Here is a 72,089-nt window from a genome sequence, read left to right as displayed (position 1 = left end):
GGACTACCATCAATGTGGTAATTCATGGGAACTGGGTTTTTCCCAAAGGGGATGGCGAAACATATTTTGGCATTGTGCTTAAGGCCGTGGTTCTGATACCAGTCGTTGATCTCAGTGAGGCCTTTCTGTAGGATGTCAACATCACTTGGGTAGTTAATAATAGCTCCCAAGTTGCAATTGTCGGCAAACTTTGTCAGCCAGAGTCCCTTCGTGTTGGCCTGGACTTCAGAAAAGTAGATACCAAACAGGAGAGGACCCAGGACCAAACCCTGTGGGATTCTGCTTGTGACTGGTCATCAGTCTGACTTGGAGTCAGCTACTTTCACACTGTGGGTTCTATCTGTGAGCCAGTTTGCAACCCACCTAGTGATATAGGGGTTGATGCCTAGCTTAGTAAGTTTTACTATGATTCCTGAATAGGGAATGGTAGGAAAGGTCTTGGCCAGATCAAGATAGACTCTATGAACCACCTTGCCTTCATTCACAGCTCTTGTGACTGACTCAAAGAAGTCAACCAGGTTAAGCAGGCATGATCTGCCCTTCACAAAACCAATATGTCTGGGATCCAGAGTTTGGAGATTCCCTATATCCTTCTTTATTAGGTCCATGATGATGTGTTCCATAGCTTTGCATATCAGACTCATCAGGATAATGGGGTGATAATTCCCAGGGTCTGTAGTCATGCCTCCTTTGTGGAGAGGGATGACTGTAGCAGTGTGGCATTCGGTAGGGACAAAGCCTGAGGTGAGGCTGTGATTGAACAGGGCACACAGGTGAGGTGCCAGTTCACTCTGTAGTTCATGTAGAAAACAGCCAGGGATATTGTCAGGTCACATAGAAACTGTATTCTTGGCCTTGGACAGTGCTGTTTTAACCTGTGCAGCAGTAATACTGGGTGCCTGGCAAAATACAGGTATTGTGATTGGTCCTTTGGGGGGAGAGAGTGGTAAAGTTGGCACTGAATCTGTCGGCCAGTATATTGGCAATATCTGTTGGCACGGTATAGGAGGTACCATTGTGCAGTAGCTCAGAGCAAATCTGGGTATTGGTGTGGAGATTCTTTACAGAACTATAGAAGGCCTTGTGGTTGTCTTTACTATCTGCTGCAGTTCTGTTTTCATAGCTAGCTTTAGAAGATTTGATGAGGGATCTCAACTTTTTGTTGAGGCTGATAAGGGAATTTTTCCAGTCTTGGGACTTTACCTTATTCCATATCAGTTTCCTCCTTCAGTTGTTGAGTTTGTTTATGGCAGGGGACCACCAGATTGGCTTCCTCTTTTTGGAGGAGAGCTTCTCGATTCTATTGGGTATGGTGAGATCCATGCATTTGTGTACGTGGTCGTACAGGGCATTGGTGTATGATTTGGCGACCATGCAACTATTCTCCATTTGCATGGGTGTCATGAAGTTAGCCAGCTCTGTTTTTAGGAGCCCAAAGCTACTTTGGAGTAGTTTTTCATGTTGGTTATTGTTAGAAAAACATGTATTAACATGTGTGTGCTTAATGCCAATTAATAATCAAATGAATTAATACACTTATTTTATTTTTCATGCATTGTGTTATAAATTGAGTTTTATATTAGACTAAAAAGATGTTTTTTGAAAACTGCAGTATGCTTTTTGAAACTGCAAGATGCCCTCTGACCTAGTAACTGCTAGCACAGCAATATTTATGTTTATGCCTTTTGGAAGTGTACTTGAGAAGCAGGTGCTTATCTGCTAGGTCAGGAACGAATGAATGAACAATACTATATTTTGAGCTCTGTTTGCAGCATGTGAACATATGCAGCTGCAGTAACTTAGAGATAAAGTGAACAAAGGATTATTAGAGAAATGAACTGTTAGCATTGTGCTTGAATTAGCCATAGTATCTTGAATAGTAACATAACATGCATCTAACTGGTAGTAATCAAGGCCATGTTGTTTTCCTCAGGAAGTTTCACATAAAAATTGATAAATCAGCAGAAATTCATGGGAAAAATGGTCAGCAGATGATGATGAAAAAGGTGGTAATCTGTTACGTCAGCTTGGTAGGCCATGTCAAGTTAGTGAATGTATAAAAATAAAAGTATTTCCTGTTTCTAGTTAGACAAACTGTGTAACAGCACGTTTTTGTCTCCTTGCTGCAAGATTAAAGTGCCTTAACCTGAACCTACCGTGTTTTGATAATTTTTAAAGTATAAGTTTCTTTTAACAGTTTGGTCCTTCGGACCGGGAAGTACCTGTCAATCTAGGCTTAGGTCAGAATTGGGCCCGGTGGCATGACCCCGTACGGAGAAGAGGCCAAATTTGCTCTTCTGTTTTGAAAGACCTCCGACTGAATTGTCGTTCGAAAGAGGCCAGCCACTGTTTCTGATCTGGGATTGGAGGACGAGTCAACGATCCGGTGGATCAACTCACGGAGGGTCAGGTAAGTAGGAATTACCTTATTTCTGTTTTAAGATCAGGCACTAGTTACAGAACTGTTTTTGTCAGGAAGATTTGCATGTGCAGATTAGGGACAAAAAAGGGGTTACTGTTATGGTCATAGATCAGGGAAATAGGATAGGTAGGCAGTTATTATAGATAAATTGTGAAAAGGTATAAGATTGTGGTACCACGTGATAAGAAGGGTTACATAACAATTTACAACTTAGCCAAGGCAACAATGGGAAATCAGTGTACAAAAAGTTCCCGAGACCCGCCCCTAACTGAAGACGCGAAATATATGCAATTACAGCGTGCCGACAATGTTAAGTATTATTCGAAATGGGTTGATAAGTATAAATTCAATGGTAATTTAGATAAACTCGCACTTATTAAACTTGTCAGGCAACTAAAAACAGATGCAAAAGGTAAATTAAAAAAGCAACAAAAATTAGGAGTTCCTCAGGCACATAGGTGGCTTGAGAAAGCAAATCACAGGGAACAAAAGATTAAAAACTCAAAAATGATGTTCTTAGACAAAGAAGATAATAACTTGGTAATAGCAACGACCCCTCTTTCACCCCCTCCACTCCCCTTACCAAAATATAAAGCGAGTGGACAAGCTGATCCACCTCCGCTATACCCAGCTGTTTCTGCAGCATCAAAACAGTTTGTCAGGGATCCTATCGAGACAAGGTCTCGAACACGCAAATTGAGAAGGGAGATTGAACTATGTGAAATAAATAGGAATTCACATGCTATGAGTGAGGAAGAAATATGTCCACTCATAGAAGTACCAAATCCTCAGGCAGGACAGGATCCAACTCTTTTAGTTTACAGACCGTGGACACCGGGGGATATCCAAAAAGCCACAGAGGGAATTCTCCATCCGAAAGTGAATTTTCGAAAATTTTTAAAAGACTTACAAGGTATGAGATTAAGTTACCATTTGAATGGAAAAAAAGTAGAAAAAGTAGTTAGACAAATTGTGGGTCCAGACTGGCACATGATCAGTGGCAACTGAAATCCTCGTGACGCACAGCTTAGACCACTCCCACATACTAATGCAGAATTGGATGGCAGAGTGAAAGGTCTGACTGACCGAATCTCTGAGAAGTGGAAGCCTAGGGCTGATTGGACTTGCATTAATCAGTGCATTCAACAAGAAGGTGAAACAGTTGATAGATACTATGCTAGATTATTAGAGTGTTTTAATAACCACTGCGGAATGCAGATACCAAAAAATAAGACACAAGATTCCCCTTATGAGCAACAGCTAAAGAATGCATTCTTGAAGGGTAGTATAACTCCCATTAGCAGCTTTATTACAAAGCACATGGTAGATCATCGTACAAGTAAATTACAGCCATTACTCGAATACGCTAGACATGCAGAGAGACATTTTAATAGCAAAAAGAAAAAAAAACTCAAGTATTTTCAGCAGAAGATTGGTCAGAAGTATTTGTAGTACAAACTGGGAGAAAAGGTAAAAAAAATGCCCAGGAAAATAAGCAATCTGACAAACGATCAGAAGATTTTAAAGAAAGAAAAGAGGTGAATGTTTTAAATGTGGGAAAAAAGGACATTGAGCAAAAGATTGCAAATTAAATAAAAAGGCGACTACAGAAAATAAGGAGGATGAAGAATGACTATAAGACAGTCAGAAATCATTAAATGAAAATAAACAGGAGAAAACAAGTACAAATGTAATAGCAAGGGTAGAGGATGTGATAGAAGGGGTAGAAGATGTACATAAATTTGCAGACATTGAAAAAAATAATTTTTTGGACTAAGCCTTATTGAGCTTGGAGCTTTACTTAGCAGATACAAAACCGGAAGTGATGCTTCTGGTAGAGGGGAGGAAAGTCAAATTTTTGTGTGACTCAGGGGCTTCACGGACCCTGATACACCCTTCCAAGTTACCAAAAGATTCAAAATCACCAGATTATATACTAGTAAAAGCAGCTAATGGACAGCTGTATCGGGAGCCACTCTCCCATGACATAGCGATAACAGACCCCGTTTCAGGAATGACCCAGAAAAGTAAAATTGTAGTTTCTGCAAAATGCCCAGTAAACCTTTTAGGTAGAGACTTAATGCAGATATTTGGCATAGCCGTAGTTCCAACCATGCAGGGTATGGAAACACAGCGACAAATGGATACTTTTGTAGTGCGACCGGAGGAGGAGACATATTACTGGTACAGCCAAGACTTAGTTACGACTGGTCCAGGGGCAGTAACCAAAGAACTGATAAATGTAGCCATCAGTAAGTCCCCCTCCCTCGACATTGACAAACAGCATTTGTTGCATTGTACTCTGTATTACTGTAATAGACCAGGACCTGATAAAGAATATGAGCAGAAATTGTTTCAAAACCATGCAAACAGACTAGTGTTACGAAACTTGTATTGGGACGCAGAAAAAAAACAGTGTAGTAAGCTGTTCATTGCCCCAGGAATTTTTAGCACTTTACAAATCTAATCAATTGCCACATGTCAGCTTAACTAAAAATAAAAGTTTAAAATGGGCAGACTTAGGAGAAAAAGTCACAAGGTGGAAAAAGCAGACAGAATTAAAACTCTCCGAACAAGGAGTACAGAAACAAAAATTAAACTGGATAACACAGACACACCCAGCCGTGCACTCACAGGTTAGTGAAAATAGCTGAGTATTACTCTTGTTGGAGAAAGAGAAAAAGGCCTTGCAAAACATACCAGAGACTCTCTGGTCAACAGAAGAATCAAATGTAGGACTTATACGGACAGCCGGACCAGTTACTATTACACCAAAGTCAGCATTTAGACCTCAAAAAAGACAGTATCCCTTGAGAAAGGATGCAGATATAGGAATTAAACCTATAATAGCAGCCTTACTTAAGGAAGGAGTCTTGATAGAATCCCCTGATTCACCATGTAATACACCCTTATTTCCTGTCAGGAAAGCGAATGGAAAATGGCGTATGGTCCAAGATTTACAAGCTGTAAATAATGCAGTTATACCCAGGGCACCAATGGTGCCAGATCCACACACCTTACTGAATGACTTAAAACCTCAGCAAAAGTATTTTTCTGTGATAGATATTAGTAATGCATTTTTCTCAATACCAATACACCCCAACAGCCAACATTGGTTCGCATTCACATTTCAGGGGAAACGGTATACATATACGAAATTACCACAGGAATATTGTGAAAGTCCAACAATATTTGCACAAGAAATGGCAAGCAACCTGGCAGGATTTATCCCACCCAAAGGTAGTCAGATTTTACTTTATGTAGACGACATTCTGCTGGCCGCCCCCACCCAGCAAGAATGTAAAGAGGACACCATAGCATTATTATAGTTTCTAGCTACTCAGGGACACAAAGTAAATAAAAACAAACTACAACTTTGAAAAAAACAAGTTAAGTACTTAGGATATGTAATATCCAAAGAAGGTAGAATACTAAATAAAGATAAAAAAACAGCAATATTACAAGCACCTAGACCAACTACCAAGAAGAAAATAATGTCCTTCCTGAAAACTATTAACTTTTGTCGGAGTTGGATACCAAATTATGCATTGGAATCTGCTCCACTGGCTAATTTAATATTCAAAAAACTGATGGTGGCACAGAAAGTATTACAATGGACGCCAAAAGCAAAAGCAGCTTTCTGCAAACTGAAACAACTGATAGCATCATCCTTAGTTTTAAGACTACCTAACTATCATAAGCAGTTTTTTCAAACTGTAGACTGTAAGCAGGGATATATGACATCAGTATTGACACAACAGCATGGGGATAAGCAATGCCCCATAGCTTACTATTCATCACAGTTAGACCCAGTGGCGTGGTCCCTACCCTACTGTGTACAAGCAGTAGTTGCAGCTGCAATGGCGGTGCAGGCTTCAGCCTCAGTAGTGTTATTTCACCCTCTCATATTGAGAGTGCCTCATGCAGTCGCAATTAATTTACTGCAAGAAAAAGCATATTTCTCTCTTGCTAGACATCTTTCCTGTATGACTATACTGTTGAGCCAACCTCATATGACAATTAAACGATGCACAACTTTGAATCCGTCAACCTTGCTCCCAACCCCTGCGGATGGCAAACCACACTGCTGCCTGCAGCAGATTGAGCAAAAAACATTACCGAGACAAGACCTTACAGATGTTCCCTTGGATGATGCCGAGGTGACATACTACGTGGACGGCTCGTGCAGGAGGGGTCCTACAGGACAGATCCTAGTGGGGGATGCAGTCGTTTCTGATACTGAGACTTAAAAGCAAAATCGTTACCACACAATCTCTCTGCACAAGCAGCAAAACTGATTGTCTTAACAAGGGCATGTACCTTAGCAAAAGGTAAAAAAGTAAATATTTATACTGACAGTCAATATGCTTTTTCTACTGTACATGTTTTTGCGCAGCAGTGGAAAAATAGAGGAATGATAACATCTACTGGTAAACCAATTAATCATGCGCAATTTATTTTAAATTTATTAGACTCTATTCAGTTACCTCGAAAGGTAGCTATTTGCAAATGTGTAGCTCATACAAAGCAACAGGATAAAACTTCAAAAGGTAATGCGCGGGCTGATACAGCTGCGAAGCAGGCAGCTTCAGCCTCAGAAGCTTTTCTTTTGAGTGAGGAATTACAACCCTCTGAGATTTTAGATTTAAAAATGTTAAAAACAATGCAGACACTTACTACAAATGTAGAAAAACAGAAGTGGGTAAAACGAGGAGCAATCCTTAAAAAGGGACTGTACATCTCCAAAAAAAAAAAAAACAATGTTGCCATCTAACTTGTTTAGGTATGCAGCTTTGTTGAGCCATGGGCAGAGCCATGTCTCAACAGGGGGGATGGTACAGTTAGTGAATCGAGTGTTTACAACCTATGGATTTACAAACTACACAAAAAAATTTTGTGCAGCATGCCATGTTTGTAACAAGCATCATGCACAAGGGCCATTAAAGCCTAAGCAAGGGAGTTTCCCTACACCACCATATCCGTTTCATACTATTTGTATGGATTTCATAGAACTGAATAAATGTGAGAATAAAAAGTACTGCCTTATCATTATAGATATGTTTTTCAAATGGGTGGAAGCTTTTCCAACTAAAAATCCAGATGCAGCTACTGTTGCAAAGGTCCTTGTTAAAGAAATTATACCCAGATTTGGTATACCGGAAAAGATTTATAGTGATAACGGTACACATTTCGTGAACCAAACAGTACAACAACTTAGTCGTTATTTTGGAATATCATTAAAAAATCACTGTGCTTATCACCCCCAATCTGCAGGGTTAGTAGAGAGGCATAATGGGGTATTAAAGAATAAACTCAGAAAGTTAGTGACTGAAACACAGAAGAACTGGGTGCACTGTTTGCCTTTAGCACTGTTGAGCATGAGAACTGTTCCAAATGCAAAGGCATTGACTCCTTTTGAAACTTTGTTTGGGAGGGCATATTATACACTTCAGTGGAAACCTCTCATGTCCGCAGAGCAAGAGGCTGACAGTTCACTTGCAGGGTATATGAGACAGTTTTTAAATAACAAACTTTTGCAGTTAAATTCTGTTTCAGATAAAGAGCAACCGAAATCGGAAGCACCAGTAGCCCCAGGCACTTGAGTCTGGGTGAAGATTGTGAAGCGAAAGAACTGGAGTTCTCCGAAGTGGGAAGGACCGTACCAGGTACTACTGTCGACACCCACTGCAGTTCAAGATCATGGAGCGAGCTTCCTGGATTCATTTGACGCACTGTAAACTAGTTAAGAACTTTGAACTGGATAAAAACTTTGTTACTGTTGTACAAGAACATAATGACCAGGTACAAAATGAATAGAGACATTGAGCAACCTCAAAAAACTTGTATGATTATTTTAATAGCTGTGCTAATCACATTGATCTTTTTGTTGTGGCCACTTCTTTTTCCTGCCACGAAAGTTAAACTGATTAAACGTAATGAACCAAACATAGACTGGCATCCAAACTTTAACACCTATCAGGCAATTACACATGTGTATGCTGAGACTTTTAATGTTTCAAACTGCTGGGTCTGCATGGCCATACCAACAGCATACAGGGGGTTATTAATGGCTGCTATCCCCCTAGGGGTCAATGAGACCTGGGAAAATCTGGTCTTTGACACAGTTGCTATTAAAGTATATGATAAGGTAGCACTGTATTTGCCTGTAACACAAAAAGGAATTGTATGTTTTTACAAAAATGATACCATCCAAGTGGGATGGAGCAAGTGTAACGTCACAGTACAGTATAAATGTTATAGAAAACCAAACGATTTAGGTGGATCATGTAGTACAGATTATGACTCATTTCTGAAATTTATGCATAAAACCCTTGATCAGGTGCAACGTAATCCTGTACTTTTCAAACAGTTATCTGTGATAGATAGGAAAATGTTTCATGCAGGGCAGTCATTCCATAACAAAGTAACAACTAAAGTAGAGGACTGTTATTTTGTGTGTGATAAAAAAGCATATAAATGGTTACCTGAGAATTGGTCTGGCAGTTACTTTTTGGGGTACCTGGTTCCGGCCATCCGACACACTGCAGTTTTGCCTCAGAAAAGTATTCGAAATACTCGAGATGTAACCAAAAAGACTGTTAAAATACCTGAAAATCCAGTAGGACAGATCGAAGCAGGCTGAAAAGACCATCGTAATGTGGGAACCAAACTTGTGCACATGGACTTGAGTGATGCTGTTATATCCTGTGCAGGTATATTACCTGCATATGGTGCAGTTAAATCGATATGGGAGCTGCGAAAACTGTCAAAACGTCTCGAAGTAATGAGTAATGCGACTTTTTCTGCTCTTAAATTGATAACTGATAAACTAAATGCCATAAGAACTGTAGTACTCCAAAACCAAATGGCTCTTGACTTCACCCTAGCGGCGAGGGGTGGGACGTGCGCTTTAATCAAAGAAGAATGCTGTGCGTTTATTCCTGATCATCAGCATAAAATTAACAATCATCTCGAGGTAATTCAGCAAGTGTTGGCCATGACCAAACCAGGCCCAAACCCTCTGACAGACTTTTTCCAGAATGCATTTGGGGGGGTGGGGTTCCATCCTAATGAACATATTAATTGCCACTGGGGTAGAATTACTCCTAATAGGAGTTTGTGTTTGTTGTGGGATTCCCTGCATGAAGAAATTAATCAAAGAATTCATAAATATATCAGTATCTGAGACTATGTATCAAAGTACTGAATTTAAAGAGTTGTTAAAATGCGAAACACTTTCATAAAAGTATAAACTGAATGACTTTCTTAACTGCAAATCCTGGTTGGAAGAGGTTAGGAAAAGAAGCAAACTGTTTATTCTTTTTTGAAAATAGAATTAAAAAGTATTAACAGGAGGGAAATGTTAGAAAAATATGTATTAATATGTGTGTGCTTAATGCCAATTAATAATCAAATGAATTAATACGCTTTTCATTCTATTTTTCATGCATTGTGTTATAAATTGAGCTTCATATTAGACTAAAAAGATGCTTTTTGAAAACTGCAGTATGCTTTCTGAAACTGCAAGATGCCCTCTGACCTAGTAACTGCTAGCACAGCAATATTCATGTTTATGCCGTTTGGAAGTGTACTTGAGAAGCAGGTGCTTATCTGCTAGGTCAGGAATGAATGAATGAATGAACAATACTATATTTTGTAAATGTAATGACTTTAAACAATTAGCTCCGTTTGCAGCATGTGAACATATGCAGCTGCAGTAACTTAGAGATAAAGTGAACAAATGATTATTAGAGAAATGAACTGTTAGCATTGTGCTTGAATTAGCCATAGTATTTTGAATAGTAACATAACATGTATTTAACTGGTAGTAATCAATGCCATGGTGTCTTTTTCAGGAAGTTTCACATAAAAATTGATAAATCAGCAGAAATTCATGGGAAAAATGGTCAGCAGATGATGATGAAAAAGGTGGTAATCTGTTACGTCAGCTTGGTAGGCCATGTCAAGTTAGTAAAGGTATAAAAATAAAAGTATTTCATGTTTCTAGTTAAACAAACTCTGTAACAGCATGTTTTTTGTCTCCTTGCTGCAAGATTAAAGTGCCTTAACCTAAACCTACCATGTTTTAATCATTTTTAAAGTATAATTTTCTTTTAACAGTTACCTTTGCGGGTGGGGGTGGGAGGGACGTGGATTTCCAAGGTGATTAGTTTGTGGTCTAACCAGGGAGGAGTTAACTATTGGTGTAGAACAATGGTCGCCTATGTTAGTAATGACCAGGTCAGGGTTGCTGCTACCTCTAGTGGGGGTAAGAACGAGCTGGTCCAGGGTATTGGAATTAATGAATTCCAGGAAATGTTGGGCAAGTGTGTTGGTACGCGAGTAGTTTTCCCAGTTAATGTAGGGGTAGTTGAAGTCGCCTAGTATGAGAGTGTTAGGTTGGACCCTAATATTCTCCAGGGTGCTTAGGAACATGGAATGTGAGTCTTGGGACATGGTTTGGGACCTATAGCAGACTATGACCTGAATCGCTGTCTTACCCAGTGTTAACTGCACCTGAATTATCTCTGATGCGTTATGTTGGGCTACCAGTCTAGAGGTGTGTGCATCCTTTATGAATATGGAAACACCACCACCTTTGGAGCTTTGGTCCAAGTTCTGGGTCCGAAAGGTGTGGAACGAGTTATAGCCTGGTAGTGCAGGGGTGCTTTCTGCTGCTTTGAGCCAGGTCTCTGTTACAGCACAAATGACAATGTTCTCCATTTTAAGGAGTGTTTCGAGTGAGTGCATTTTGAGATTTAAACTTCTAGCATTGAGCAGCATGACCCTCAGATTGCACTTGTTTGTAGCTGTTACAGTGGTAATTTGGTCTTTGGAACACCACCTAAGAAAGGCACTATAGGGGTGGCAAGAGCCTTGGCCAGTATCCGGAAGCCCAGGGGTGACAGATGCAGGCCATTTCTGGCAAAGAATCGAGGTCTGTCAGTCATGTCATCCCAGGCAGACAGATACTGGATCCACTTAGAATGACACCAGAAACTTAGCCAATTGTTGATATCAATCATTTTCTGCTTGTACTGTGTTATCATTCTGGGTGATGGTAGGATGCTTCTCAAGGGCTAGGGTCATACCCGCCTGGGCTACATAATCCGAGAGCTCCTCCATGTCTCTTTTAATGTAGTCCAGGGAGGTACGTCTCAGGTCATTCACACCCACATGTACAATGACAGAGTCCTATTTGTACTTGTTGTTGAGGGACCTGAGTACGTGCATTATGTGGCTGATCTTGGCACCTAACAGGCAGCTGACTGATACTTTCTCCTTATTCAACCTAGTGAGTGGGACATCAGTGTGCCTCACTATTGAGTCACCAATGACTAGTTTGTTGGGGATGCTGTTTTGTCTTTGGGGCTTTGGTTGAGTGGCACACTGTTTAGGAGAGTTATGTGTCTCATGATTAGTGTTGTGTTGTGATGGTCGAGTGTGTTTCTGCCTTGGAGGTCTCTGCTGTTTGGGTAGATTTTTATTGAGAGCCTCTGCGAAAGTGGGTGTGTAGTTTGTGTTTTTATGTGAAGGCAGTGCTGGCATGTGTTTTGGGCTATGTGTTCCATATGGTGTGCTGGAAATGTTGACCTTCTCCTTTTGACCAGCTATTCTGGTCTTGGCTGTAGAGTATGTATCTTCTAGTTTGGATATATAAGTGCATCTCTCGCAAGTCTGAGTGTTGGGAGGTAAGAGGAGAGAGTTGTCAGTGTACATGAGGTAGTTACTACATTGACGCAGGATGCCCAAGTTCACCAGGTTAATAGGAGAAAGCCTAGGGTGCTGACCTTTAGATATGCCTGGAGGGGTGGGCATTAATAATAAGTACTGGAGTGGTTTCCTTGTAGAATGTTTAGTGCTGGTAGCACTTTTGTGTACTACAATAATTTCTACAATAAGTCTGGTAAAGTGCCAGACTAGTAAGCTAGTAAAAGTGCAAGAGAGGAGAAAACTAGCAGATCTAAGGGAAAAATTGAAAAGCAGACTTTGGCACCGCTCAGAAGCTTACAAACAGTCCTGGATACAGCAAATCTGTATCTGGACTAGACTAGTTACATGAAAGATGGGAAACAAGTGCAAACATGGACTTTTAAACCAGAAAGTTGAAAGAGATGGAAAAACTGCCCAAACGGCCAATAAACTACAATTTATGGGCCAGAAACCCCTCCTCTTGTTATGCCTATATAGACTTCCAAGTTTCTTATGGACTTTTTTTATTGTTAGGGAGACATGTAAGTCAAATTTTAGGTTATTGTCTATTTCCACTCCAAGAAGCTTTGCATGGGTTGTCGGGGAAATGACATGCTTCATAGTGTTTACACAGTCCCTTCAATTGTATGAGTTTTGGCACTTGATATTTGCCTTCCTTTGTGGTGTAGTCAGCTATTGATCATGTCTATAGACTGCCAATGAAGACTGGTGGGTTTTTGAATTCAGCATCAGGTCTAGAAATATTGAACATATAATTTCTCATTAAATTTGACCCATGGATTCATGCACATGTTTGTGATTCTGCCAGCATTAATATGCTTGGTCCCTTATGTGGTTCATAATCAGCCCAGAAATGCTCATACCTTACCAAAAATAAGTGCACTTCAGTTGGTACAAGCAAGGCCTTAAAATTTAACAAGCATATCACACTGGGCACATCTTATAACTATTGCTGCTATGACACCTACATGTATGTTATCATGTAGTGACTGTACTACTCTACATGTATGTTATCATTTAGTGACTGTACTACTCAGTGATGTCATGCAAACACAAAATTTCCATAATGAACTGTACAGCATGTCTCAAATCCGTGGACAGCCACCAGATATAAGGGCAGTCTAATTACTGACCTATACTAATCAAATACTGAATACTTTATTGCAAAAAATCATAACAAATGTGTAAACCATGGCACAGAAAAATTAACATGACGCAAATCTGTTCTGCACTGGCTGAGAATCAGAACTGTTTCTATGTCTGCACTCCTTATTGCTAGAAGGTTGCCTTGGAGCAACATAGATCACTGTTAATTTACATTCTAAGTTCAAAACCTCATAATATAACTATGCATGTGCTAACACTTGAGCAAATGAGTTTGTCAGCAGTGCACTTCAGGAAGTGATTTTCACAAAAATAAAATAATGCTAGTGACTTGTATCATTCTATCCCTGGGATTCATGAAGCTTGCGCCAGGCACAGGCATAGAGTAGGTGTTCTAATGCCAAATATGGCCACCGAGTGATTCAGGTACGAGCCGATTCTACGTGCACTACCAGCGTACGCCACAGCTGCGCAGCTCTTGGTGCATGTATGCTAATCATCCCATGTGCAGTAGTGCAGCATGCAAATGAAGGTACATAGTGATTCATGAAATGGTGCAGGCGTAGCGTAAGCATACAGAAATGTAAACCAAAAAAAGGTTTGCATTTTTTCAAACAGAACATCAGAGCCATGAAAGTGGACCAAACTTATGTATTACAAAGTTAACATATGCCAATGGCTAAATATACAGCCAATGGCATAAAAAAACACGCACAACACATAAAAAATAACATTTAATGTCATGGCCACACTAACACAAAGTACAACTGCAGTGCATGGGTGTGCAAATGGGAACACAAGGAAAATATATATAGATGTCATAAAACTGCAATGTAACACAAATTATGATTTCGCCATAATAGTCAACGGTATGCATGCTACACCACAACCAAGGCGCAAGGGTTGCTAAGGGACTGTGACAGTGTTTGGCGCGTTAACTAGGAATTAGTAGTCAATGCCATGCAAATGAGGCAAGTAATACTGAATCGCAAACACCTTGCCGGCGTAAGGCTGTACCACATGGCATAGCAGTATAACACCAAGGAGTGGCCTGGAGGTATACATGACATCAGGAGAGGGGTGTGCCACCATAGCTGTAAGCATATTGGAGCATTGCTAATCTGGGTTGCCCATTGCTAAGCAAAGCCGCAGGATAGGGGTGTGGATGTAGCCATAGCTTTGCTTAGCTGAGAGCACACAAGGTGATCGAAAGAGCATGTGTATGCAGATGACAACGCGCTCGAAACCCGGTAAACGGCTGTGCGTGTCACGCACCACAGCTGAAACAGGAAGGTTATGGGAAGACAGTAAGGAAATGCCGCAGCAGGGTAATTGGAGTACAACTGAGAAATTAACACCTATTAACTCACAGTGGGCCATTGACGATAGCTAACAAGGCTGCTAGCAGCAACCTGCAGAACAGGAAAGGGGAGGTGCTGGATTGCAAAGAAAAAAGAACTGTCACAGCAGAACAAAGCAAACCTGCAGTAGATCAGCTACAGAACACATTTCACAACACAATCCTGTGTTGGGAAAGTACAAAACAAGAAAGCAGGCTGCTGGATGCATGCCTGACAATGGGAGGGGAATCAGTTTGAAAAATGAAGGCAAGGGCAAGAGATGATCCACAGTAGCCAAGTGTAATTCAACACCAAAGGCCCCACAATAGCAGTACCTGTGGTAAAACCCATAAGTAAGATATCCTGCAGCTCGGATTGTACATACACACACTATGACATCATCAGCTTCCAAAGCACAATAGTATAAAGTGTGAAGGCACCTCACACACACTTGTGTATTCCCAAACAATGCACCATCAGTGTAAACAGATATGGAACTTTTAAAATGTACATGTTGGGAGCTGCCATAGCTTTGATTCATCAGCATGTGTTGAAGACTAAAGGTGGTGTGGAGGATGATGCTGACAACCACCTCAAGCACCGGAGGAGGAGAAGAGTGTTCAGACCAAGGGTAACCTACCAGGGGCTAGATGATCTGGAGATAGTAGAGCATTACAGGGTAGACAGGGACATCATACAGCAAATCGCTGAGCTGTGCCGGCCACGCCTCAGAGCCAGAAACAACAGAGGGGAACCCATCCCAGTGGACTCGAAGGTATGTGTAAGCTTGAGAATACTAGCCACCGGTACCTTTCAAAGGCCAACTGGAGATATCATGGGGATCTCACAGGCATCAGCATCCAGGGTACTCCACCAGTTCCTGGATGCCATGTTACCACATGCCAATGAGCATATATACTTCCCCCGAACACAGGAGGAGTTGGCCAGCAATATGCGCCTCTTCCACCATGTGGCAGACGACCTGGAAGTACTGGGTGCAATAGACTGCATGCACATACACATTAAGTCACCACCTGGTGAGCATGGTAGGCACTACATAAACAGCAAGGGATACCACTCCATTAACTGCCAGGTCATGTGCAATGCCCAGGGCAATATCATGGATGTGGGTGCTGGCAGCCCTGGAAGCTACCACGACTCCCACATCTGGCATGCCTCACAGCTGTACCAGGTATTTGTCAGGGGGGACATCCCATATGGCCACCTTGTGGGGGATGCTGGCAATGCACTGGAGCTGTGGATGATGATTCCCATCAGAAATGCACACACACCCATGCAAGAACACCATAATGAGGCACACGCACAAACCAGAATCATCATAGAGCATGTGTTTGGGATGCTGAAATCATGGTTCCATTGCTTTGACATATCTGGTGGAGCCTTGCAGTACTCTCCAGGCACGTGTGCCCACATCTTCATAGTATGTGCCATGCTACATAATATGATCCTGCGGAAACAGCTGCAGCAGGGACATAATGATGAAGGCCCTCACAGCCCACCACAATTGCCAAGGGCACCACAGGCACAGAGGGATTCAGACCATGAACACCCTGTGCCAGCCCCAGTAGGCAGATGGAGGCATGCCTAGTATGCCCATGCCCTGGCAAAGAGGGAACGTATAGCACATACACTGACAGTGTAGGCCCCTATGGACTGACACACTTCTCCATCTGCACACACAGTAAACATGGATGGCACACGCACACAACCACCTGTAAATTGTCATGTATAGGTGGTCTATTGTGTGCATCCTCCATAGGCAGCCCTCAACTATTGCACACACAACTGCTATTGGCACAAGGTAAGTCAATACCTGAATAGTAAATTAAGCTAACCGCATGTGTTGATACTGTATGTATAGGTTCCTAGGTACATCGGTAGGTACATACCTAACTGTCAGAGGCCATTCATAAGCCTAGCCAAAATGTGTCTGCTGTTGCCACCCCATTGATTAACTAACTGTACCTCTGTGGAGCAGAGCCAGTTGCGGGGTCCCTGGGGTGTAACCACTGTTCCCCACCCACTCTGCAAGGATTCCCTGGTGTGTTAATGAGGGGCTCCATATAATGTAATCAGGGTTCCAAAGCATGGGGAGTACCCATGACAGGTATTTGTCACCCCAGCATTCTCCAGTTATGGTTGTGGCAAGGTGTAGCTCATTACAGTGTGTGACTCACTGTGACATGGATTCCCATAGCTGGAGCATATCCATTAAGCATCACGTGGACATACCATTAACAGGTATCATCCATATGTACACCAACTGAGTTACACATTTGTTTGCAGTATTGAAGAACAGCTGTAGTGCACTCTACATACTAAACACCATAACACTTGTACATATCCCAGATGCCTCAAGGGTAAAGCCACTGACTGTGTCATTCATGGTCCCGGTTCCACGACCTGCAAGGGCTGTTACGTAATTCTGATGTCCCGAATAATGTATGTTGGATGCAGGTCATTAAAGCACGTTTAAGCACATGTTAGCGGGTTTTTGTGCCGGTAAGTGGCTGTAAGCGGCGTTTAAACATAACTACATGGATATGCACAACGCAGGTTTAACCTTTGCTGAATATTACACAGATCACGGGCAAAGCTGCCCAGAACCACTGAAATGTGCGTTATTTACCCTTGTACTAATAGTGCCTGCTCTGAGAGGTAAAATGACCACTGCCAGGAGTAGAACATGCAACCATGTACACAATCTTCACAATAACCTACCACTAACCTACCTGAGATGTACCAATGGCAGGTGTGTATTGTGACAGGTTAAAACACAAAAGGGCAGACTTCGGGAAATAGTATACACCGCCATGTACCCAATGAAAGGTGTATTCTCTCTCTCTCTCTATTTATCTCTCTCTCTCTCTGTATATATATATATATATATATATATATATATATATATATATATATATGTATAAAATATATAGAGAGAAAGGGTGATAGAGAGATATATGTCGATATATATGGATATACATATATATGCAAATATATACATAGGTTAACAACATCTACACAACCATGGAGGTACATATAAATAGGATACTACCAAATACCAAATGTTTTACATACTGACGCACATAATCACGAGGCTTAAAGACCGAAAGACCACGGTACCGAAACACCAGAACCGCGAGTACTATTATCATGATGTTAAGGGACATTTAGGTAGTGCTTCTGGTGCTGCGGTTCAGGTAGGTACTGTGTGTAAGTGTGTTTCTGATTGCTGTAGTGTATGTAAGTGTGTGTTCTGAGTGTGGTGTGTGTTTCCAGGGGACTGTAATGTGCGTGTGTGGGTTTGCTTCGTGTGTCTGTTTGCGCTATCTCGGAGGTAGATTATTAAAGTAGGTGTGGTGTGGGGTGGCAGCCACCCACATGGGGGGTGTATGGGGGCATGGCCACCTGGCCATACATAGTGTAGGATGGTTTGTTTGGATGTGATGGGTAGCAGTGTGTCTGTGTGTGTGTGTGTGTGTGTGTGTGTGTGTGTGTGTGTGTGTGTGTGTGTGTGTGTTCTGTATTTGTGTTAGTTCTGGGAGTTTGACTGTCGCGGGTTTGAGTGTTCGGTATTGTGGGGTTTGGGAGTCTGGGAACGGTAATGTGGTCATTGGAAGTATGTGCGTTCCTGAATCCATGTGTATGCTGTATACAGCGGTTGAAGTCTTCAGATATGTGTATGACATGGACCATAGCAATCACACATTCTGTCACGACCGAACGTTATGAACAAAGGATATGGAGAGTATATATGTCTATACACTATTACAAATATGTGCTATGGACATGAGCCAAAGATAGGGTTACCACCTGTCCCACCTTGAGAGGGGAAGTCCCTCTTTGTGGGGTAGTGTCCTGACCAAAATGAGTACAAATACTAATGTCCTACAATCTCGAGACATTTGGCATGTTCCATATTTAATGTAATTGTTGCATAAAATAGTCATCTGTATCTAAAATACCTACATGTAACAAGAAACAGGATAAGCAAGTAAACCGCTACAAGAATAAGCTTTTTTATAGGCATATATGTAAAGTTCTATACTTTATACTGACCGTGGGTATATGTCGGCCTGTAAAATCCAATGTGTGTCCTGCAAATGTCCCTCTATGGCCATTTGAAAAGGTGGCAACCCAAGCCAAAGAGGTTCGGTCACCAACACAACTCCAATGAGTGCAAATACCTGTGAAAGAAATACATGAGACAGCTTTCATGTAGCAACATTTCATTACATACCAATGTATTTCCGAAGGGATTGAAGGACCAATATCACCTGCATGCTATACAGGAACCAATTAACAATGGCTTAATGAATCAGCCTGCAATTACCATAGTATTAGTCCAATAAAGGATAGGTCTTCAAATGGGAAAGGAGCCCTCACACACATATCGAATATGTATAAATACAGTTCCTACACACCTGCATCTGCTATGTACACCCACCTACATCTCCCGCATACCTGAAACAATTGCAATACATACTGTAATAACATCACAAACATCCACTCACTCTATGACATCTACAGAAGCCTTAACATACTTTGTCAGAGACACACTATAATGGCCCTATGTGAAATCGTTGCTGTTGTACAATGGAACAGACGCTGATGTTACAGGGTTTGGTTGCAATAATCCCGTATCAGATGGCTGTGCATACACCAGGAAGTGTTACCAATTACTGATTAACAGCACAGTATGATACACATGTACAGTATACCAAAGATGTCAGGTGAGCACAGTTCAAAACATCTAACATTCTATGCATAGTCACACAGCCTTGAGTTGCCCAAACATCCTTGCCAAACCTAAACATTTGCAGATGTATTGGGTACAAACCCTGCAAAAGTAGCAATGTTCAGAAATATAACAGCTAGACTCACATCCTCTAGCCGTTACACACAATCCACAGGGGCCATGAAGTTAATATATCTCTGTGTGTCTCCATATAGCTGTTGCAATTCATCACAAACAACACATCCAGGCCATCTTCAAAGGGGCAACGCCCAAGTGGAGTATTCAATTATTCACTACTGTTGCCATGTCATTAGCTAATGGAGTAGCTGCACAGCTGATGTGCATGTAATCATCTACTCCGGAACACCAATTGGTGGCAGGATACCACATGTTACTGATATCTAAGTATAAAAGGATGGCTTGTCATACATTCAAACCATCTGTACATACCAGAAAAACGTTACAACTAGGACTGCAACACAAAACGGTTAGGATTTATATTACTGTCAACGACAACTTGGGTTACTAATAAGGTATGTAGAACACTCAGTATGTCAGTGTATGTAGTACCTGTTCTGTAATAATTGAAGTGTACGCAATGCATAAAGTGGGTAAAGGTGTTATGTAGTGATGTATTGTTGAGCATAGTAATGCTCGTAGAAATTGTGTGTACTGCTGTAGGCCACAAGGTAAACATCTTATACACCACAAGGGATGCTATATAAGAACTTTGAACACAACAATTCCACTCCAGCGGCTGTCAGTGGCAGGGTTGGTCCAACAAGTATGTGCCATAATAGGGGATAGTATATGCTGATATACTGTAACAGCAGGCATATGTATGGGAGTATAACTGAGAATAACATGTCTAAGGTAGTCCTGCTGTGCAATTATGATTTGCATTGTGGGATATTGTGGCATAAATTTGTAATGTACAGTATTGTAGGTAGATATGTCTAACATTTTACATAGCATTACTGTTATGTTATGCAAACATCAGGTATGTCTATTGGCATGTACAATACACAATAACAGGATACATATGACTTGTATCAGCATGATAGCTAATTGAAATGGAAGAGCTAGTCAATTATCCATGCACAAAGGACATGTAATAGCTTCATAAGTTAATAGTTAGGTACTATGCTGTCTGGCCAAAGCCATTCATAAGCCTAGCTACAGTGTTTTGACTTGCAGCACCTCCCTAGGTTAGTTTCCTGTGCCTGTGAACAGCAGAGCCATTAGTTCTTTGTGCCTCTGTACAGCAGAGCCACTGCAGTGATCTCTGGTGTACATGTCTGTCTCCCATCCACCCATTGAGGTATCTCTTGAAGAGTGCTAGTGAGGGTCCCTGCCTGATGTACATAGGAATCATGTTCAAAAGCATGGGGAGTGTCTGGGTCAGGAATGTATCCCTCCAGCACGTCCTTGTCATTGTTGCATTTAGGTACATATCCCAGAGCATGTGGCTCTCAGGGACTTTTGCTTATGTGGAGCATATCCATCAATACTGTTTTGGACATGGGCCTTGTATGTTCAGCAGAGATCATCTCTGAGCATGCGGTATGCAAACGAGTACAGTTGGAGTTTCTGTAGTTGGGCTGCATACGTCATCCTTTGGAGATCAGTATTCCTCTTGGTGTGGTAATGTTGTGGTATTTCAAGCCGTTGCTGTTGTCTTGTAAGGTACATCCCAAATGGGGTGTTGTACCCTTTAATGTGTTTCATAAGTCATGAGTAGAGAGGCACAATGGCTGCCTTTGTTCTGGCTACAAACCCATTAGAGATTAGGGGTGCCACATAGAAGGATATCCATACCACCTTGCCAATATGGTTATTAAAGGAGTGAATGCTATCTACTTGGGTTCTAAGATCCCTTATTATGTCTTATGTATGTAGGGGACTACCACCTATGTGATAGTCCATGGGTGATTGGTGTAATCCAAAGGGGATGTCTATGCACCTTGTGGCATGCAGCTTGAGGCCATGTTATTGACACCAGGTATCCGTCCCAGTGACACCCTTATGGAGGGTGTCTGTATCAGCTAGGGAATCAATCATGGCCCCTAGTTGCAGTCATCTGCAAACCTTTTCAGGGTAAGTCCTCCTGTGCTAGCATATACCTCAGAGAAGCATATACCGAACATGAGGGGCCCTATGACTGAGCCCTGGTGGACACCAATTGTAACTGATTTACAGTAGACCTAGGGTATGCTACCCTCACTGTGTGGGTTCTGTCCGTGAGCCACTTTGCATAACATCTCGTGATGTAGGGGTTAATGTGCAGGTGGATGTGTATGTTGATAATACCAGAATGGGGAATGGTGTTGAAAGCCTTTGAGAGGTCAAGATAGGCTGTGTGGACCTCCTTACCCTCATCTACTGCCTTGGTAACTGAGTCTCAAAGGACTCCACCAGGTTTAGTAGGCATGGTCTGGCCCTAACAAATCCAAACTGGGTGGGATCAAAGGTTTGGATGCCACCAATGTCTCTGTGAATGAGGTCCATGATGATGTGCTCCATAGCCTTGCAGAACAGTCTACTCAGGCGTATTGGGCAATAGTTCCCCTGGTCCATTGTGGCACCACCTTTGTGGAGTGTGATAACTGTTGCTGTGTGCCATTCAGGGGCCACAATGCCTGATGCAAGGCTATTATTGAATATGGTGCCTAAGTGGGGAGCCAGTTCGTTCTGAAGTTTGTGGAATTCGCAGCCTGGGATGTTGTACGGTCACATGGATGCTGTGTTCCTGGCTTTAGAGAGTGCAGCTTTGAACTGCATATTTGTGATCGCAGGGACTTGGCATCGTTCCTGTATAGATATGGGCCCTTTAGGGTGTAAGAGGGGTGTAAAGTTAGCACTGAACCTATCTGCCAGGATGTTGCCAATATCAGTTGGTTCTGTAATGTTCGTGCCTTACTGCTGTATGTCAGAGCAGATGTGGGTATCGCCATTGAGAGTAGTGACATACCTCTAGAATGCTTTGTGGTAGTCCTTGGAATTAGTCACAGTTATGTTTACGTAGCTGGCTTTGGAGGATGTGATAAGGGATCTTAGATTCTTATTGAGGCTGACCAGGGAGCCCCTCCACTCATGGGATTGTACTCTACTTTGCAACAGTCTCCTCCTTCTGTTGTACATTATGTCCATGGCAGTGGACCACCAGAGTGGCCTCCATTTTTTGGTGGGTACCATCATGGTTCTGTTTGGGATAGTATGATCCATGCAGTTGTGTAAGTGCTAATTAAGTGCAGTTGTGTATGATTCAGCGGTTGTAACTGTACTGTCCATCTGCACTGGTGTGATGACGTTTACTACTGCTGTCATAAGAAGCCTAAAGTTGGCTTTGTAGAAATATTGTACTGTGTTTTCTGTAAAGGGTGTGGTGCTTGGATGTGGATAACAAGGGTGATTAGTGTATGTTCGGATCTGACCAATGAGGAGATAACCCCAGGTGTGGAACACCAATCACACATGTTGGTAATGACCAGGTCTAGGATACTGTTGTCCCTGGTGGTGGTGTGGATAGGTTGATCCAGACGATTGGAGGTTATAAATCCCAGAAAGCATTGGCCTAATGTGTCGGTACACGAGTAAGTATCCCAGTTAATGGTGGGGTAGTGTCAGTCGCACATCAGTAGTGTGTCTGTTTGAACCCTACTTTCCAGTACACCAGGAAGAGAGGACCGTTAACCGTGGGGTATGGTGTGGGATCTGTAGCAAGCTACAATTTGCATAGCAGTTATGGCCAGAGTTAGTTGCACTTGGATAACCTCTGATGCATTGTGCTAAGCAACTAGCCTGGAGGTGTGGATATCCTTAGGAAATATGGACACGCCTCTGCCATGCGTGTTCTGGTCCTGGTTACATGACTGAAAGGTGTGGTATGAGTAATATCCTGGTAGTGCAGGGGTGCTCTCAGGAGCCTAGAAGCAGGTCCCAGTCACTGCACAGATATCGAAGTGGTCCATTACAAGGAGTGCCTCGGGTGAGTGCATTTGAGATGAAGACATCAAGCATTGAGAACATTACCCTCAGGTTTTGCTTGCCTGTTCCTGTTATGGTGGTGAATATGTTATTTGAACCATGCCTAAAACAGGCACTATAGGAGCAGCAAGAACCTTAGCCATTATCTGGAATTCCAGGGCTGACAGGTTCAGGCCATCTGTGCTAAAGCATCATGTTCTGTCGACCATGTCATTCAAAGCAGACAGATACTGGATACCCTTGGAATGACACCAGAAGCATAGCCAATTCTTGAAGTAAATTATTTTGTCTTTGTACTGCATTATCAGTCTGGATGATGGCAGAATGCTACTCAGGGCTAGGGCGATACCTGCCTGGGCTACAAGATCGGAGAGCCATTCCATGTCTCTTAACATGTAGTCCAGGAAGGTACATCTCAGGGCATTCACACTAACATGGACAATGACACAATCATATTGTACCTGTTGAGGAGTGACCTGAGTGCATAGGTTATGTTGCGGATCTTGTTACCCGACAGGCAGCTGACAGTAACTATCTCCTTGTGTAGCCTGGTGAGTGGGACATCAGTGTGACTGCCTATAGAGTCACCTATGACTAGTGTGTTGGGTACATTACTTCACCCTATTGGCTGTTGTTGATGGGCACACTGATTCTGTGGGCTATATGTAATTGGTGTTGTGTTGGCGGATGGGGGCTGCCTTCAGTTCTGCTTTGGAGTACTCTGTTGCATAGACAGGGTAGTATTGAGAGGCTCCGCAAATGTTGTTGTCTTACTATGTGTAGCCTGTGGTGGTGGAGATCTAGTGAGACTATGTGATGAGTGTGGTGTGGTGCAAATGTTTAACTTCCCCACATGATTGTCAGGTTCAGTCTGGGTTGGAGAGAGCTTTACCTTCAGCATGGCTAGATATATGCATCTCCCACAGGTTGTAGTGTTGGATATTAGGAGGGGAGTATTGACTGTGTACACGAGACAATTTCTATATTGCCTCATGATGCCCATATTCATCATATAGACAGGCGAGAACATTGGGAATTGACACTTGGACATGCCTGAATATATAACTATTTCCCACTAAATAAGTGAGGAAAGTGTGTACAAGAGCTGTTTTACTCTAAGCAAGTGGGAAATGTAAGTACAAATAGTGTTTACCTGTAGGTAATGAGGAGGATTGAGTGCTATAGTAATTAGTAGCTCATGTAGTGCTTACATGTTCTGAACAAGTGCTGAGCATGAATAAGCAATACAGATAGGGTGTTGGATAACATAAACACACTGCCCCCCCCAACAGGTACACACTACAGAGCCCCTGTAACCATAACTATGATGGTACAAGGTGCACTCAGGCTGCATGGGACGTGTCCACATCCTTGGTTGTATCATACACATATGGCAAAAGAGTTTGCTCTACACATAAACATCATGTAAAACATAGCTTCATGTCAGTCTGTGAAAACACTTGAATGGTGCACACCAACAGGTATCACAACCCACAAAGTGGAGACACCACTCATAATGGGAGGCACTGCACCACTACCCTGCTGAGTCTGTTCTGAAAGGCCATGAACCTTAATCAACGTATATGTTGTTAGCAGTACATATGTAGATGACAGTATGGATGATTTCACACTGCATATCATACCTGTGACAGGTCATAGGACATCATCACCCATACTGTGTTCCACCTGCGCTCAGTATACTAGATATACATTTGTATGTCACAGGAGTGTTCTGCCAGTTGACTTTTGACAGAACCAACACCACAGAAGGTGACTGATTAATATGTGCATATCACACCAGTGCCAGCTACAGTAAAACAGGGTTAATTCATTGTACTCCCCCTCATTGTAGCCCATACCACACAAACAAATGGGAGGCATCTGCCTATGTAAGTATGTGAATGGCTATGACCTAGGAGCAATAGCTGACTCAGTGTTGTGGACAACATACAAAAGGGGCTTTTTGGGTGGGGTATGTGACATATGTGCACAATCTAACAGCTGCATATTGCATTGTCACCACTAGGTTAATAACCCTGCACCCGTGAACTACCACCTAGGCAGCGGTCAACATAATGGACACTGTGTGTAAGGGATGCTGCTGTGCAGTTTACCTCCCTGAGCTAGTGACGTCACCAAGCCTATTAGGTAGCCATAAGTGGCAACCCTAGTCATGACAGGGTGCCATCCATGAATATAGAGATCATTGTTCAGCCATACTTATCACTCAAGTGACCTATATCGGATCACATATCACCTTTAAGGGGTATTGGCCATGTTTGGATGGCCGACACCAGCTTTCACAATCCTCATCTCCACTATGTGGCATGATACCTACCCTGCATAAAGCCATGTCCGACACTGTGATGTTGGACATGCTACACGTACATATCCTGATCTCAAATACATACGTCATGGACATCCACCTTCCTAGTACAAGGATCGCCACATGCTGGACAGATCCTTGTGCCATACACGTTACATACTCCTGCCATACTATGCAACCCTGTCCAGCAAAGCTGCACATTTCACCTCTGTCAGACATGGTCTGATGACCGCATGGTAGATGTATCATTAACCGTGTGGATCAGTTATGTGGCACTGCTTCACCTGGCACTGGAAACACAGCTGTCGGCTACAGTTAGGTAACCTTACATCCTAGGCTCATACATGGCCCAGGGCATACAGACTACTAGATGACCTTGGCCATATGTGCTGTATTTGATAACCATCCCTGCAAATACCGTCAGGCTAGACAGTGTCCCATGTGAATCACATGTGCAACACAGGCGATATGTGGCAGGATGTTGAACTGCTGTACAGTGCCATGTAGATGTATATGGCAAAACACATGCATGTAAAGCCTTCCGTGTGCATGTCTGCAGTGTCACAGGTCATGTCCATTAAGGCAGTGTATGTGTTTATATGTGATGTATGCACAGCATCAAGGTCAACAGCATTAATGTGGACACATCCAGGCATGTGCTGATAGGTAAGAACACCAGTACAGGCAAACAGACATGCCCACATCAAAACAGCATCCACATGGAGTATGAGCAATGTAATCAGGTGACACACATATATGGTGATAATATCCAATCCCCATTGGGTGTCACATTTGTGTGACACAAACATGTCAGTGGTGTTGGTGTCATGAAGATTTGCAAAGACAACTATTTATATGTAATAAATGTGATACACATGTATGTGCAGCTGTATCTCTGTGCATCTCTGAGATACTGTGACCTGTCTCCATCATTATGTCTTCCAGGTATGCAGTGAGCAAGGCTACCAGCCTATACATGCTTGGAGGATGAGGCCCTTATACCTTACCTCCAAGACAACTATGATGTCCTGTTTAGCCATGTGCCACAGGATGCACAGCAGCAGGATCACCTGTTGCAGGAACTTTGCAGAAGGGTTAATGATGTGGGTGGCCATAACCGCACATACCAGCAGGTACGCAGACACTGCACAGACCTAATCAGATGGGCGAAACAGCGTGCAAATTCAATCGCCAGGGAACAAGGTGCAACAGGTGGTGGGCCGCCATCCCAGCCCCCATTCACACATACTGAGGAGCTACTGGCCAACTTGGGGACACCGGCAGAACAGCATCCACAAGCCTTAGCTGACATCGTGGAGGTGGGTGTCTCTCAACCACTGAGCCTGGAGTTGCCTGGTAAGTCACTACTGCACATATAACTATTATATCCCATATAGTTGCATGTGTCACTGTACAATATGTAATGTAACATCATATGCAAGGCATGTATACACACATGCCACATACTATAGTATGCTACTCTGTGTATGCACACATGTGCATACTCCATAGTATATCCTATTGTACTGGCGAATGTGTTAACATGCACATTGCACCCTGTAGCTGTCATACAGGTGTGGATAATGATCATACTGCTGTGTCACCCCTATATAGATAGCTCTGGCATTCTGCTATGACAGCAGTTCATTGCAGGTGTGACAGTTATAAGTATCAGGCATGTTAATGCACAGATCTATTCACCATGTGGCCATTTAACACAATGTATTGTCCTGTCACAATATACAGGTCACATCTGCAATCCATCACAATGGCTACCCATGTGCAATACTTACAAACTATGTGAAACACTGACATGAAACTTCAGAAATGGTCATTGCTAGATGTGTGGACAGCTGTGCATACAACGGTGCAGGTATTGTTCAATGTAGCAACATGTACTATACATCAGAACTACACATGTGGAGTACACAAACAGTACTACACAGTGAACTGGAGTATGGGCAGCCCACAGGATTCACCATTGTGGATTATGCCCTAGCTATGAGTGCACACATTGTGATGTGCCATCTGACATGTCCATGACATGTAGTGGGCCGGCTGCAACATTGTCTCACTATCCCATAAAACATACCCACATACCAAACATACAACCCTTTGTCTGCATAACCCTGTGGACAGTGGAGTATATGACATCTATGGGTGTATGTCATATGGGACAACACAGACATGTGAGATAGATGGCCATCACAACCATTTGGCCAACACATGTTCACACATGGCCATGGAGGATGGCCAGAGACATGTAGCAACACACAGTAGATGTGATGTGTTTGTGTGTACACCCTGTTGTACATTGACTACACATGGTCCAACTATAGCCTTTGTTGAATGGTTATATTGCAGATGTGGAACACTGGACATCCTACAGGCCTGTGCACAGCTTGTGGAGGCGTAACATCATTCGACCACATAAAATGTGTTGAACATCATGACTGTGTCACAGCATAACAGTAGTCACCTGTACAGCATCCACATACATACACAGACAACCACATCAGACCACAGTTACAGTACATTTTCCTTGCTGCTGTTGGACATTACTGTCAGCTGTGCACCTCGTGTGCGGTACACAAAAGTCATGTGGGACATGGTGTATTGACAAGTCTGCCATGTGTGGACATGGTTGCCAGGCAGCTAGAATATGTGTGCAGATGTGCAGGGGTGTCATCCGTATGGCCTTCAGTGACCTGTGTCACACATTCCACATCATGGTTTAGTGTGTATACACCTCAGCAACGTGGGTCACAATCCACAGTATATATGTATTGTGTATGCACGCAGTCAAGGTTATGCACTGTGTCTGTATTTCACACTGTATAGCAATAGAAACGCCTCATGATTCCATGCAATGGCACTGCATCTGTACTTCACACTGTATAGCAATATAGATGCCTCATAATACCCTGCAATGGTCATGCACATCTGCTAAATGTGCATTTTATCTGTAGGGCAGACAGACAACACTGCAATGTGACACAATTACCCCACTGTATATGTGATAGGACACCATTGTTTTAAACATGTATGCATGTCAATGCACATGTCAGCAGATTACATGTCATACTACATGTTAATGTCAAGGTCATATGCCACACATCAGCCATGTGTACTGTTAACCTGTGCTGGTCCACATGGTGTAACACAGGGATGCATGCTTACTACCACGATTGTGTGAAATGCATGGCTTCTGCTATGACACATGCATGCTGTTGTGTGCATCCCAGGGATGTATGATAACTACCACTATTATTGTCTGAGCTGCATGCCATCTGCTGTATCACATGCATGTTGCATGCCTTCTGTCAAATCACATGCATGGTGTGTGTCTGTGTGTCTGTGTGCATCTGTGTGTGTCTGTATTGTAATGTAGAGTCTTTGTCTGCCCTCACAGGTGATGTAGGTGCATTATGCTCCTGCGGACCATCTGATGTTAGTGTCCCCACAGACTCTAGCAGTGATGATGAGCATATGCTTGAGGCACAGGCAGGGTTGTCAGGGGATAAATTTGTGCCATTGGTTGCCATTCCACCTATATCTCCCTCATTCCCACACACAGATCTCATGCCAGCACATACCCCATCACCAGTGGCCATAGAGGAAGGACAGTTTGCATGTGGTAGCTTGGAACAGGAAAGTGTGGTGGCTATGGAAGGTGTGTATTCACACCATGGTGTTAGGCAAATGACTGGAGATGGGCCACACAGGCATGTGACCAGTGCTGCTCATAGGAGGACCTCTGGCTGACATGCCCCTGCAGGATAGATCGCAGCAGCTAGTGTCACCAGACGCATGTTTCAGGCTGTAGTGGCAGCACAGGCACGTGCTGAATGGCAGAACAGAGAAGGGCAGAGGCTTCAGAGGGCTGCTATCTGTTCTTTAAACAACAACATCCAGGCAATGGCAAATACTGAACAGCAGATTGCTGAGGTTTTGGACAGACGATTGGGTGACATGGTTGGAATCCTTCACTGTGACATGACAATCCGCGAGAGTGAGCTGTCTGCGCTGGACCATTTGGTAGGAGTGAGGCATAGGGCACGTGGACGTAGGCCAGCTATGTCACCTGGTGCAGGTCTACGTGAATGAGCTACCTCACATGCCCACTCCCATAGTGGCGGTAGCTTCAGCAGTACAGCTGGTGCTGCGCTGTCCACACCAGGACACAGCAGGCTAAGTGCACGTGGCCCTGGATGGTCCCAACAGGGACACGGTTCCAGTGGACATGTGTCATCAGACAGTACCCAATCTGCACCTCTGCCTGGTAGTGCCCTTGCAACCCCTGGTTGGTACAGGTCACGTGGCCATGGCCAGACACCGTGAGCTGTAAAACCTGGTCTGTACAGTCTGTAGCTGTCAATAATACCCCTGTGTAGGCCAGACACATGGCAGAACTGTGTGCACACATACACACACACCAGAAACATCTGTAGGGCACCGCAACACAGACATGCATAACAATCACACATGGCCAATTAGATCACAGGCCCTAACCACACACATGATGTCCTCCACTGGTGCAGCCTAGGCCCCTGGCAAACATTATCACCCTGTGCATATTATGATGCCTGTGCCGCATCCCTGTCATCCACACCATTGGTGCAGGGACATGCTCATATGGTCTGATGCACAGGGTGAACAGAATAGAGAGATAAGTGTAGATTGCAATTGTTGTGTACTGTTGACATGCAGCAGACATACCATGTAGTACAGGTTTAGAATGCATTGTTTTCTGTTCACAGTATGTGTCTTGGTAACAACAGTAATAGCATGCTGGTCATGATGTCCTGCTTCCCTCCTTGAGGTCTAATTGCATGTGCCGTTGAGTGTCAGTGTTTGCAGTTAGTTTCCCATGTGTAAATGTGGACTACTCACAGGTATGTATGGCAATACCAGCATGCTATTCGTAGCTTCAACCTCACTGTTAGAAAGGCTGACATTCCAAAGATGTCTACACATCTACTGATCCAGGAGCATGGGACCTGTGTACTAAGCTACAATGGCTAGAGACGTGACATCCATACCAGCTGACATCACAGCTGCAGTTACATGGGGCAGGGAGTTTACATAGCAGTCTAGCTGATGACAAGGGTAGAGGCCATTTGATAGCTTGAGGCCTCACTGTGTAGCAGTAATACACATTCACATTACAGGATGAGAACACACACACACACACACACACACACACGCTCACACACACACACACACACACACACACACACACACGCACACATGTATTCACAAACACACACACACACACACACACACACACACACACACACACACACACACACACACACACACACACACACATGTATTCAGACACACAGTAACACCCCTTCACACTCATGGGGACACACACACTCACACTTGATAGTGATGAGGTGAGGACCCCTGTCTATATGGATGTGGTAATCACCATTACAGTACTGTGCACCCACATGACACGACACAGAGAATACATGTGTACAGGTAGTCAGTAATGCCTAAGATTGAAGGCATCAACAGGGTAGTAGATTGCATCACCTGGAGGGGTTAGGGGTCCTATCTGTTCACTATGGTAACATACATCCTCACTCGATGGACCAGACAGCCATACATACATACATACATACACACACACACTGTGAAGTCAACAATTGAATGAACCTATGTCATGCACATACAGATAGCTCACATGTGTGTGATACACACCCCACCCCTGCCTATGTCTTGCTTTCTACAATGCAGTATGTACAGATCTCTACAACAGTGTACAGGAGATTGAGTAACAATTGGGATGTATTCCCCACCATACATGGCATATATGGACACACAAGCAAACACACATGGCAGTACTGTAAATCAAACACCTGCTAGCTTATGATATGTATGACAGACATGCAGCAGTATTGCCCGCATTACAATGTGAACCGACGCTACATTTGGCAATTGTGCTGATATATGCACACGAGAGGTCTTAAGTATTACAGGTGTCAAGTGATTTACAGTCAGTGACACCCTGACCGCTGTGTAGGTTGTATGTGTTCCCTTTCAATTAACAGAAACATAGCTTAGTGTTTGCACATGTTATTGTAGGACTGCTTGTGACACACCTGTGAACTGTCCTCAGCAAACATCCATCTGCAAAGATGTCCCATCACTTAGTTATGTCCACACATCCATCCATACCTGATGTACATCTTTCCGTACTGTCAGTATATCACCATATACAGTTGGCAATGATGGTGCTGCATTGCAACTGCATGTTGTAGTAAGACACACGTCACCTGCAAACATCAGCTACTGCACACACATGGTAGCTGAATGCAAACCACTATATGCACATGTGTGTAGGTCCTACATTCCTGTCATTTAGCATGTTTGTAGGCATTGCAATTGGTGGACATGTGCAATGACATACATGACACATGGACTGTTGTATGATATGTTAGTTGTCATGGGTAACCAGTACAGAGGGAATGTTAACTCAGTCAGCTTTGATATCACACCTTATGTACTGTTAGCATTCAACAGCCATGGACCTACCTTCCATGTGCATGTGTGTAATTGCTGTAGCCACCTGTCTGCACCAAGGGCAGCAACAGCTATGCTATATACATATGTGTTGTGTGTGTGGCATGTACATATCAACGACAGGTACATGTATGTCATATCCAAACATGAGGGTGTTTACTGGTGTACAGCAACAGTCATCTGTTACTGCTGTATATGACCCAGGGCCCCTGTTATGTGTATAGCCGACCTGGTTATGAACAGTGGTATCATTGCATTGCATAATACATGATGCAACTGTGTTAGTACATGGATAGTCTGCTCAGTTGATGTAGAGCTAGGTACAGTCCACTGGTCATAGGTCACATGGTGTTGTACTATCATATGTTCTACCACATGTATGGATGTGTGTTGCTGGTCCAAGGACATGGTGATGTCTGAGGGCTACATCCTAGAATGCAGCTTTTGACACTGTGATCTGCACCTGACACATCTGTGATGTCTTTTGAGGGTGTACTGGCCAGTACATGTGAGTGGCCTTCATGTACATGGGGACACCACCACCTGGAGCAGTCCGTACCTGTGTTATGGCCAACATGTCTGTATCCGAGGTATATGGTGGTAGTGCTATTGTGCACAACTGAGCATTCAGCCAGGTGTTCCTCACTGCACAGATGTCAGTATTCCCCATTGTTGGATCTACATTGGGCAGCTGTGATTACAAATGCTACACATCTAGCACTGTTTAGCATACACATACAATGCAGTTGTCCTCTAGGTGTCAGGGTGTTAACCTGGTCTCAGGACATTTGACTATGAATGGCACTATATGGGTGAAGTAGCCACTCCTGGCAGGACATCACCACAGGTGGTAGTAGTGTGCCAGGTTTAGCTTGGTACATCTAAGGTGACGGACAGCAGCAGACGTTGTGTAGAAGACTAGTGTCAGATATGTAGTGCAGCGTTCCTGCTAACAATGACAACTATTGACACCAGAGTCAATTACAATGTGTTGTTCACGTCTAACTGTAATAGCATGGTCACTGTGCCCATCCATGTTTAGAATCAGAGTGCATACAAAACATCCCTGTGCTACTAAGTGTGTGAGCATGCCCAGTATAATGTTGTGCAGATGGACACATAGGGCATTCCAAACGGCCGTGTGCTACTAAGTGTGTGAGCATGCCCAGTGACACCTTGTGTCGGTTATGTGCCTCTATGTGTATGGGCATGGCCATTGTAACCCTGTAGAGCGATAGTAGTCGTCCAGTCAACAGATGGCCATACCCCACTTCAGGATGGATTCCTACATTAAACACACATGTTCACAGGTATGTACATCATAGCTGCCAGTATGCATGTCGATGTCCGCATTCCTAGAAGGTCATATTGACAGTCTTTAAAGGTGTAGTGTCTGTGGTGCTGCTCATATCTATGTAGTATTGTAATAGTGGTCCGTAGATAGGCAGTTGTCCTGATCCCACCACAGGCATGTATTTGTCTCCGTCTGCCTGGGGACAGAAATATGCTTTTAGACTGCACACACTCCATACAATCCCTATCGCCATCTTTGCCAATGCTGATGATGTCATCCACCTAGAAGTACACATCTGGGAGTGCTGGGTCCCAGTAATCTTGGTAGTGCATTCTGTAACTGTGTAATGCTGTAGTGTGATAAGGTAGTTAGGTTGGTGTTTTAACCTAACCATGCCAACTGTGTGTGTGTGTCTCCATCTGCCTGAGGATAGAAATATGCTTTTAGACTGCTCACACTCCATACAATCCCTATCGCTGTCTTTGCCAATGCTGATGATGTCACCCACCTAGAAGTACACCTCTGGGAGTGCTGTGTCCCAATAATCTTGGTAGTGCGTTCTGTAACTGTGTAATGCTGTAGTGTAATAAGGTAGTTAGGTCGATGTTCTAATTCCAGCCATGCCAACTGTGTGTGTGTGTGTGTGTGTGTGTGTGTGTGTGTGTGTGTGTGTGTGTGTGTGTGTGTGTTCATATGCCTGGGGACAGAATAATGCTTTTAGACTGCTCACACTCCATACAATCCCTATCGTCGACTTTGCCATTGCTGATGATGTCACCTACCTAGAAGTACCCCTCTGGGAGTGTTGTGGCCCAGTAATCTCGGTAGCGCGTTCTGTAACTGCATAATGCTGTAGTGTGATAAGGTAGTTAGGTCGGTGTTCTAATCCTAGCCATGCCAACTGTGTGTGTATGTCTCTGTCTGCCTGGGGACAGAATAATGCTTTTAGACTGCTCACACTCCATACAATCCCTATCACCCTCTTTGCCAATGCTGATGATGTCACCCACCTAGAAGTACACCTCTGGGAGTGCTGTGTCCCAGTTATCTTTGTAGTGCGTTCTGTAACTGTGTAATGCTGTAGTGTAATAAGATAGTTAGGTCAGTGTTCTAATCCCAGCCATGTCAAGTGTGTGTGTGTGTGTGTGTGTGTGTGTGTGTGTGTGTGTGTGTCCATCTGCCTGGGGACAGAATAATGCTTTTAGACTGCTCACACTCCATACAATCCCTATTGCCGACTTTGTCATTGCTGATGATGTCACCCACCTAGAAGTACCCCTCTGGGAGTGCTGTGGCCCAGTAATCTCAGTAATGTGTTCTGTAACTGCATAATGCTATAGTGTGATAAGGTAGTTAGGTTGGTGTTCTAATCCTAGCCATGCCAACTGTGTGTGTATGTCTCCGTCTGCTGGGGACAGAATAATGCTTTTAGACTGCTCACACTCCATATAATCCCTATCACCGTCTTTGCCAATGATGATGTAACCCACCTAGAAGTACACCTCTGGGACTGCTGTTTCCTAATAATCTTGGTAGCGCGTTCTGTTACTGTGTAATGCTGTAGTGTGATAAGGTAGTTAGGTCGGTGTTTTAATCCCAGCTATGCCAACTGTGTGTGGGTGTGTGTGTCTCCATCTGCCTGAGGACAGAATAATGCTTTTAGACTGCTCACACTCCATACAATCCCTATCGCCGACTTTGCCGTTGCTGATGATGTCACCCACCTAGAAGTACACCTCTGGGACTGCTGTGTCCTAATAATCTTGGTAGCGCGTTCTGTAACTGCATAATGCTGTAGTGTGATAAGGTAGTTAGGTTGTTGTTCTAATCCCAGCCATGCCAACTGTGTGTGTTTCTCCATCTGCCTGTGGACAGAATAATGCTTTTAGACTGCTCACACTCCATACAATCCTTATCACCAACTTTGCCATTGCTGATGCTGAGTGTTGTGTCCCAGTAATCCTCATCCCAGCCATTCCAACTGTGTGTGTCTCCATCTGCCTGGAGACAGAATAATGCTTTTAGACTGCTCACACTCCATACAATCCCTATCGCCGACTTTGCCATTGCTGATGATGTCACCCACCTAGAAGTACACCTCTGGGACTGCTGTGTCCTAATAATCTTGGTAGCGCGTTCTGTAACTGCATAATGCTGTAGTGTGATAAGGTAGTTAGGTTGTTGTTCTAATCCCAGCCATGCCAACTGTGTGTGTTTCTCCATCTGCCTGTGGACAGAATAATGCTTTTAGACTGCTCACACTCCATACAATCCTTATCACCAACTTTGCCATTGCTGATGCTGTAACCCACCTAGAAGTACACCACTGTGAGTGTTGTGTCCCAGTAATCTTGGTAGCGCATTCTTTAACTGCGTAATTCTGTAATGTGATAAGGTAGTTAGGTCGGTGTTCTCATCCCAGCCATTCCAACTGTGTGTGTCTCCATCTGCCTGGAGACAGAATAATGCTTTTAGACTGCTCACACTCCATACAATCCCTATCGCTGACTTTGCCATTGCTGATGATGTCACCCACCTAGAAGAAAACCTCTGGGAGTGTTTCATCCCAGTAATCTCGGTAGCATGTTCTGTAACTGCATAATGCTGTAGTGTGATAGAATAGACAGATAGGTGTTCTATTCCAAGGCATGACAGGTGTGTGTGTTTGGCAGTCATATCCTATGTGTTGGTGTCTGTGAGTGGCTAGCTACTGGATGTGTTAAGGAGTGTGTTTTGTTGTTTTCCTATATAGTGGCCATAAATGTCACAATTGGCCAAGAGACTGGGTTGGCAAGACATACACATACATTCGGCAATAGGTCTGGTGAGCAATGTCAGCAGCCCTAATCTTACCCTTAATACAGTCTGAACCTGTGTGATGCATATTAACACCAGTACATAATGCAGGAGGTGCATGTGGTTTGCTCTTCATTCTTGTCTAATGCTTTGGTGTCACGTGGTCCGCTGTGTATATGTATATATATATATATATATATATATATATATATATATATATATATATGTGGACATTAGCACACATAAATCTACATGATGGAATACATGTCCTATACTGATGAATGCCTGTGCTGGCTGATCTGTACGTGACAACCTCAAATGTATGTATATCAGCCATGGCTTAGGGGTAAAGGTTCATAGGTTGGTACTAGGCTATCAGCCCTAGGGCCTGTACAAGCCTAGCCATAAAAATTCCCTGGCTATTTCTTCCCACACTATTTACTTCCCTGGACCCCTGTCTAGCAGGGCGACTGACGTGATCCCTGGGGTGAATTTCCTTTTTTCCCATCCAATCATCAAGGTTCCTTTTGAAGAGGGCCAAAGAGGCACTCTGCTTGACATGTATGGGCAATCTATTCCAGAGTCTGGGGAGTCTCTGGGTTAGGAACCTATCCCTCCAGCATGTTTTGTTTATTGTGATGACAAGGTTTAGATCACTGGAGCGTGTGGCTCTGAGAGATTGGGATTTCTTTAAATGTAGCATGTCCAACAGCTCTGGGTTTGACATGGCCTTGTATGTTAAGCAGAGATCGCCTCTGAGTAGACAATATGCGACAGAGTATAGCTGGAGTTTTCTAAGACGGTCAGCGTAGGGCATCTGCTTTAGGCCTGTGATTCTTTTAGTGAGGTATTTCTGTGGCCTTTCCAGTTGTTGCAGATGTCTTGAGAAGTACATACCAAATGGGGCGTTGTATTCTATAATGGGTCTAATGAGGGATGAGTACAGTGGGACAATGACCTCTTTTTCTGGATGAAAAGCCCTTAGTGATGAGGTGTGCTACATAGAAGGATTTCCTGACTGTTGTGGCGATGTGGTTATCGAAGGTGAGACCACTGTCCACCTGTGTCCCTAAGTCTCTTATCACACTTTCGGTGTTTAGTCTACTTCCACCTATATGGTAATTCACAGATACATGTTTTTTCCCAAAGGGGATAACTATACAATTCTTGGCATTCAGCTTGAGCCCATGGCTCTGGCACCAAGCATCTGTTTCTGTAAGGCCCTTTTGCAGAGTATCCACATCATTTGGGGATTCAATAATGGCTCCCAGTTTGCAGTCATCTGTGAACTTTGTTAGCCAGAGTCCCTTAGTGTTGGCCTGTACTTCAGAGATGTAGATGCCAAACAAGAGCGGCCCCAGGACTGAACCCTGAGGTACTCCACTTGTTACTTGTCTGGAGCTGGATTTGGAGTCGGCTACTTTTACAGTGTGTGTTCTATCAGTAAGCCAGTTAGCAACCCATTGGGTGACATAGGGATTAATGCCCAGCTTAGTATGTTTATCTATGATTCCAGAGTGGGGGATGGTGTCAAAGGCCTTGGCAAGGTCTAGATAGGCTGTGTGGACCACCTTACCCTTGTCCATGGCTCTGGAGACTGATTTAAAGAAGTCAATCAGGTTCAGGAGACAAAATCAGCCCTTCACGAACCCAAACTGGGTGGGGACCAGTGTTTGAAGGATGCCAATGTCTATGTTTATAAGTTCCATGATAATACGCTCCATGGCCTTGCAGATAAGGCTTGTCAGACTGATGGGACAGTAGTTTCTGGGATCCAAGTTGGATCCCCCCCTTGTGGAGTGGGATAACTGTAGCTCTGCGCCACTCAGTGGGCATGAAACCTGAGGTGAGGCTATGATTAAACATGACACTTAGGTGAGATGCCAGTTCATATTGTAGTTCATGTAGTACACAGCCCGGGATGTCATCTGGTCCCATGGATGCTGTATTCTTAGCTTTGGAGAGTGCGGTTTTTACCTGTGTGGCCGTTATTACTGGAATTTGGCAATCTTCCGGTATTGAGATGGGCCATTTAGGGGGTGAGAATGAAAGGTGTTTTCTCTCTCTCTCTCTCTCTCTATATATATATATATATATATATATATATATATATATATATATATATATATATATACATACATATAAAATATATAGAGAGAGAAAGGGTGATACAGAGATATATGTCGATATATATGGATATACATATATATGCAAATATATAGATAGGTTAACAACATCTACACAACCATGGAGGTACATATAAATAGGATACTACCAAATACCAAATGCTTTACATACCGAAGCACATAATCATGAGGCTTAAAGACTGAAAGACCACAGTACCGAAACACCAGAACCGCAAGCACTATTATCATGATGTTAAGCGACATTTAGGTAGTGCTTTTGGTGCTGCGGTTCAGGTAGGCACTGTGCGTAAGTGTGTTTCTGATCACTGTAGTGTATGTGAGTGTGCATTCTGAGTGTGGTGTGTGTTTCCGGGGGAATGTAATGTTTGTGTGTGTGGGTTTGCTTCGTGTGTCTGTTTGCGCTATCTCGGAGGTAGATTATTAAAGTAGGTGTGGGGTGGCAGCCACCCACATGGGTGGTGTATGGGGCATAGTCACCTGGCCATACGTAGTGTAGGATGGTTTGTTTGGATGTGATGGGTAGCAGTGTGTGTGTGTGTGTGTGTGTGTGTGTGTGTGTGTGTGTGTGTGTGTGTTCTGTGTTTGTGTTAGTTCTGGGAGTTTGACTGTCGCTAGTTTGACTGTTCGGTATTGTGGGGTTTGGGAGTCTGGGAACGGTAATTTTGGTCGTCGGAAGTATGTGTGTTCCTGAATCCATGTGTATGCCGTATACAGCGGTTGAAGTCTTCAAATATGTATATAACATGGACCATCGCAATCACACATTCCACCACGACCAAACGTTATGAACAAAGGATATGGAGAGTATATATGTCTATACACTATTACAAATATGTGCTATGGACATGAGCCAAAGATAGGGTTACCACCTGTCCCACCTTGAGAGGGGAAGTCCCTCTATGTGGGGTAGTGTCCTGACCAAAATGAGTACAAATACTAATGTCCTACAATCTCGAGACTTTGGCATGTTCCATATTTAATGTAATTGTTGCATAAAATAGTCATCTGTATCTAAAATACCTACATGTAACAAGAAACAGGATAAGCAAGGAAACCGCTACAAGAATAAGCTTTTTTATAGGCATATATGTAAAGTTCTATACTTTCTACTGACCGTGGGTATATGTCGGCCTCTAAAATCCGATGTGTGTCCTGCAAATGTCCCTCTATGGCCATTTGAAAAGGTGGCATCCCAAGCCAAAGAGGTTCAGTCACCAACACAACTCCAATGAGTGCAAATATCTGTGAAAGAAATACATTAGACAGTTTTCATGTAGCAACATTTCATTACATACCGATATATTTCCGAAGGGATTGAAGGACCACCATCACCTGCATGCTATACAGGAACCAATTAACAATGGCTTAATGAATCAGCCTGCAATTACCATAGTATTAGTCCAATAAAGGACAGTTCTTCAAATAGGAAAGGAGCCTTCACACACATATCGAATATGTATAAATGCAGTTCCTACACACCTGCATCTGCTATGTACACCCACCTACATCTCCCCCACACCTGAATCAATTGCAATACATACTGTAATAACATCACAAACATCCACTCACTCTATGACATCTACAGAAGCCTTAACATACTTTGTCAGAGACACACTATAATGGCCCTATGTGAAATCGTTGCTGTTGTACAATGGAACAGACGCCGATGTTACAGGGTTTGGTTGCAATAATCCCATATCAGATGGCTGTGTGTACACTAGGAAGTGTTACCAATTACTGATTAACAGCACAGTATGATACACATGTACAGTATACCAAAGATGTCAGGTGAGCACAGTTCAAAACACCTAACGTTCTATGCATAGCCACACAGCCTTGAGTTGCCCAAACATCCTTGCCAGACCTAAACATTTGCAGACGTATCGGGTACAAACCCTGCAGAAGTAGCAATGTTCAGAAATATAACAGCTAGACTCACATGTAGAACTACATCCTCTAGCCGTTACAAACAATCCACAGGGGCCATGAAGTTAATATATCTCTGTGTGTCTCCATATAGCTGTTGCAATTCATCACAAACAACACATCCAGGCCATCTTCCTCGAAGGTAGGGCAAAGGGACAACGCCCAAGTGGAGTATTCAATTATTCACTACTGTTGCCATGTCATTGGCTAATGGAGTAGCTGCACAGCTGATGTGCATGTAATCATCTACTCCGGAACACCAACTGATGGCAGGATACCACATGTTACTGATATCTAAGTATAAAAGGATGGCTTGTCATACATTCAAACCATCTGTACATACCAGAAAAACGTTACAACTAGGATTGCAACACAAAACGATTAGGATTTATATTACTGTCAACGACAACTTGGGTTACTAATAAGGTATGTAGAACACTCAGTATGTCAGTGTATGTAGTACCTGTTCTGTAATAATTAAAGTGTACGCAATGCATATAGTGGGTAAAGGTATTATGTAGTGATGTATTGTTGAGCATAGTAATGCTCGTAGAAATTGTGTGTACTGCTGTAGGCCACAAGGTAAACATCTTATACACCACAAGGGATGCTATATACGGACTTTGAACACAATAATTCCAGTCCAGCCGCTGTCAGTGGCAGGGTTGGTCCAACAAGTATGTGTCATAACAGGGGATAGTATATGCTGATATACTGTAACAGTAGGCATATGTATGGGAGTATAACTGAGAATAACATGTCTAAGGTGGTCCTGTTGTGCAATTATGATTTGCATTGTGGGATATTGTGGCAAAAATGTGTAATGTACAGTATTGTAGGTAGATATGTCTAACATTTTACATAGCATTACTGTTATGTTATGCAAACATCAGGTATGTCTATTGGCATGTACAATACACAATAACAGGATACATATGACTTGTAGTCACCAGACAGTGTATCAGCATGATAGCTAATTGAAATGGAAGAGCTAGTCAATTATCCATGCACAAAGGACATGTGATAGCTTCATAGGTTCATAGTTAGGTACTATGCTGTCTGGCCAAGGCCATTCATAAGCCTTAGCTGCAGTGTTTTCACTTGAGGCACCTCCCTAGGTTAGTTTCCTGTGCCTGTGAACAGGAGAGCCATTAGTTTCCTGCGCCTCTGTACAGCAGAGCCACTGCAGTGATTCCTGGTGTACATGTCTGTCTCCCATCCACCCATCAAGGTATCTCTTGAAGAGTGCTAGTGAGGGTCCCTGCCTGATGTACATATGAATCATGTTCAAAAGCATGGGGAGTGTCTGGGTCAGGAATGTATCCCTCCAGCACGTCCTAGTCATCGTTGCATTTAGGTACATATCCCAGAGCATGTGGCTCGCTTATGTGGAGCATATCCATCAATACTGTTTTGGACATGGGCCTTGTATGTTCAGCAGAGATCATCTCTGAGTATGCGATATGCAAACGAGTACAGTTGGAGTTTCTGTAGTTGGGCTGCATACGTCATCCTTCGGAGGTCAGTATTCCTCTTGGTGTGGTAATGTTGTGGTATTTCAAGCCGTTGCTGTTGTCTCGTAAGGTACATCCCAAATGGGGTGTTGTACCCTTTAATGTGTTTCATAAGTCATGCGTAGAGAGGCACAATGGCTGCCTTTGTTCTGGCTACAAACCCATTAGAGATTAGGAGGGCAAATAGAAGGATATTCACACCACCTTGCCAATATGGTTATCAAAGGAGTGAATGCTATGTACCTGGGTTCTAAGATCTCTTATTACGTCTTATGTATGTAGGGGACTACCACCTATGTGACAGTCCACGGGTGAATGGTGTAATCCAAAGGGGATGTCTATGCACCTTGTGGCATGCAGCTTGAGACCATGTTATTGACACCAGGTATCCGTCCCAGTGACACCCTTATGGAGGGTGTCTGTATGAGCTGGGGAATCAATCATGGCCCCTAGTTTGCAGTCGTCTGCAAACCTTTTCAGGGTAAGTCCTCCTGTGCTAGCCTGTACCTCAGAGAAGCATATACCAAACATGAGGGGCCCTATGACTGAGCCCTGGTGGATGCCAATTGTAACTGATTTACAGTAGGACCTAGGGTATGCTACCCTCACTGTGTGGGTTCTGTCCATGAGCCACTTTGCATAACATCTCATGACGTAGGGGTTAATGTGCAGGCGGATGTGTATGTTGATAATACCAGAATGGGGAATGGTGTTGAAAGCCTTTGAGAGGTCAAGATAGGCTGTGTGGACCTCCTTACCCTCATCTACTGCCTTGGTAACTGTCTCAAAGGACTCCACCAGGTTTAGGATGCATGGTCTGGCCCTAACAAATCCAAACTGGGTGGGATTAAAGGTTTGGATGCCACCAATGTCTCTGTGAATGAGATCCAAGATGATGTGCTCCATAGCCTTGCGGAACAGTCTAGTCAGGCATACAGGGCAATAGTTCCCCTAGTCCATTGTGGCACCACCTTTGTGGAGTGTGATAACTGTTGCTGCATGCCATTCAGGGGCCACAATGCCTGATGCAAGGCTATTATTGAATATGGTGCCTAAGTCGGGAGCCAGTTCATTCTGAAGTTTGTGGAATTCGCAGCCTGGGATGTTGTACGGTCACATGGATGCTGTGTTCCTGGCTTTAGAGTGTGCAGCTTTGAACTGCATAGTTGTGATCGCAGGGACTCTGCATTGTTCCTGTATAGATATGGGCCCTTTAGGGTGTGAGAAGGGTGTAAAGTTAGCACTGAACCTATCTGCCAGGATGTTGCCAATATCAGTCGGTTCTGTAATGTTCATGCCTTACTGCTGTATGTCAGAGCAGATGTGGGTATCGCCATTGTGAGTAGTGACATACCTCTAGAATGCTTTGTGGTAGTCCTTGGAATTAGTCATGGTTATGTTTACGTAGCTAGCTTTGGAGGATGTGATAAGGGATCTTAGATTCTTACTGAGGCTGACCAGGGAGCTCCTCCACTCAAGGGATTGTACTCTACTTTGCAACAGTCTCCTCCTTCTGTTGTACATTATGTCCATGGCAGTGGACCATCAGAGTGGCCTCCATTTTTTGGTGGGTACTGTCGTGGTTCTGTTTGGGATAGCATGATCCATGCAGTCGTGTAAGTGCTAATTAAGTGCAGTTGTGTATGATTCAGCGGTTGTAACTGTACTGTCCATCTGCACTGGTGTGATGATGTTTACTACTGCTGTCATAAGAAGCCTGAAGTTGGCTTTGTAGAAATACTATACTGTGTTTTCCGTAAAGGGTGTGGCGCCGGGATGTGGATAACAAGGGTGATTAGCATACATTTGGATCTGACCAACGAGGAGATAACCCCAGGTGTGGAACACCAGTCACACATGTTGGTAAAGACCAGGTCTAGGATACTGTTGCCCCTGGTGGTGGTGTGGATAGGTTGATCCAGACAACTGGAGGTTATAAATCCCAGAAAGCGTTGGCCTAATGTGTCGGTACATGAGTAGGTATCCCAGTTAATGGTGGGGTAGTGTCAGTCGCACATCAGTAGTGTGTCTGTTTGAACCCTTCTTTCCAGTACACCAGGAAAAGAGGACCGTTAACCGTGGGGTATGGTGGGGGATCTGTAGCAAGCTACAATTTTATAGCAGTTATGGGCAGAGATAGTTGCACTTGGATAACCTCTGATGCATTGTGCTAAGCAACTAGCTTGGAAGTGTGGATATTCTTAGGAAATATGGACACACCTCCACCGTGGGTGTTCTGGTCCTGGTTACATGACTGAAAGGTGTGGTATGAGTAATAGCCTGGTAGTGCAGGGGTGCTCTCAGGAGCCTAGAAGCAGGTCCCAGTCACTGCATAGATATCGAAGTGGTCCATTAGAAGGAGTGCCTCGGGTGAGTGCATTTGAGATGAAGACGTCAAGCATTGAGTAGCATTACCTTCAGGTTTTGCTTGCCTGTTCCTGTTATGGTGGTGAATATGTTATTTGAACCATGCCTAAAGCAGGCACTATAGGAGCAGCAAGAGCCTTAGCCATTATCTGGAATTCCAGGGCCAACAGGTGCAGGCCATCTGTGCTAAAGCATCGTGTTCTGTCGACCATGTCATTCAAAGCAGAGAGATACTGGATACCCTTGGAATGACACCAGAAGCATAGCCAATTGTTGAAGTAAATCATTTTGTTCTTGTACTGCATTATCAGTCTGGATGATGCCAGAATGTTACTCAGGGCTAGGGCGATACCTGCCTGGGCTACAAGATCGGAGAGCCATTCCGTGTCTCTTAACATGTAGTCCAGGAAGGTACATCTCAGGGCATTCACACTAAAATTTACAATGACACAATCATATTGTACCTGTTGAGGAATGACCTGAGTGCATAGATTATGTTGCAGATCCTGTTACCCGACAGGCAGCTGACAGTAACTATCTCCTTGTGTAGCCTGGTGAGTGGGACATCAGTGTGACCGCCTATAGAGTCACCTATGACTAATGTGTTGGGTGCGTTATTTCACCCTATTGGCTGTGGTTGATGGGCACACTGATTCTGTGGGCTATATGTAATTGGTGTTGTGTTGGGGGATGGGGGCTGCCTGCGGTTCTGCTTTGGAGTTCTCTGTTGCCTAGACAGGGTAGTATTGAGAGGCTCCGCAAATGTTGTTGTCTTACTATGTGTGGCCTGTGGTGGTGGAGATCTAGTGACACTATGTGATGAGTGTGGTGTGGTGCAAATGTTTAACTTCCCCACATGATTGTCAGGTTCAGTCTGGGTTGGAGAGAGCTTTACCTCCAGCATGGCTACATATGTGCATCTCCCACAGGTTGTAGTGTTGGATATTAGGAGGGGAGTATTGACTGTGTACATGAGACAATTTCTATATTGCCTCATGATGCCCATATTCATCATATAGACAGGTGAGAACATTGGGAATTGACACTTGGACATGCCTGAATATATAACTATTTCCCACTAAATAAGTGAGGAAAGTGTGTACAAGAGCTGTTTTACTCTAAGCAAACGGGAAATGTAAGTACAAACAGTTGTTTACCTGTAGGTAATGAGGAGGATTGAGTGCTATAGTAATTAGTAGCTCACATAGTGCTTACATGTTATGAACAAGTGCTGAGCATGAATAAGCAATACAGATAGGGTGTTGGATAACATAAACACACTGCCCCCCAACAGGTACACACTGCAGAGCCCCTGTAACCATAACTATGATGGTACAAGGTGCACTCAGGCTGCATGGGACCTGTCCACATCCCTGGTTTTATCATACACACATGGCAAAACAGTTTGCTCTACACATAAACATCATGTAAAACATAGCTTCATGTCAGTCTGTGAGAACACTTGAATGGTGCACACCAACAGTTATCACCACCCACCAAGTGGAGACACCACTCATAATGGGAGGCACTGCACTACTACCCTGCTGAGTCTGGTCTGAAAGGCCATGAACCTTAATCAACGTATATGTTGTTAGCAGTACAGATGTAGATGAAGTATGGATGATTTCACACTGCATATCATACCTGTGACAGGTCATAGGACATCATCACCCATACTGTGTTCCACCTGCACTCAGTATACTATATGTACATTCGTATGTCACAGGAGTGTTCTGCCAGTGGACTTTTGACAGATCCAACACCACAGAAGGTGTCTGATTAATATGTGCATGTCACACCAGTGCCAGCTACAGTAAAACAGGGTTAATTCATTGTAATCCCCCTCATTGTAGCCCATACCACACAAACAAATGGGAGGCATCTGCCTATGTAAGTATGTGAATGGCTATGACCTAGGAGCAATAGCTGACTCAGTGTTGTGGACAACATACAGAAGGGGATTTGTGGGTGAGGTGTGTGACATATGTGCACAATCTGACAGCTGCATATTGCATTGTCACCACTAGGTTAATAACCCTGTACCCATGAACTACCACCTAGGCAGCGGTCAACATAATGGGCACTGTGTGTAAGGGATGCTGCTGTGCAGTTTACCTCCCTGAGCTAGTGACATCACCAAGCCTATTAGGTAGCCATAAGTGGCAACCCTAGTCATGACAGGGTGCCATCCATGAATATAGAGATCATTGTTCAGCCATACTTATCATTCAAGTGACATATATCGGATCACATATCACCTTTAAGGGGTATTGGCCATGTTTGGATGGCCGACACCAGCCTTCACAATCCTCATCTCCACTATGTAGCATGATACCTACCCTGCATAAAGCCATGTCCAACACTGTGATGTTGGACATGCTACACGTACATATTCTAATCACAAATACATATGTCATGGACATCCACCTTCCTAGTACAAGGATCGCCCATGCTGGACAGATCCTTGTGCCATACACGTTACATACTCCTGCCATACTATGCAACCCTGTCCAGCAAAGCTGCACATTTCACCTCTGTCAGACATGGTGTGATGACCGCATGGTAGATGTATCATTAACCGTGTGGATCAGTTATGTGGCACTGCTTCACCTGGCGCTGGAAACACAGCTGTCAGCTACAGCTAGGTAACCTTACATCCTAGGCTCATACATAGCCCAGCGCATACAGACTACTAGATGACCTTGGCCATACATGCTATAGTTGATAACCATCCCTGCAAATACCATCAGGCTAGACAGTGTCCCATGTGTATCACATGTGCAACACAGGCGATACGTGGCAGGTTGTTGAACTGCTGTACAGTGCCATGAAGATGTATATGGCAAAACACATGCATGTAAAGCCTTCCATGTGCATGTCTGCAGTGTCACAGGTCATGTCCGTTAAGGCAGTGTATGTGTTTATATGTGACATATACACAGCATCAAAGTCAACAGCATTAATGTAGACACATCCAGGCATATGCTAATAGGTAAGAACACCAGTACAGGCAAACAGACATGCCCACATCTAAACAGCATCCACATGGAGTATGAGCAATGTAATCAGGTGACACACATATATGGTGATAATGTCCAATCCCCACTGGGTGTCACATGTGTGTGACACAAACATGTCAGTGGTGTCGGTGTCATGAAGATTTGCAGACAACTGTTTATATGTAATAAATGTGATACACATGTATGTGCAGTTGTATCTCTGTGCATCTCTCAGATACTGTGACCTGTCTCCATCATTATGTCTTCCAGGCATGCAGTGAGCAAGGCTACCAGCCTATACATGCTTGGAGGATGAGGCCCTTATACCTTACCTCCAAGACAACTATGATGTCCTGTTTAGCCATGTGCCACAGGATGCACAGCAGCAGGATGACCTGTTGCAGGAACTTCGCAGGAGGGTTAATGATGTGGGTGGCCATAACTGCACATACCAGCAGGTGCGCAGGCACTGCACAGACCTAATCAGACAGGAGAAACAGCGTGCAAATGCAATTGCCAGGGAACAAGGTGCAACAGGTGGTGGGCCACCAACCCAGCCCCCATTCACACATACCGAGGAGCTACTGGTCAACTTGGGGACACCGGCAGAACAGCATCCAAGCCTTAGCTGACATCGTGGAGGTGGGTGTCTCTCAACCACCAAGCCTGGAGTTGCCTGGTAAGTCACTACTGCACATATAACTATTATATCCCATATAGTTGCATGTGTCACTGTACAATATGTAATGTAACATCATATGCAAGGCATGTATAAACACATGCCACATACTATAGTATGCTACTCTGTGTATGCACACATGTGCATACTCCATAGTATATCCTATTGTACTGGCAAATGTGTTAACATGCACATTGCACCCTGTAGCTGTCATACAGGCATGGATAATGATCATACTGCTGTGTCACCCCTATATAGATAGCTCTGGCATTCCACTAAGACAGCAGGCCATTGCAGGTGAGACAGTTATAAGTATCAGGCATGTTAATGCACAGATCTATTCATCATGTGGCCATTTAACACAATGTATGGTCCTGTCACAATATACAGGTCGCATCTGCAATCCATCACAATGGCTGCCCATGTGCAATACTTGCAAACTATGTGAAACACCGACATGAAACCTCAGAAACGGTCATTGCTAGATGTGTGGACAGCTGTGCATACAATGGTGGAGGTATTGTTCAATGTAGGAGCATGTACTACACATCAGAACTGCACATGCGGAGTACACAAACAGTACTACACAGTGAGCTGGAGTATGGGCAGCCCACAGGATTCATCATTGTGGATTATGCCCTTGCTATGAGTGCACACATTGTGATGTGCCATCTGACATGTCCATGACATGTACTGGGCCGGCTGCAACATTGTCTCACTATCCCATAAAACCTACCCCACATACCAAACATACAACCCTTTGTCTGCATAACCCTGTGGACAGTGGAGTATATGACATCTATGTGTGTATGTCATATGGGACAACACAGACATGTGAGATAGATGGCCATCACAACCATTTGGCCAACACATGTTCACACATGGCCATGGAGGATGGCCAGAGACATGTAGCAACACACAGTAGATGTGATGTGTTTGTGTGTACACCCTGTTGTACATTGGCTATACATGGTCCAACTATAGCCTTTGTTGAATGATTATATTGCAGATGTGGAACACTGGACATCCTACAGGCCTGTGCACAGCTTGTGGAGGCGTAACATCATTCGACCACATAAGATGTGTTGAACATCATGACTGTGTCACAGCATAACAGTAGTCACCTGTACAGCATCCACATACATACACAGACAACCACATCAGGCCACAGTTACAATACATTTCCCTTGCTGCTGTTGGACATCACTGTCAGCCGTGCACCTCGTGTGTGTGGTACACAAATGTCATGTGGGACATGGTTTATTGACAAGTCTGCCATGTGTGGACATGGCTGCCAGGCAGCTAAAATATGTTTGCAGATGTGCAGGGGTGTCATCCATGTGGCCTTCGGTGACCTGTGTCACACATTCCACATCATGGTTTAGTGTTTATACACCTCAGCGACGTGGGTCACAATCCATAGTATATATGTATTGTGTATGCACACAGTCAAGGCTATGCACTGTGTCTGTAATTCACACTGTATAGCAATAGAAACACCTCATGATTCCATACAATGGCACTGTGTCTGTACTTCACACTGTATAGCAATATAGATGCCTCATAATACCCTGCAATGGTCATGCACATCTGCTAAATGGGCATTTTATCTGACAACACTGCAATGTGACACAATTACCCCACTGTATATGTGATAGGACACCATTGTTTTAAACATGTATGCATGTCAATGCACACGTCAGCAGATTACATGTCATACTACATGTTAATGTCAAGGTCATATGCCACACATCAGCCATGTCTACTGTTAACCTGTGCTGGTCCACATGGTGTAACACAGGGATGCATGCTTACTACCACGATTGTGTGAAATGCATGGCTTCTGCTATGACACATGCATGCTGTTGTGTGCATCCCAGGGATGTATTATAACTACCACTATTATTGTCTGAGCTGCATGCCATCTGCTGTATCACATGCATGTTGCATGCCTTCTGTCAAATCACATGCATGGTGTGTGTCTGTGTGTCTGTGTGTGTCTGTATTGTAATGTAGAGTCTTTGTCTGCCCTCACAGGTGATGTAGGTGCATTAACCTCCTGCGGCCCATCTGATGTTAGTGTCCCCACAGACTCTAGCAGTGATGATGAGCATATGCTTGAGGCACAGGCAGGGTTGTCAGGGGCTGAATTTGTGCCATTGGTTGCCATTCCACCTATATCTCCCTCATTCCCGCACACAGATCTCATGCCAGCACATACCCCATCAGCAGTGGCCATAGAGGAAGGACAGTTGGCATGTGGTAGCTTGGAACAGGAAAGTGTGGTGGCTATGGAAGGTGTGTATTCACACCATGGTGTCAGGCAATTGACTGGAGATGGGCCACACAGGCATGTGGCCAGTGCTGCTCATAGGAGGACCTCTGGCCAACATGCGCCTGCAGGACAGAGTGCAGCAGCTGGTGTCACCAGACGCATGTTTCAGGCTGTAATGGCAGCACAGGCACGGGCTGAGTGGCAGAACAGAGAAGAGCAGAGGCTTCAGAGGGCTGCTATCTGTTCTTTAAACAACAACATCCAGGCAATGGCAAATGCTGAACAGCAGATTGCTGAGGCTTTGGATAGACGATTGGGTGACATGGTTGGAATCCTTGACCGTGGCATGACAATCCGCGAGAGTGAGCTGTCTGTGCTGGAAAATCTGGTAGGAGTGAGGCATAGGGCACGTGGACGTAGGCCAGCTACTTCACCTGGTGCAGGTCTACGTGAACGAGCTACCTCACATGCTCGCTCCCATAGTGGCGGTAGCTTCAGCAGTGTAGCTGGTGCTGCGCTGTCCACACCAGGACACAGCAAGCTAAGTGCATGTGGCCTGGACGGTCCCAACAGGGACACGGTTCCAGTGGACATGTGTCATCAGACAGTACCCAATCTGCACCTCTGCCTGGTAGTGCCTGTGCAACCCCTGGCAGGTACAGGTCACGTGGCCATGGCCGGACACCGTGAGCTGTAAAAAGTACAGTTTTGTACCTACCATAAATGTAGATGTTCGAAGATCCACATTGCTGCAGTCCTAACACTTGGGGTAGTCCGCTGTCCCTCGGTCGGCCCGAATATCAGAGTATAAGGCTGACGTCGGTCAAGGCGCATTTGACTGACATCAGAACGTCAGGGTACAAATGCGCATGACCGACGTCATATCCTCAGTCTTTTCTTGCCCCAGATGTCAGAAGACCCTAAAAAGAAAGGTCAAAACCCATAGACAACAACTAAACAACCAACCAGCCTAACACCAAAAATATATACAATATATACAATATATACAATATACACAATATACCCCAGATGGATAACCCAACCCACACAACCACCTCACACTACAGAGGAAGGAGGGAGGGTATTGGACTGCAGCAATGTGGATCTTCGAACATCTACATTTATGGTAGGTACAAAACTGTACTATGTTCTTCATCTCACATTGCTGCAGTCCTAACACTTGGGTAGAATCCCAAAGCAGAGGTAAGGGAGGATGGCTAAACTATAATGAAGCGGGAGCTGCCAAAATGCCCTGCAACACAGCAGTGGCAAAACCAGCCCTGGATTTAGAGTATAGTGGAAGGTGGCAATGCCTAGAGAAGGTATGCACTGAACTCCAAGTGGCTGCCTCCAGAATATCCTTAGTTGCCACCCCCCCCCAAAAAAGCTGTTGAAGTGGCAGTAGCCCTAGTGGAATGAGGCCTAATCCCAGCTGGAATCTCTTTGCCATGATGGGAATAACAGAAAGCAATGCAAAATCCAATCCACTTAGAAATAGTTTGTTTTGACATGGGCTTGCCCTGAGAGCACAAAGCAAAAGAAACTAATAACTGCTGAGATTGTCTGAACCCTTTAGTTCTGTCCAAATAATATCTCAACTGCCTGTGTACATCTAAAGTGTGCAAAATCTTTTCCCCTTTATTTTGGGGATTTGCATAGAAAGTAGGCAAATGAATAGTTTGGTTTAAAGCCACACTAGAAACCACTTTAGGCATAAAGGAAGGATTAGTACGTAAAGATACCCTATCCTTATGGAAAATTAAGAAAGGCTCAACTGCCATAAGGGCCTGCAATTCAGAAACCCTTCTTGCAGAGGTAATGGCCAACAAAAAAGCAGTCTTCCATGACAAATATTTCAACTCAGCAGTAGCTGCAGGCTCAAAAGGTTGTAAAGTGAGTTTCTCCAACACAAAATTGAGATCCCAAGCAGGAGTAGGAGCCCTTCGTGGGGGTCTTATATTCTTTGCCCCTCTAAGAAATTGCTTGAACAAAGGATGAGAAAACAATGGTGGGTCACAGTCGTAGTGAGCTGAAATTGCTGCAGCATGAATCTTAATAGAAGAGAAGGACAAACCTTTGTCTAACAATTCAGTAAGATATTGAAGAGCCACACTTAAATCAGGCTCAGAAACATCCAAATCCTTAGCTGCACTCCAAAACAAAAATCTCTTCCATTTATCTGCGTACACTTTCCTTGTACTAGGCCTTCTAGCTTCCAAAATCACATTCAAAACTTGTTGTGAAAGTTGAGACCCTCTATGGTTCAAAACAGAATATGCCAGGCTGTTAGGTGAAGAGAGTGAAGTTTGACATTGAGCAAATGACTGTCCTCCTGGGACAACAGATGTGGAATCAAAGGCAAAGGCCATGGAGGCTTCCGTACTAGACTTCTCAGTAATGGGTACCAGTGCTGTCGAGGCCAATCTGGAGCTATCAAAATCATCCTTGGCTTGTCCTGTCTGACCTTCAGAAGTACCTTTAGGAGGAGAGGCAGAGGTGGAAAGGCATACACATGAAGATTTTTCCAACTGAAAGAAAGAGCATCCACTTTCCAAGCTGTGGATGAAACCTTGTGCAAAACTTTGGCAGCTGGTGGTTTAGTGGAGAAGCGAACAGATCTATGTCTGGAGTTCCCCAGGACACTGTCAATTTTTGAAATACATGAAGATCCAGTTTCCACTCGTGGGGATCCATGATTTGTCTGCTTAACACATCTGCTAAGGAGTTCTGTGCTCCCGGCAGAAACCTTGCCTGAAGACTTAGTTGTAAATTGAGAGCAGTCTCCCACAAAATCATTGCTTGCCTGCATAGAGGATAAGAATGTGTTCCCCCTTGCTTGTTGATGTACCACATGACAGTTGTGTTGTCTGTTAGAATCAACACCTGCCCTGGAAGAAGTAAATCCTTGAAAGCTATTAATGCAAACTGGACTGCTAACATCTCTTTCAAATTGATATGTAGATGCTGTAGTCTGACAGGCCACTTGTCTTGTATCCACTTTCCATTTAGATGAGCTCCCCAAGCTTTGTCCGAGGCATCTGTCGTTAAAATTTGACTCGCCTCTGGCCGGGTCACAGAGAGTCCCTTGTTTAGGTGACATTCCTGAGCCCACCACAAAAATTCATTTTGAATGCAAGGTATTATTTGAATGACAGTGTCCAGATCCTGGCAGTGCTGTGTCCATACATTTTTGAGATACCATTGCAACTTCCTCATATGCAGTTTGGCATTGGGAAGCACCAGAATACAAGATGCCATGAACCCTAAGGCTTGAAGGACTGTCCTTGCAGTCAGCCCCGACTGAAGAGATAGATGATGGAAGTAAAGGGAAAGATTCTTTTGTTTGTCCGGGGTTAGAAAGGCCATCTGGGATGCTGTATTCAGTCTTACACCCAGAAAGCACATGTCTTGAGAGGGTACTAGACTGGACTTTATTGCGGTCACAGAATACCCCAGGCATCTTAGCACTGCTATCACATATTCCAAATGACGAAGAAGCTCTTCCCTGCCTTGAGCCAGAATCAGGCAATTGTCCAAATAAGGATAGATTTGTATTCCTTTCAGTCTGAAGAAAGCTATCACTGGAGCCAGAACTTTCGTAAATACTCTGGGCGCAGTAGATAAGCCAAAGGGCAATGCAGAGAACTGATAGTGAGAAGTCCCAGTCCGAAAACGCAGATACTTCCTGCAACTTAGCCTGATAGGCACATGAAGGTAAGCCTCCTTGAGATCCAATGTTACCATCCAGTGATCCTTGCCCAGCAGAGGTAAAAGCTGTTGTAACGTCAACATTTTGAACTTGGGAATGTCCAGATAAGTGTTGAGGATAGATAAGTCCAAAATTGGTCTCCACGTGTTCCCTTTTTGGTACAAGGAACAGGCGAGAATAAAATCCTAGGCCCCTTTCTGGTATAGGAACCGGCTGTATGGCCCCTATTTGGAGTAACAGAGAAATTTGCTTGTGAGCCTCTATTCTTTGTTGTGGAGGAATATCTGGCATGCCTTTGAAAGGAGGCAAGGTATGGAAATAAAACCTGTAACCGTGATGTATGATATCCAATACCCATCTGTCTTGGGTAATCAAACTCCAATTTTCTTTGAAAAGTGCCAACCTTCCTCCCAAAGGTGCTGCCAGCCGAGAAGGTTCTGGCAGCTGAAAAGGTAGGTCATTGGGTCTGTTTACGAAAGGACTGACCCCTGCCCTCACCCAAGACTGTGCAGGAGAACTCCTGTTCTAGGCCTGAAAGAGCCCTGACCTCTGCCCCTGCCACGGCTAGATCTACCCGTAGACTGGGAATCATAAGAAGGATACGTCCACCCCTTAGTAGGCCAATTTCTACTAAACTTTGGAGGCTGAACCTGCAAAAAATCTTTAACAGTCTGCATAGACTTAGCCTTGTCTTCCATTTTCTTTAAAACTGCCTCAACAGGAGAACCAAACAAGACATCAGATTGCAAAGGGGCATCCAAAATCCTAGTTTTAACATGGTCAGATAAATTTTGATCCCTCAGCCAGGCATGCCTGCGAAGAACTGACCCAGTGGCAGCCACCTCTACGAGGCTTGTACAGCATCAAAACCACATTGCAAAGAATGCTTACCCACCTGTTCAGAAACATGCACTAAATCTTGTAACTCTTTACAATCAATACCTTCCGCCAGAGCATCAACCTTAGATTTCAATTGTGAAAGGAGATAATTTTGATATTTCAACATGTGAAACTGGCAATTCAAAGCTCTCATGGCTAGAGTGGAAGAAGTATAAACTTTCTTTCCCCATCTATCCAAGGCCCTGGCCTCTTTATCTGCAGGAACCGGATTCTTGACAACAGAAGCCTTAACACCCTTAGGCCCCTGGCTAACAGTTTCTGGGTCTGCCCTAGGACTCTTAAAAAGATACTTATGAGCTTCAGGCACCCAATACCTATCAGGTTTAACAGGAGCAGGAGGCAAAGAATCAGGATTAAGAGAAGCCTCTGCAAACACATCTTCCACCACATTCAGAACAGGAGGTATAGCCAAAGGCCTATGCTGGGGTAAAACAAAATTCCCTAAGCCTTTTCCTGGAATCAGAGAAGTCCTGACCCTCCCATTTAAAATGCTCTCTCATGGAGTGAAGGGTCTCTGAAAGAAAAATCCTCAGGAGGAGAAGCAGGAGTAGAATCATCCACATCAGAATGAGAATAATGAGAATACTCCTGCAAGTCTTCAGCAAGACTCAGACACATCCTAAACCTGCTCATAATCTCCCAACACTGGTTCCATCCTAGGCCTCTTATCAGGAGGGGGCATAGAGCCTCTAATTAAAGTAATTAAATCTTCTGCCATTTTAAGCATGTGCTTCTTGGGCACAGAACCTGAAGAACTAGGAGTGACACCCACAGAAGCTAAACTAGACCTGCCTCTAGGAGAAGCCTTGGAAGCAGAAAGAGAGGGCCTAGACACCTTAGGAAGGGAGTACAGATATCTGAGAAGCCCCTACAGCCTGACCTGCCTCCTGGGAGGCCACATCCTGTAAAATCAAAGTTTCTCCCTGTGACTCCAGAGAGGCCTCTCCGGGAACCACCGGTTCCACTGACGCTCTAAAGAACCGGCGTCCGGTTCGACGACTCCTCCAACCTAGGTTTAACTGCCTTGCCCTTGCACTTCTTTGAGGAAGCGAGCGCCGGAGCATCCGACGGCATATTGTAATTGCACCGCTTCCCAAAGACCAACCTGGCACAATCCAACCACGCTTTATAGTGCGTTTATTGAACCTAGCACAAAAGCGACACCCAACAACGTTGTGCTCAGGTCCCAAACAAGGTATACACAAATTATGGTAATCCCTATGCATCTGTTTCCCACAAGAAATACAGTTATTCACTTTTTCTGACATCCGTAAACCACTGAGGCAAGAAAACAAAATATTCCCAACGGGTACTTAACCAACTCTGACTTCGGGTCTGAAACTCACCGAAAAATTTCAGAACGCCGAACGGCACTTGCAACACTGCTTCTGCATCGGACCATGCGGCAAAAAAGACTGAGGATATGACGCCGGGTCATGCGATTGTACCCTGACGTTCTGATGTCAGTCAAATGCGCCTTGACCGACGTCAGCCTTATACTCTGATATTCGGGCCGACCGAGGGACAGCGGACTACCCCAAGTGTTAGGACTGCAGCAATGTGAGATGAAGAACATCCTGGTCTGTACAGTCTGGAGCTGCCAATAATACCCCTGTGTAGTCCAGACACATGGCAGAACTGTGTGCACACATACACGCACACACCAGAAACATCTGTAGGGCACCGCAACACAGACACGCATACAATCACACATGGCCAATTAGATCACAGGCCCTAAACCACACACTTGATGTCATCCACTGGTGCAGCCTAGGCCCCTGGCAAACATTATCACCCTGTGCATATGATGGTGCCTGTGCCGCATCCCTGTCATCCACACCATCGGTGCAGGGACATGCTGATATGGTCTGATGCACAGGGTGAACAGAATAGGGAGATAAGTGTAGATTGCAATTGTTGTGTACTGTTGACATGCAGCAGACATACCATGTAGTACAGGTTTAGAATGCATTGTTTTCTGTTCACAGTATGTGTCTTGGTAACAACAGTAACAGCATGTTGGTCACGATGTCCTGCTTCCCTCCTTGAGGTCTAATTGCATGTGCCGTTGAGTGTCAGTGTTTGCAGTTAGTTTCCCATGTGTAAATGTGGACTACTCACACGTATGTATGGCAATACCAGCATGCTATTTGTAGCTTCAACCTCACTGTTAGAAAGGCTGACATTCCAAAGATATCTACACATCTACTGATCCAGGAGCATGGGACCTGTGTACTAAGCTACAGTGGCTAGAGATGTGACATCCATACCAGTTGACATCACAGCTGCAGTTACATGGGGTGGGGAGTTTACATAGCAGTCTAGCTGATGACAAGGGTAGAGGCCATTTGATAGCTTGAGGCCTCACTGTGTATCAGTAATACACATTCACATTACAGGATGAGAACACACACACACACACACACACACACACACACACACATACACACACACACACACACACACACACACACACACACACAGGTATTTGCACACATGTATTCAGACACACAGTAACACGCCCAGACCCATGGGGTCAACGACACTGTAACATACACACACACTTGATAGTGATGAGGTGAGGACCCCTGTCTATATGGATGTGGTAATCACCATTACAGTACTGTGCACCCACATGATGCGACACAGACAATACACATGTACAGGTAGTCAGTAATGCCTAAGATTGAAGGCATCAACAGGGTAGTAAATTGCATCACCTGAGGTGTTAGGGTCCTATCTGTTCACTATGGTAACATGCATCCTCACTCCATGGACCAGACAGCCATACATACATACATACACACACACACTGTGTGTGATACACACCCCACCCCTGCCTATGTCTTGCTTTCTACAATGCAGTATGTACAGATCTCTACAACAGTGTACAGGAGAGTAACAATTGTGATGTATTCCCCACCATATGTGGCATATATGGACATACAAGCAAACACACATGGCAGTACTGTGAATCAAACACCTGCTATCTTATGATACGTATGACAGACATGCAGCAGTATTACCCGCATTACAATGTGTACTGATGCTACATTTGGCACTTGTGCTGATATATGCACACGGGAGGTCTTAAGTGTTACAGGTGTCAAGTGATTTACAGTCAGTGACACCCTGACCGCTGTGTAGGTTGTATGTGTTCCCTTTCAATTAACAGAAACATAGCTTAGTGTTTGCACATGTTATTGTAGGACTGCTTGTGACACACCTGTGAGCTGTCCTCAGCAAACATCCATCTTAGTTCCACCACTTAGTTATGTCCACATATCTATCCAAACCTGATGTACATCTTACCGTGCTGTCAGTATATCACCATATACAGTTGGTAATGATGGTGCTGCATTGCAACTGCATGTTGTAGTAAGACACACATCACCTGCAAACATCAGCTAATGCACACGCATGGTAGCTGAATGCACACCACTACATGCACATGTGTGTAGGTCCTACATTCCTGTCATTTAGCCATGTTTGTAGGCATTGCAATTGGTGGACATGTGTAATGACATACATGACACATGGACTGTTGTATGATATGATAGTTGTCATGGATAACCAGTACAGAGGGTATGTTAACTCAGTCAACTTTGATATCACACCTTATGTACTGTTAGCATTCAACAGCCATGGACCTACCTTCCATGTGCATGTGTGTAATTGCTGTAGCCACCTGTCTGCATGAAGGGCAGCAACAGCTATGCTATATACATATGTGTTGTGTGTGTGTGTGTGTGTGTGGCATGTACATATCCATGACAGGTACATGTATGTCATATCCAAACATGAGGGTGTTTACTGGTGTACAGCAACAGTCATCTGTTACTGCTGCATATGACCCAGGGCCCCTGTTATGTGTATAGCCGACCTGGTTATGAACGGTGGTATCATTGCATTGCATAACACATGATGCAACTGTATTAGTACATGGGTAGTCTGCTCAGTTGATGTAGAGCTAGGTACAGTCCACTGGTCATGGGTCACATGGTGTTGTACTATCATATGTTCTACCACATGTATGGATGTGTGTTGCTGGTCCAAGGACATGGTGATGTCTGAGGGCTACATCCTAGAATGCAACTTTTGACACTGTGATCTGCACCTGACACATCTGTGATGCCTTTTGAGGGTCTACTGGCCAGTACATGTGAGTGGCCTTTGTGTACGTGGGGACACCACCACCTGGAGCGGTCCGTACCTGTGTTATGGCCAACACATCTGTATCCGAGGTATATGGTGGTAGTGCTATTGTGCACAACTCAACATTCAGCCAAGTGTTCCTCACTGCACAGATGTCAGTATTCCCCATTGTTGGATCTACATTGGGCAGCTGTGATTACGAACACTACACATCTCGCACTGTTTAGCATACACATACAATGCAGTTGTCCTCTAGGTGTCAGGGTGTTAACCTGGTCTCAGGACATTCGACTATGAATGGCACTTAATGGGTGAAGTAGCCACTCCTGGCAGGACATCACCACGGGTGGTAGTAGTGTGCCAGGTTTAGCTTGGTACAGCTAAGGTGACGACAGCAGCAGATGTTGTGTAGAAGTCCATTACAATGTGTTTTTCACATCTAACTGTAATAGCATGGCCACTGTTCCCTTCCGTGTTTAGAATCAGAGTGCATACAAAACAGCCCTGTGCTACTAAGTGTGTGAGCATGCCCAGTATAATGTTGTGTAGATGGACACATAGGGAATTCCAAACGGCCGTGTGCGACTAAGTGTGTGAGCATACCCAGTGACACCTTGTGTCGGTTATGTGCCTCTATGTGTATGAACATGGCCATTGTAACCCTGTATAGTGATAGTAGTCGTCCAGTCAACAGATGGCCATACCCCACTTCAGGATGGATTCCTACATTGAACACACAGGTTCACAGGTATGTACATCATAACTGCCAGTATCCATGTCGATGTCTGCATTCCTAAAAGGTCATATTGACAGTCTTCAAAGGTGTAGTGTCTGTGGCGCGGCTCATATCTATGTAGTATTGTAATAGTGGTCCATAGATAGGCAGTTGTCCTGATCCCACCACAGGCATGTGTTTGTCGCCGTCTGCCTGGGGACAGAAATATGCTTTTAGACTGCTCACCCACCTAGAAGTACACCTCTGGGAGTGCTGGGCCCCAGTAATCTCGGTAGTGCATTCTGTAACTGTGTAATGCTGTAGTGTGATAAGGTAGTTAGGTTGGTGCTCTAATCCTAGCCATGTCAACTTTGTGTGTGTGTGTATGTGTGTGTGTGTGTGTGTGTGTGTGTGTGTGTGTGTGTGTGTGTGTGTGTGTGTGTGTGTGTATGTCTCCATCTGCCTGGGGATAGAAATATGCTTTTAGACTGCTCACACTCCATACAATCCCTGTCGCCGTCTTTGCCAATGCTGATGATGTCACCCACCTAGAAGTACACCTTTGGGAGTGCTGTGTCTCAGTAATCTTGGTAGTGCGTTCTGTAACTGTGTAATGCTGTAGTGTAATAAGGTAGTTAGGTCGGTGTTCTAATCCCAGCCATGCCAACTGTGTGCGTTTGTGTCCATCTGCCTGGAGACAGAATAATGCTTTTAGACTGCTCACACTCCATACAATCCCTATCACCATCTTTGCCAATGCTGATGATGTCACCCACCTAGAAGTACACCTCTGGGAGTGCTGTGTCCTAATAATCCTAGTAGCACATTCTGTAACTGTGTAATGCCGTAGTGTGATAAGGTAGTTAGGTCGTTGTTCTAATCCCAGCCATGCCAACTGTGTGTGTGTGTTTTTCCATCTGCCTGGGGACAGAATAATGCTTTTAGACTGCTCACACTGCATACAATCCATATCGCCGACTTTGCCATTGCAGATGATGTAACCCACCTAGAAGTACACCTCTGTGAGTGTTGTGGCCCAGTAATCTCGGTAGTGCGTTTTGTAACTGCATAATGCTGTAGTGTGATAAGGTAGTTAGGTCAGTGTTCTAATCCTAGCCATGCCAAGTGTGTGTGTGTGTGTCTCCGTCTGCCAGGGGACAGAATAATGCTTTTAGACTGCTCACACTCCATAAAATCCCTATCGCTGACTTTGCCATTGCTGATGATGTCACCCACCTAGAAGTACACCTCTGGGAGTGTTTCATCCCAGTAATCTAGGTAGCATGTTCTGTAACTGCATAATGCTGCAGTGTGATAGAATAGACAGGTAGGTGCTCTATTCCAAGGCATGACAGGTGTGTGTGTTTGGCAGTCATATCCTATGTGTTGGTGTCTGTGAGTGGCTAGCTACTGGATGTGTTAAGGAGTGTGTTTTGTTGTTTTCCTATATAGTGGCCATAAATGTCACAATCGGCCAAGAGACTGGGTTGGCAAGACATACACATACATTCAGCAATAGGTCTGGTGAGCAATGTCAGCAGCCCTAATCTTACCCTTAATACAGTCTGAACTTGTGATGCACAGAAACACACTTGCCTTGATATTAACACCAGTACATAATGCAGGAGGCGCATGTGGTTTCCTTTTCATTCTTGTCTAATGCTTTGGTGTCACGTGGTCCGCTGTTGAGATATATATTCTATATCTACATTATGTGTCTGTATATGTATATGTGTATATATCTATCTATATATATATATATATATATATATATATATATATATATATATATATATATATATATATATATATATATATATATATATATATATATATATGTGGACATTAGCACACATAAATCTACATGATGGAATACATGTCCTATACTCTGTGCTGGATGATCTGTATGTGATAACCTCAAATGTATGTATATCTGCCATGGCTTAGTGGCAAAGGTTCATAGGCTCATAGGTTCATAGGTTGGTACTAGGTTATCAGCCCTAGGGCCTATACAAGCCTAGCCATAACAATTTCCTGGCTATTTCTTCCCACACTATTTACTTCCCTGGACCCCTGTCTAGCAGGGTGACTGACGTGATCCCTGGGGTGAATTTCCTTTCTCCCATCCAATCATCAAGGTTCCTTTTGAAGAGGGCCAAAGAGGCACTCTGCTTGACATGTATGGGCAATCTATTCCAGAGTCTGGGGAGTCTCTGGGTTAGGAACCTATCCCTCCAGCATGTTTTGTTTATTGTGATGACAAGGTTTAGATCCCTGGAGCGTGTGGCTCTGAGAGATTGGGATTTCTTTAAGTGTAGCATGTCCAACAGTTCAGGGTTTGACATGGCCTTGTATGTTAAGCAGAGATCGCCTCTGAGTAGACAATATGCGACAGAGTATAGCTGGAGTTTTTTAAGGTGGTCAGCGTAGGGCATCTGCTTTAGGCCTGTGATTCTTTTAGTGAGGTATTTCTGCAGCCTTTCCAGTTGTTGCCGATGTCTTGAGAGGTACATACCAAACGGGGCATTGTATTCTATAATGGGTCTAATGAGGGATGAGTACAGTGGGACAATGACCTCCTTTTTTCTGGATGAAAAGCCCTTAGTGATGAGGTGTGCCACAAAGAAGGATTTCCTGACTGTTGTGGTGATATGGTTATCGAAGATGAGACCACTGTCCACCTGTGCCCCTAAGTCTCTTATCACACTTTCGGTGTTTAGTGTACTGCCACCTATATGGTAATTCACAGATACATGTTTTTTTTCCCAAAGGGTATAACTATACATTTCTTGGCATTGAGCTTGAGCCCATGGCTCTGGCACCAAGCATCTGTTTCTGTAAGGCCCTTTTGTAGAGTATCCACATCATTTGGGGATTCAATAATAGCTCCCAGTTTGCAGTCATCTGCGAACTTTGTTAGCCAGAGTCCCTTAGTGTTGACCTGTACTTCAGAGAAGTAGATGCCAAACAAGAGTGGTCCCAGGACTGAACCCTGAGGAACTCCACTTGTTACTTGTCTGGAGATGGATTTGGAGTTGGCTACTTTTACAGTGTGCGTTCTATCAGTAAGCCAGTTAGCAACCCATTGGGTGACGTAGGGATTAATGCCCAGCTTAGTAAGTTTATCTATGATTCCAGAGTGGGGGATGGTGTCAAAGGCCTTGGCAAGGTCTAGATAGGCTGTGTGGACCACCTTACTCCTTGTCCATGGCTCTTGGGAAAAAAAAACTTGGGGATTTTTTAAGTCAAATTCCCGTTCCCCCCGGAAAAAAAAAAAAAAAAAAAAAAAAAAAAAAAATAAAAAAAAAAAAAAAAAAAAAAAAAAAACCCAAAGATCAAAGCCCCCTTTTTTTGGAAGGGAAAACTTTTGGGTTTTGGGGGGGTTTTTCCCCCCCTTTTTTTGGTTTTTTGAAAGGGGCCCCTTTTTTTCCCCAAAATTTTTTCATTTACCATTTGATAATGGCCCTTTTCCATGGGGCCTTTTTGCAGGGGAAATTTTTTTAAAAGGGGGGGTTTTTTTTTTTTTTTTTTTTTTTTTTTTTCAGCTGACATCACAGCTGCAGTTACATGGGGTGGGGAGTTTACATAGCAGTCTAGCTGATGACAAGGGTAGAGGCCATTTGATAGCTTGAGGCCTCACTGTGTAGCAGTAATACACATTCACATTACAGGATGAGAACACACACACACACACACACACACACACACACACACACACACACACACACACACACACACACACACACACACACACAGGTATTTGCACACATGTATTCAGACACACAGTAACACGCCCACACTCACGGGGTCAATGACACTGTAACATACACACACACTTGATAGTGATGAGGTGAGGACCCCTGTCTATATGGATGTGGTAATCACCATTACAGTACTGTGCACCCACATGATGCGACACAGACAATACACATGTACAGGTAGTCAGTAATGCCTAAGATTGAAGGCATCAACAGGGTAGTAAATTGCATCACCTGGAGGTGTTAGGGGTCCTATCTGTTCACTATGGTAACATGCATCCTCACTCCATGGACCAGACAGCCATACATACATACATACACACACACACTGTGTGTGATACACACCCCACCCCTGCCTATGTCTTGCTTTCTACAATGCAGTATGTACAGATCTCTACAACAGTGTACAGGAGAGCGAGTAATAATTGGGATGTATTCCCCACCATATGTGGCATATATGGACATACAAGCAAACACACATGGCAGTACTGTGAATCAAACACCTGCTATCTTATGATACGTATGACAGACATGCAGCAGTATTACCCGCATTACAATGTGTACTGATGCTACATTTGGCACTTGTGCTGATATATGCACACGGGAGGTCTTAAGTGTTACAGGTGTCAAGTGATTTACAGTCAGTGACACCCTGACCACTGTGTAGGTTGTATGTGTTCCCTTTCAATTAACAGAAACATAGCTTAGTGTTTGCACATGTTATTGTAGGACTGCTTGTGACACACCTGTGAGCTGTCCTCAGCAAACATCCATCTGCAAAGATGTTCCACCACTTAGTTATGTCCACATATCTATCCATACCTGATGTACATCTTACCGTACTGTCAGTATATCACCATATACAGTTGGCAATGATGGTGCTGCATTGCAACTGCATGTTGTAGTAAGACAGACGTCACCTGCAAACATCAGCTACTGCACATACATGGTAGTTGAATGCACACAACTACATGCACATGTGTGTAGGTCCTACATTCCTGTCATTTAGCCATGTTTGTAGGCATTGCAATTGGTGGACATGTGTAATGACATACATGACACATGGATGGTTGTATGATATGATAGTTGTCATGGGTAACCAGTACAGAGGGAATGTTAACTCAGTCAACTTTGATATCACACCTTATGTACTGTTAGCATTCAACAGCCATGGACCTACCTTCCATGTGCATGTGTGTAATTGCTGTAGCCACCTGTCTGCATGACGGGCAGCAACAGCTATGCTATATACATATGTGTTGTGTGTGTGTGTGTGGCATGTACATATCCACGACAGGTATATGTATGGCATATCCAAACATGAGGGTGTTTACTGGTGTACAGCAACAGTCATCTGTTACTGCTGCATATGACCCAGGGCCCCTGTTATGTGTATAGCTGACCTGGTTATGAACGGTGGTATCATTGCATTGCATAACACATGATGCAACTGTATTAGTACATGGGTAGTCTGCTCAGTTGATGTAGAGCTAGGTACAGTACACTGGTCATGGGTCACATGGTGTTGTACTATCATATGTTCTACCACATGTATGGATGTGTGTTGCTGGTCCAAGGACATGGTGATGTCTGAGGGCTACATCCTAGAATGCAGCTTTTGACACTGTGATCTGCACCTGACACATCTGTGATGCCTTTTGAGGGTGTACTGGCCAGTACATGTGAGTGGCCTTCGTGTACATGGGGACACCAACACCTGGAGCGGTCCGCACCTGTATTATGGCCAACACATCTTTATCCGAGGTATATGGTGGTAGTGCTATTGTGCACAACTCAGCATTCAGCCAGGTGTTCCTCATTGCACAGATGCCAGTATTCCCCATTGTTGTATCTACATTGGGCAGTTGTGATTACGAACGCTACACATCTAGCACTGTTTAGCATACACATATAATGCAGTTGTCCTCTAGGTGTCAGGGTGTTAACCTGGTCTCAGGACATTCGACTATGAATGACACTATATGGGTGAAGTAGCCACTCCTGGCAGGACATCACCATGGGTGGTAGTAGTGTGCCAGGTTTAGCTTGGTACATCTAAGGTGACGGACAGCAGCAGATGTTGTGTAGAAGTCCATTACAATGTGTTGTTCACATCTAACTGTAATAGCATGGCCACTGTGCCCTTCCGTGTTTAGAATCAGAGTGCATACAAAACAGCCCTGTGCTACTAAGTGTGTGAGCATGCCCAGTATAATGTTGTGTAGATGGACACATAGGGCATTCCAAACGGCCGTGTGCTACTAAGTGTGTGAGCATGCCCAGTGACACCTTGTGTCAGTTATGTGCCTCTATGTGTATGAACATGGCCATTGTAACCCTGTATAGCGATAGTAGTCGTCCAGTCAACAGATGGCCATACCCCACTCCAGGATGGATTCCTACATTGAACACACAGGTTCACAGGTATGTACATCATAATTGCCAGTATCCATGTCGATGTCCGCATTCCTAGAAGGTCATAGTGACAGTCTTCAAAGGTGTAGTGTCTGTGGCGTGGCTCATATCTATGTAGTATTGTAATAGTGGTCCGTAGATAGGTAGTTGTCCTGATCCCACCACAGGCATGTGTTTGTCTCCATCTGCCTGGGGACAGAAATATGCTTTTAGACTGCTCACCCACCTAGAAGTACACCCCTGGGAGTGCTGGGTCCCAGTAATCTCAGTAGTGCATTCTGTAACTGTGTAATGCTGTAGTGTGATAAGCTAGTTAGGTTGGTGTTCTAATCCTAGCCATGTCAACTTTGTGTGTGTGTGTGTGTGTGTGTGTGTGTGTGTGTGTGTGTGTGTGTGTGTGTGTGTGTGTGTGTCTCCATCTGCCAGGGGATAGAAATATGCTTTTAGACTGCTCACACTCCATACAATCCCTATCGCTGTCTTTGCCAATGCTGATGATGTCACCCACCTAGAAGTACACCTCTGGGAGTGCTGTGTCTCAGTAATCTTGGTAGGGCATTCTGTAACTGTGTAATGCTGTAGTGTGATAAGGTAGTTAGGTCGGTGTTCGAATCCTAGCCATACCAACTGTGTGTGTATGTCTCCGTCTGCCTGGGGACAGAATAATACTTTTAAACTGCTCACACTCCATACAATCCCTGTCACCGTCTTTGCCAATGCTGATGATGTCACCCACCTAGAAGTACACCTCTGGGAGTGCTGTGTCCTAATAATCCTGGTAGCACCTTCTGTAACTACGTAATGCTGTAGTGTGATAAGGCAGCTAGGTCGTTGTTCTAATCCCAGCCATGCCAACTGTGTGTGTGTGTTTTTCCATCCACCTGGGGACAGAATAATGCTTTTAGACTGCTCACACTGCATACAATCCCTATCGCCGACTTTGCCATTGCTGATGATGTAACCCACCTAGAAGTACACCTCTGTGAGGGTTGTGGCCCAGTAATCTTGGTAGTGGGTTCTGTAACTGCATAATGCTGTAGTGTGATAAGGTAGTTAGGTCGGTGTTCTAATCCTGGCCATGCCAACTGTGTGTGTGTGTGTGTGTCTCCATCTGCCTGGGGACAGAATAATGCTTTTAGACTGCTCACACTCCATACAATCCCTATCACTGACTTTGCCATTGCTGATGATGTCACCCACCTAGAAGTACACCTCTGGGAGTGTTTCATCCCAGTAATCTCGGTAGCATGTTCTGTAACTGCATAATGCTGTAGTGTGATAGAATAGACAGGTAGGTGCTCTATTCCAAGGCATGACAGGTGTGTGTGTTTGGCAGTCATATCCTATGTGTTGGTGTCTGTGAGTGGCTAGCTACTGGATGTGTTAAGGAGTGTGTTTTGTTGTTTTCCTATATAGTGGCCATAAATGTCACAATCGGCCAAGAGACTGGGTTGGCAAGACATACACATACATTCAGCAATAGGTCTGGTGAGCAATGTCAGCAGCCCTAATCTTACCCTTAATACAGTCTGAAACTGTGTGATGCACAGAAACACACTTGCCTTGATATTAACACCACTACATAATGCAGGAGGCGCATGTGGTTTCCTTTTCATTCTTGTCTAATGCTTTGGTGTCACGTGGTCCGCTGTTGAGATATATATTCTATATCTACGTATGTGTGTGTATATGTATATGTGTGTATATATATATATATATATATATATATATATATATATATATATATATATATATATATATATATATATATATATATATATATATATATATATATATATATAGATATATGGGCATTAGCACACATAAATCTACATGATGGAATACATGTCCTATACTGATGAATGCCTGTGCTGGATGATCTGTACGTGATAACCTCAAATGTATGTATATCTGCCATGGCTTAGTGGTAAAGGTTCATAGGCTTATAGGTTCATAGGTTGGTACTAGGTTATCAGCCCTAGGGCCTATACAAACCTAGCCATAACAATTCCCTGGCTATTTCTTCCCACACTATTTACTTCCCTGGACCCCTGTCTAGCAGGGTGACTGAAGTGATCCCTGGGGTGAATTTCCTTTCTCCCATCCAATCATCAAGGTTCCTTTTGAAGAGGGCCAAAGAGGCACTCTGCTTGACATGTGTGGACAATCTGTTCTAGAGTCTGGGGAGTCTCTGGGTTAGGAACCTATCCCTCCAGCATGTTTTGTTTATTGTGATGACAAGGTTTAGATCCCTGGAGCGTGTGGCTCTGAGAGATTGGGATTTCTTTAAGTGTAGCATGTCCATCAGCTCAGGGTTTTACATGGCCTTGTATGTTAAGCAGAGATCGCCTCTGAGTAGACAATATGCGACAGAGTATAGCTGGAGTTTTTTAAGGCGGTCAGCGTAGGGCATCTGCTTTAGGCCTGTGATTCTTTTAGTGAGGTATTTCTGCGGCCTTTCCAGTTGTTGCTGATGTCTTGAGAGGTACATACCAAACGGGGTATTGTATTCTATAATGGGTCTAATGAGGGATGAGTACAGTGGGACAATGACCTCCTTTTTTCTGGATGAAAAGCCCTTAGTGATGAGGTGTGCCACATAGAAGGATTTCCTGATTGTTGTGGTGATATGGTTATCGAAGGTGAGACCACTGTCTACCTGTGTCCCTAAGTCTCTTATCACACTTTCGGTGTTTAGTGTACTACCACCTATATGGTAATTCACAGATACATGTTTTTTTTTCCCAAAGGGGATAACTATACATTTCTTGGCATTGAGCTTGAGCCCATGGCTCTGGCACCAAGCATCTGTTTCTGTAAGGCCCTTTTGTAGAGTATCCACATCATTTGGGGATTCAATAATAGCTCCCAGTTTGCAGTCATCTGCGAACTTTGTTAGCCAGAGTCCCTTAGTGTTGGCCTGTACTTCAGAGAAGTAGATGCCAAACAAGAGTGGTCCCAGGACTGAACCCTGAGGTACTCCACTTGTTACTTGTCTGGAGATGGATTTGGAGTTGGCTACTTTTACAGTGTGGGTTCTATCAGTAAGCCAGTTAGCAACCCATTGGGTGATGTAGGGATTAATGTCCAGCTTAGTAAGTTTATCTATGATTCCAGAGTGGGGGATGGTGTCAAAGGCCTTGGCAAGGTCTAGATAGGCTGTGTGGACCACCTTACCCTTGTCCATGGCTCTAGAGACTGATTCAAAGAAGTCAATCAGGTTCAGGAGACAAGATCAGCCCTTCATGAACCCAAACTGGGTGGGGTCCAGTGTTTGAAGGTTGCCAATGTTCCATGATAATATGCTCCATGACCTTGCAGATAAGGCTTGTCAGACTGATGGGACAGTAGTTTCTGGGATCCAAGGTGGATCCCCCCTTGTGGAGTGGGATAACTGTAGCTCTGCACCACTCAGTGGGCATGAAACCTGAGGTGAGGCTATGATTAAACATGACACTTAGGTGAGGTGCCAGTTCATATTGTAGCTCATGTAGTACACAGTCTGGGATGTCATCTGGTCCCATGAATGCTGTATTCTTAGCTTTGGAGAGTGCGGCTTTTACCTGTGTGGCCATTATTACTGGACTTTGGCAATCTTCCAGTATTGAGATGGGCCATTTAGGGGGTGAGAGGGGGGGGTGAAGATGGCACTGAATCAATCTGCCAGGATATTGGCAATATCCTTGGGATCAGTATATTTAATGCCATTCTGTTTTAGCTCAGAGCAGATCTGAACATTGCCATTTAGATTCTTGACATAGTTATAGAATGCCTTGTGGTTGTCTTTGGAATCTTTGGCAATTTTATTTTCATAACTAGCTTTGGAGGATTTTTGAGGGATCTCAGTTTTTTACTGAGGCTGGTAAAGGAGTTTTTTGCATCCTGGGATTTTCCTCTTTTCTGCAACAGTTTTTTCCTTTTGTTATAAGGGACCACCGGATTGGCTTCCTTTTTCTGGATGAGAGCATCTTGGTTCTATTTGGGATGGCACGATTCATGCATGAGTGGATGTGCTCGTACAGTGCCTTAGTGTAGGATTCAGCAGTTGAACCTTCAGTTCCCATCTGCATGGGTGTCATGACATTTGTCACTTCTGACTTGAGTAGCATGGAGTTGGCTTTGGAGAAGTTTTTTTATGGAGGTTTCCTTACTGGGGTGGGGGTGGGATGTGGATGTTAAGGGTGATTAGCTTATGGTCAGACCTGACTAATGAGGGGGGTGACCATAGGTGTGGAGCATTGATTTCCCATGTTGGTAATGACCAGGTCTATGATATTGGAGCCCCTGGTGGGACTATGGATTAGTTGATCCAGGGTATTGGAATTTATGAATTCCAAGAACCTTTGGGCAAAGGTGTTGGTACATGTAAAGCACATCGTCTGTGGTGTGCAGGGTCCCAGTTTCGAGCTGTGCAGAGGCCGGTTGTTTTGTTGCTGGGAAAAACAAGGGACATTGAATACGGTGATAGTAAGGCACTTTTAACCAGTTGTGTACTGGTCTGCATGACAGTAAGCAGTGGTTATTTTTGGGGAGGCTCAGTATGGGTCATGTAACTATGCATTAAAAGACAATACTATGCAAACAAGGTGGAAAATAGTGAATCCTGTTTATCCCCAGGGTGTGATGCAGATCCCAAGAGTGTATGTGTATAGATAGCCGGGTGCAGGACTCAAATATAGGTGAAAGCATGGATGTGTGTGTGTCAGGCATACTGTACATAGATTGGAGCCCTGTGTCTCGGGATTGCTCTTGGCTTAGCACACCTAAGCTAGGGGTGTGTCTATACCTGCCTAGTGCAATTGGGAGGGACAACAGCAGTAGGAGAGTAGTCAAGGTGAACAAGCTGGGCAAACAGGTGATAGTTATCACAATCAGCAGATTACAGGCCCAGCAGACCAGCCTGGCCCAGAACACTACGATAAAATGAGCAAGCACCATCCCCTCAGGTTTTTTCCACACTCTGTACCACAGGTGTATACATTTGGGGAAATTTTACCAAACAATCCAACAAAATGAGAAGGGCTGCAGCAGGCAACATAGACCAACATGTGCAGGAGGCTGAGGGTGGTGAGGATGTGAATGCTGTCGAACAACCCTCAGTGAGGAGACAGAGAAGGCTGTACAGACCCAAGGTAACCTACCAGGGGCTATATGAGCTGGAGATAGTGGAGCACAAGGGGGTGGACAGAGACCTCCTACAGCAGATTGTTGAGCTGTGCCAGCCATACCTGACACATCGAACAGGCCGAGGGGAACCCATCCCAGTAGATACCAAGCTATTTGTAGGCCTTGGTATACTAGCCACAGGTATCTCCCAAAGCACAATTGAGGATATCATGTGGATCTCACAGGGATCAGCATCCAGAGTATTCTACCAGTTCCTGGATGCCATGGCAACACATCCAGAGTATTCTACCAGTTCCTGGATGCCATGGCAACACATCCAGAGTATTCTACCAGTTCCTGGATGCCATGGCAACACATCCAGAGTATTCTACCAGTTCCTGGATGCCATGTCAGCACATGCCAGTGAGCACGTATATTTCCTCAACACTCGTGAGGTGTTGGCCAGCAATATGCGTCTCTTCCACCAAATAGCAGAATACCCTGGGGTAGTGTGTGCTATAGACTGCACGCATGTATGCATCAAAGCACCACCCGGTGAACGAGGTAGTGTCTGCATTAAAAGCAGGGGCATCCCCTCCATCAACTGCCAGGTTGTATGTGATGCCCAGGGCATTATACTGAATGTGTGTGCTAGTGCCCAGGGCATTATACTGAATGTGTGTGCTGGCTGCCCTGGAAGCTATGACGATTCTGATATATGGCATCTGACACAGCTGTACTACAGCTTTGCCAATATGGACATCCCTTACAGTCACCTAGTGGGGGATGTTGGTTACACACTGGAGCCGTGGCTGATGACACCCATCAGAAATGCACACACACCTGAACAACTACGCCATAATGAGGCACACGCACAAGCCAGACATATAATAGAGTGTGTGTTTGGGATGCTCAGGTCACGGTTCCAGTGTCTGGACACATCCGGTGGAGCCTTGCATTATTCACCAGCTGCATGCACCCAAATTGTTATGGTATGTGCTATGCTACACAATATGATCCTGTGGAAACAGCTGCAGCAGGAACAGCATGGGGCAGGGCCACACAGCCCCCCACCAATGCCAAGGCCTGTACAGGCACAGAGTGACTCAGAGGAGGAACAACCTGAGCCGGACCCAGTAGGCAGAAGGAGG

This window comes from Protopterus annectens, chromosome 2.part0 (genome assembly GCF_019279795.1).
Source record: "Protopterus annectens isolate FY-2018-M chromosome 2.part0, PAN1.0, whole genome shotgun sequence".
NCBI lineage: Eukaryota > Metazoa > Chordata > Ceratodontiformes > Protopteridae > Protopterus > Protopterus annectens.
Note: the sequence above shows the minus strand (reverse complement) of the source record.